Raw genomic sequence first — 72,089 nt, 5'->3', positions numbered from 1 at the left:
GATTTTCATCGCAATGATTGGTTTCTCAGGTAAATTTAAAGTTGAGCTAAGATTCTATTCTATATTCATAACACAGCATTGTTATCAAAATAGAACAGTATTATAATGAGATGTTCTTAGAACAGCACTCATCCTCAATAAATGCAGCTATGTTGCCCTTGATGTGATGTGGTGAGTGCCCCATCCCCCAGGTATATTAAGGTAGTAGTATCCGGACGTTCTTGGAAACGTTTGTATGAGATTGCAGTGTTGAATTGGAGGTTGGAATAGATTGTTTGGTCAAGTCAGTTTTGATCATCACATATGAACTTACTCTGCTTTGCACATCCTTCTGATTTATTTATTTATGCCAACCAATATTTATTGACTGCCCTTACTTATGAAGATCACGTTAGGTGTTACAATTCCAGCTGACAAAGAAGGTAAGATAAATTCTTGATCCCATAGAGCTTATGTTCCAATGGGAGAAGGGGATAAGAAGTAAAGCTTAAAGATCAAGAAAACATTAAATAATGGCAAAAACTCTACTTCCTTTTAAAGGAGGATAAAGTAGCAGGGAGTGACTGAAAAGGTATCTCTGAAAAGGTGGCATTTGCCAAGAGTGACAAGCAGGGACCCCCTTCGTGAGAAACACAGGAAAGAGCCTTCCTCCTGCATTGGGTGTTTGTTCCCATTATTTTCTATACATGGAATGCTTTATTGCACTACAGAAGAGCTGGTACAAAGATCCTAAGATAGAAATAATCTTGGAGTATTCCAGAAATAGAATGAAGGTCAGCGTGACTGGAGCACAGAGGGAGACGAGGTGTGATACCCGTCAGTATCCATTTCTCCTTTTGTTCTGGGCACACAGAGAGCATGCATTGCTTGGTTCCCTTGCACTTAGAGACATCTGACTTTTCTGTCCATTGAAATGCAAAGATCAATGGTGCATGTTTTTCCCCAAGGAAGCGGTAGAAAGCTATTTGTGGTTCTCCAGTCTCTCTTTCTCTGTAAGAGTGAATGTGGGAGGTCTGTGCTCAAATGGCTCATTCATCAAATGGAAAACGATGGATGTCTGGGTATCGCCCATCTCGGGAAGAAACTATAGGAACAAGGAATAAGCTTCTCTTATGTTAAGCCACTGAAATGGTGGAGTTGTTTGTTAAAGCATTACAACCTAACATTGTAACGATGAATTTCCTGATGAATTCAGGGAATGACTAACAGTAGAGGGTATGGTAGCAGGGCCAGATACTGTGGGTTTGTAGGCCAGGATAGAGTGGGCATTTGTGAACAAACGTAACGAGCAGCCCCTGGGTAGCAGATACGTCATGTGATCTGTCAGCTACTGATTCACAACATTGCCATCACTCTAGAATTCTTATACCCAGATTTCTCAAAATTGACATCATCTTCTGAGGTTCTACCTCCCCAGCCTATAGAAGCTACATTATGAAATGAGAAGGTCAACTAAATATATTTTATGGAGTTGAGGGCAAACGAAAAAGAAATAAAACCACAAATAGGTGTAATACGTTTTCTAAGAATATCTAGATACTCTTTACCTTCTTAACCATTTTCTCTCGGCGAAAACCCTTTTTACTTTGTTTTTGTTTTGTTTTCAGGCTTTTTGCTAAGCAGTCTGCCAAAAGTACTTATCAAATGAAGAATTAATTTATAAATATTTGTTGTAATTTTGTTTTCCTGTTTTTGCATTTCCTTTTAAAGAAAGAAAGATTGCCAGGTTCCAAGTTTAATTAAATGCACACCTGTCTAAGGAGTGCTAAAACCGAGTCATCTTCAACAACACTTGTAAGGGAAATAAGCCAGGCACCGTATTCCTTTTTTGCCAACAGTCAAATCAATTTTGTGCCATGTGTAGACATCCCTGACTGCATGGCCACGTGTTGAGTATTAGTTTTAAAACGTCTTTGTTATGATGATATTGACTAACCTTAGTAAGTTAGATTTAGTTAGATTTAGCACTGATATATACAAGGCAGAATCATAAGCCCCGTGTATGTACGATATCGTTCAGTCTTCACAAGGGCACCTAAGGTAGATTTTATGGCTATGCCATTTTATAGGCGAGGAAACTGAAGCTCGGGAAAAGTTAATACGTAGTTTAAGTTCACACAACGAGTAAGTGGTGGAGCTGATATTGAATCAAGGCAATATGACCAAGGATCCTACATTTTTCATTGTTAGGAAAATTGTGTGATCACATAAGAAAGCTAGTGAGGAAGGCATTTACTTGAAGTAAAGAAGGCAACATACTTACAGAGTGACGGCCCTGTGATTTGAGGCAGATACATGATGACATTTTCTCTATCCTGAGATGGAAAGTCAGCTTTGGCACTGGAGACAGATGTGTCATGTGAAATAGGTTATTTAATCTCTTCGAATCTCAACACTCTTATCTGCAAAATGGGGCTGATAATACCTACCATAGAGATTCATGGTAAAGATGAAAGGAGATGGTGTGTACACAGGGCAAGGAGTAGGCATTCAATAAGTAACAGTTATTTTACCCAATCAGCTCTTCATTTCCTCCCATCCCTCAGTGAGATATTAGGGATTGCTGGTACCGATCTATAAATGATCTTATAATCTGTGAATGAAAGATACTGGATACATGTAATGTCTATAGTCCCTTCTAGAATCAAGAAAGATAAAAAAAAAAAAAAAAAACTCTTTTGATTTCTTGTGAAGGAAAATGCCATGTGTGCTAAAGGTGATTGATAGCAGTTCCTCTATGTTTGTGTCTCTCCCCACATGCCCGTACTCAGTGGCTTTTGTACATGCCATATGTCTAAGTTTCACGTAGGACCATTCTTTGATGGAAAGTACATCTAGCTTTCTTAAGTACAAATAACAAGTTGATAAGTGGGTGATTGATAGTTAAATGATAGATATTTGTATATGTGTAAATTTACATGTATCTGTAGTTATAGATACAGATATACATGTAAACACATATACATATACTATAGATATAGTGATGTATATAGTATCTGTATGTGTAGAGATATAGTGACATAGTGTTGTGTATAGATACAGGTGAGATACACAGATATACATATACATATGCATGTGAACATGGACCTGAACATGACATGGACACGGATGTGGAGATAAAAAGCTATCAAAGGCCAGGAGGTCGTGTGAGTGCAAACACAGCCGGGTTTTGCTTAGGAAGGAATGTTCTTTGGAAATAAGTTCTTGAGCCAAGGCAGACGTCTCATTATGCTGATTTTGACGAAAAGGAAGAATGGTGTGTGAGGACCCTCCAAAATCTTTTTTGGCTTCCCGGGGAGTGGGCAGGCGCCTGCATGTCCCCGCCCACTCTCCAATGAAGGAGGGACAAGTTCCCCCAAGAAAAAACCAGGTCGCCATTAGGAAGACAAGCAGATACTTGGCTGCCTAAAAACAAATGTTCATTGTGTCTTTGCTTTAGTGTCTTTCCAAATAATCTTCCAAACTAGGCAAGACGATCATTACTGTCTACATAGTAATGGTAGTTCCTTGAGATTAAGCAGCCTTTCCAAGTTCATTGTGTCTTTGCTTTAGTGTCTTTCCAAATAATCTTCCAAACTAAGCAAGACGATCATTACTGTCTACATAGTAATGGTAGTTCCTTGAGATTAAGCAGCCTTTCCAAGTTCACAGAGCTGGTAAGTAAAAGAGCAAAGCTACAGGCGACATCCTTGCCTTCTTTTCCAGTAGCTTCCTGACTACATCCCTCTAAAAGGATACTAATTTATTATTTGGTTTCTCTCAACTACAAATCACCTTATTTTTCCTTTTTCCCCTAAATCATTTCAGTGGGCAGCAAGCTACAGAGAAAGTCTGTGTATCACTGTCAAATTGCCTTTTGGACAATATCACCCTGCCATGTTTCTGTCTAAATGAATCTGCAACATTGACAGGAGAAAAAATATATAGAGTAAAAGTCCTCATTGTTCATTCAGGGATAGTCTGGGCTGGAGGTGGCGTCACCAGTGCATACTGGCTGTAATTAGGAGATCCTGGCCCCCTCTCTGTGTTCCCGGGCACTTGTGTCATCACTTAAAAAGGGCAATTTTGCTTTTCTTTGTCTCGGCTCTAATTCCACTCCTGCGGCTCATAGCCATAACAGACCCTGAACACAATTTTATATATTATGTGTGGACGCTGTCTGTGACATGTTGACCTTGCCTAGGTTATGGGAGCCAGAAGCTCTTTCTTCTAAGCATAGGGAAACAAGCCGTGCTGGTGTGTACTAACATGGAAGGAAGGACCTCAGAAGGTGTTTGCAGGATTTCCTGAAAATCAGGGGGATTTAGCTACAGTTGAGATGTTTCACATTCTTTTTGTAACTGATTTGAATCTGCCCTGTAAAATATTGATCCAAGAAAAATCTATCTCATAACACCTACTCACACAGCTCTTTGGTGAATAGGGAGGAACATCTCCTCTCTTCCCTGGCTCAGATCCAGGGTTTACCAGGAATACAGGGGATGGGGGTGGACTATGGTGTATGCTAATCATTATGGTTATCATCGATCCATCTGTCAAATGATACTGAAATAGTATCTGACAAGAAGGCTAGCACTTACTTCCATGAGTTTTTGAGATATGCCAAGTCTCAGAAACTGTTCAGATGGGTGTGTGTTTCTACCTGACAAAATTCTATCAGTATCCCAGTGGTAAGATAAAGGAAAGGGCAGAAATGCACAGTTTCTTTTTTTAAGTTTATTTATTTTTATTTGGAGAGAGACAGAGACAGACAGAGAATCCCAAGCAGGTTCCATGCTGTCAGCGTGGAGCCCCTGAGATGGTGACCTGAGCTGAAACCAAAAGTCAAATGCTTAACCGACTGAGCCACTCAGAACCCCTAAAAATGCATAGTTTCTGAAAATATTTTAGGAGTCATTTTATGAGAATCAGCCATAGTCAGAACCTTCTAAGCACAAGTCTTGACTTGAGGGATAAAGATGGGAATTTATCTTAAATATGGAGGATGGCAAAGTAAAGATTTCTTGTCTACAGAGAAAAATAAAAAAATGGAGAGTCCACAGCCAGAGTGAATTTGGATAGATTTAACCAGGTATTTGGCTTTGGACCCTTGTAAGACTGCCGGCCTCAATACTGACTCTTCCCCTGCAAACTCACCTCATCCCACTGTGTAGGTGAAGATCTGAAACATATTTAACAAAGTTCTTAGAACTGGGAGGTGGGCAACTGAAGTCACCAGTCATCCTAATGGACTGCTGTTTGGCCTCTGTGACAGCTTTATTGTAGTTGGTTGATTTCATTTCTCATGCTTATAATGTAAGATTCACTCTACGAACATGGTTTTGTGTGGGTTTTAACAAATGTGTAGAATCACGTATCCACCACTACAGTCATGATCCAGAAAATTTCCATCACCCAAAAATTTCCTTTGTGTTTCTCTTTTGTAGTCAATCCTCCCCTCCACCATCAAGCCATACGATCACTAATCTGTTTCTCATCCTATGGTTTTTCCTTTATAAGTGGAATCATTTTTAAGTCCCCCTTTTTTCATGCTGCCTAATGCATTAGACATTCATCCATGCTGTCCCAGTGTGTTAATAGTTAGTTCTTTATTATTATTAAATTTGTTTATTTCTTTTGTGAGAGAGAGGAAGCATGAGCAGGGGAGGGGCAGAAAGAGAGGGAGAGAGAGGATCCCAATCAGGCTTGAGCTGTCAGCACTGAGTCCGATGCGGGATTCAAAGTCACAAACTGTGAGATCATGACCTGAGCTGAAACCGAGAGTTGAACCCTTACCCAACTGAGCCACCCAGGCGCCCTAACTCTTTTTTGTTGCCGAGCATTCCTCCACTTCTATGAAGTGACCACAGTTTTCTATCCATTCTCCAGTTGAAGGACAGTTTCTCGTTTTTAGAAATTATGGATAAAACCGCCATAAAATTTCTGTATAGGTTTTGGTGTGACCATGATTTTTCATATCACTTCAATAAATACCTAGGATGGGAACTGTTGGGTCAGATGGTAAGTGAATGTTTAATGTTATAAGAAACTGCTAAAATGTTTTTCAACACGGATGTGTCTGACCCGTATTGTAGTTCTGCCAGCAATGAATACACATTCCAGTGGCTTCATCTTGGAAATGTCAGGTTGGTTCTTTTTCCTTTTTCCTTTTTTCCATTGTATTATGTGTGGAAGAGCATCTGACTGAGGACGTAACGTGTGTTTCTCTGATCACTAGTGATCATGAACCGTGTTTCATGTGCTTCTTTTCCATCCTTATATCTTCTTGAATGAAACGTCTGTTAAGTATTTTGCCCATTTTCTAACTGAATTCTTTGTTTTCTTGCTGTTAGCTTTTGAGATTTCTTTACACATTCTTCCAAGAAGTCCTTGATTAGATGGAGTTTTGCAAATATTTTCTCATCATTGTATCATTGTGGCTTGCCTTTTAATTCCCCTAACTTTGTCTTTTGAAGAGCAAAATGTCTCTATTTTGGTGAAGTCCAATTTATCTATTTTTTTTTAAATTTATGGGTCATGCTTTGGTGTCATATCTAAGAAATCTTTGCCTAACTCAAGGTCACAGAGAAGTTCTCTTGTGTGTGTGTTTTTTCTTTTTTTCCTAGAAGTATTAGGGTTTTGGGCTTTTAGGTCTATGATCCATTTTGAGTTGATTTTTGTATAGGGTGCAAAATATGGGTTGGGTTCTTCTTTTTTTTTTTAGTATATGTTAGCATAATTTGTTGAAAAGACTATCCTGTCTCCATTCAATTGCTTTTGCATGTTTTCGAAAATCAATCAACCCTAAGGTGTAGGTCTGTTGCTGGACTTTCTAATCTGTTCTATTGATCTATCTGCCTCTCCTCTCTTCAGGACCATACCCTTTACCCTTATCACTTGGCACCTTTCTGCGTGGATATTTTACTTCATTGGAAAGTCAAATGCCACTTTTCATTAAAAATCCATTTCTTTCACCATTTTACTGCATGTATTTTTAAGACTATTCTACTTTCCTTTCCCCTGTTTCCTTAATTTTTGCCTTCAAAATTCATAGGCCATCTAATATTAAAAACCAAGATACTCTATATTTCCATTTATATGACATTCTGGAAAAGGCAAAACTATAGAGACGATAAATAGATTAGTGATTGGCAGAGGTGGAAAGGAGGTCTGATGGAACAGGTGAAGAACAGTGGATTTGGGGAGGTGGAGGGAGGTGAACCTGTTCTATATGATGCTGCAATGGTAGATACTAGCAGTAACTAGCAGTATGTGTTTGTAAAGATCCCTTAGAACTTTATAGCATGGATTGAACTTGAATGTATGCTAATCGAAAATGAAGCATTTAAGAGATTGAGGGATCCTAGGATGGAATACAGACCATGACCAAAGAATCTAACTGTATTACAAATATATGAAGTAAACTCACTGAAAGGGATGGGAGGGAGAGGTACTGATCTCCATACCTGGAAATGAGCAAGCGTAAGACTAAAGGCAAAGGGATTTTGCATAAGCACTGTAGTTGATAAAGGTGTTTCCCACAGGGGTGGCAGTTAATAATTCCGAAACCACTGTGCACGGACACTGGAATTGAATAATTAAGTAAATGGATGGCAGATGGGGGGACCAGATATCACACCGTTGTGGTGGAAAGTTACAGACAAGCAAGGAAAAGGCTGTGGTAAAGATTAGAGTTGGAGTCATTAGCAGGAACTCTTTTTTAGCTTAATGTAGATACGGATACATATATTTAGAAATTTTTATAGATATACGTGTATACACAGATTAGTATATGTACATATATTAGAATCAGCAATGCACTTGCAGCAATGAGCACATCTAGAGCCCAGAGTTTGGTTTCTAATTACATTCTTCAATAAAAGGAACTATATCTTCTTTAAAAAAAATGGCTTATTCTAGGGCTGGGCAGGAAATGTGCAAAATGAGCTAGAGGAGTCTTGTGCCAGAAAGTAAGGAAGTACTCACAAAAACAAAAACAAAACAAAACACAAAACCACATTGATGGGAGTATGTCAAGGGAACATAGGATCCAACTGAAAGAGCTTCCAATGGCCAAAGCTGAAATATAAGCAACAAAATATTGGACATAACCTAAAACATAAATCACTAGTTATGATATGTACTGGTATAAATAAATTATTGCATAAATAAACAAATTGGGGAGAACAGGCAAATCTTCTGTGCAGAAAAAATTCCAATAATTTATTTGCCCTTAAAGAGATGAAGCTTGGGGTGCCTGGGTGGCTCGATCGGTTAAGCGTCCGACTTCAGCTCAGGTCACGATCTCGTGGCTGACTAGTTCGAACCCCACATCAGGGTCTGGGCTGACGGCTCAGAGCCTGGAGCCTGTTTCAGATTCTGTGTCTCCCTCTCTCTGCCCCTTCCCTACTCACACTCTGTCTTTCTGTCTCAAAAATAAATACAACATTTTTAAAAAAATCTAAAAAGAGATGTAGCTTAGTTACCCATGCCTGAAGTGTGGGCTGCACATCGCGACTTCTTTCCAAACAGAATGCTATGGAAAGGAGGAAAAAAGAATAACTTTGCTACGTGGAAACCTGACAGTACTTCAGCCAGGTGATCCGGGTCAACAACAGAGATAAACCGTGTTCATACGGCACACTCTTCATATAATGTGATAGGAATGCCATGGTACCTCTGTTGGTCTTCCTATCAGGAAACCATAACCCTGGTCTAATTGTGAGAAAGCCATTAGATGAATCCCAGTTGAGGGATATTCTAAGAAAGTTCTGACAAGTACACCTTGAAACTGCCAAGGTCATCAAAAACAAGGAAAATCTTAGAAACTGTCACAGCCCAGAGGACCCCAAAGAGACATGACAACTAAGTGTCACGGAACATTCATATGGGATCCTTGGATGGGATCTTGGAACAACAACAACAAAAGATATTAATTAAAAACTAAGGAAATCTGAATAATGTATATGGACTTTAGTTAATAACACTTTATCAATATTGGTTCTTTGTGAAGAAGGTACTATACTAATATAAGACATAAGAAATGGGTGAGGGCTATATGGACACTATCCTACTTGTGCAACTTTTCTATAAATCTAAATCTCTTCTAAAACCCCAAATTCTTTTAAGTAAAAAAAAGTCACAAGCTTTTCTGCCTCAACCTTAAACATGATATTCTAAAGAGGCTTTGTCTCATTTTCCTTCACCAATCTAAAATTCCTACAATTATTTTTAAGCAGGATTACGGGGCTTGGTCTCAGCTCAAGGACAATAATGCCACATCTTCCATGGCCTTGGGCAAAGGAGTGGCTGGTCTGCCATTGTTGGTGCAGAAGAGGGTAGACACACTTTCAGATGGCCACACTTTCTTTGTGATTCGTCCTCTTAAGAGGTGGAGGCCCCCAGTTTTTAATCTGTACTATTCTGCCAAATTCTGTGGCATGAATGACATTCTGGGACTGTTGAGAACAGGATCCAATAGCTTTCAAACCTGCTGGAATCCCTTGAAACAGACAATCTTGGGATATTATCTTGGGGAACTGAAGTGCCTTGCAGTGAGAAGCCCAATCCCCATGGAAAGCACAGGTATAAATTCTCTGTTGGAAGTCTCAGCTGAGCTCCCAGCCAGTAGCCAGCGATTCCAGACATTTGTGCGAGCCATATGGGACATCTGTCGTAATCGAGAGAGGTGGCTCTTCGAGATGATGCCTGGCCTGATCATCATCTAATGGCAAGTGCATGAAACAATCAGAGTGGGAACTGGGCAGCTGAGCCCAGTCAATTCATAGACCATGCAGGGTACCAATAAATGGTCATTGTAAAGCACTGATTTTAGGATGGTTTATTTTGTAGCAATACATATCTTGAACGCTCTGTTAAATGTTGTAGCTTAAAACTCAATTTTCTAGGAGCATTTCCTGTACAAACAAACAACTACACAAAAGCAAACATTTACTATGTGCCTCTGATTAGCAAGGCATGGTCCAGCATCTGAAATTTCAAGCCTCAGCGATATCACATGGCAAGATAAAAAAGCATTTCAAGTTGTCATTGTGACATATCTTGAAGGAATCACCAGCCATACGATTTATGTCTTCCTTTAAAAGCTTCCTTACTGCTTAAAGACAACCTACTGCTTATTCTCAGTTGTTTCAGAAGTTTGACTAGTTAGAGTTTATCAGGAACCTCTGAGGAGATAAACATATCTGATAAACCCCTGAATCCAGGTAAATTGAGAGATCCTCAACATTATCCTCCCCAAATAGCAATACTTTAGATTAGTTTATATTTAATAGATTACTAAGATTAGACCTCTGAAGCAACATGGCATTTCCAAAATCTCTTTTATAGAAAAAGTTTGTTATCAATATGCCAAGACTCCATAATGTTTTAAAGTCTTGAGTAAAAGTTAAAGCCTCCTCAATTGATCATCAATACCTCTGTGGATTTATTATTATTAGGATATTACGAAATGCAGTTGAAGCAAAGAACTGTTTGTTGCTTGCTTAGAATGATTTTATTGACATCTTTTCTTCCTGTTATATTACTTTTGGTTCTCTCTTTTTTTTTTAATAGGAGAGAAATAAATGGCTGACCCTTGAAAAACACAGGTTTGAACCATGCAGGTCCGCTTATGTGTGGATTTTTCTAATAGGACAGTACTGTAAATGTATTTTCTCTTCCTCGTGATTTACTTAGTAATGTTTTCTCTAGCTTACTTTATTATAAGAATGCAGTATATAATGCATATGCAAAATATATGTTAATCAACTATTTATGTTATCAGTAAGGCTTCTGGTCAACAGTGGGCTATTAAGAGTTAAGTCTTGGGGGAGTCCAAAGTTATGTGTGGATTTTCAACTTCCCCTGTGTTGTTCAAGGATCAACTGTAATCATGTGCAATCTATGCCAGTAATACAAGAGAAGAGGTAAGATGATGTACGGACATAAGCCAGCAAGGTGACAGGTGTCTTAACCCTGTCCCAGGTAAACTGGGAGCTAAACATGGAGGGAAACAGTATGGTACAGCAGTGAAAAGTTCTTGTCATCGAAGGAAAAGTACAGTCTCACCACTCACCAAATTTGCCACCTAAGGGTTTCAAGCTATTAGAGAATCATTTTAAAAATATTCATAAAACACTTGCCTCAGAGACTTGGGAGAGTTGAAATATGATTAAGATTTGAAAATGTTTAGCAGAGTCTGGCATGTATGAAGCAGTGGTAAACATTGGCTTCTCGCTTTAATAATAAATTGAGAACAAAATTATCTTGAATGTCTCCATCAGATGCTGTGTCTGGGCTTCTCCTTCTATTTCTTTCTCTGAGTAGAAGACACCAGTGGTCCCAGATATAATTCCAGCTCATTAAAGAGAATATTCCTTCTGACCCCTCTGCTTTTGGAAACCAAAATTGTTGTCAGAACGGTGACTTGGGTGAACAGTTGTAGGGCTTTGTGATGCTGGGAAAGTTATTTAACCTGTCTGTGCCTCAGTTTTTTCATCTGTAAAATAGGGATGATACAGTACCCACTATATATGGCAAATATGAAAAGCAAATAAGATAATAAAGTGCCTAAAACAGTGCCTGTCACAAAAAAAAACATTCACTTTGTTATTGTTATGTTTTAACAATTATGATCAGTGTAAAAAATTATCATGAGGCATATACTTAGTACCCTGGTATCCTGGTTTCCTTGTCATTAGTCTTTTCCCTAACTAGTCTTTCTTTCTTTCTTTCTTTCTTTCTTTCTTTCTTTCTTTCTTTCTTTCTTTCTTATGCCTGAGTGACATAAGATACAAGCAATATTATTATGGTTATTAGAAATATTAGAAAGGATATTGCTTTACCTATAAAGTTTTTTAAAGCCACATGGAGTGTTGGGTGAAACATTGAGAATCTGGCTAATAGACCTCAAGCACAGCTGAGATGTTAAGTGCCTCGTTTAAGAGATCAAGAAGAATATCCCTGAAAGGGAGGAGGAGAGAGGTCAGAAAGGTCAAGAGGAGGGGATAACAGAGAATTGACAGGTGTGTGAGATTGCAGGATGGGAACTAGTGTGGAGTGGATAAGAAGTTTCTAAGAATATGCGTGTTCCTGTGTAAGGCATTTACTTTATTGAAAGCTTCTCCTCTTTCTACCAGCTCCACTCCTATGATGAGAAAGTCTATGTTGGATCTGTAGGGACTTTCCTGTGAAGACATTAATACCCCCTGTCTGGGGTGATGGATTGTGGGCAGAACATGGCTCATGCATAGAGAAAGGAATTCAGAAGGAGGGAATCATTCTACTTCACTCCTTACCCAATGCAGAATTGCAGAGAAAACGTTGGGTGTTTCAAATGTTGAGTGTTTCACAAGGCATGGGATGAAAGGCTCACATTGTCTTAAACATACATTATTTATTCAGTTTCATTTTTCATTAATACTTCACATTTACCATGCACTGTCCCAGGTAGATAACGTTGCCCTCATGGATCTTTCATGTTAGGCAGAAGAAACAGAATATACATACCTGTGACAAATGGAATAATTTCACCAAGGGCTATGAAGAGTATTAAGGGGGGTGTTTGGCTAGGGAGGGTCTTGGCAAGGAGTTGGATAGGAAAGCCACTTAAGAAAGGGTTTTGGGTGGAGATATGAATGATGAGAATTAGCCATGGGATAATTTGGGGGTAAAAGCTGTCCAGCACTGTGATAAGGATGGGGTTGAGGAGAAAAAGGGTGAGTGCACTGGATTGAATGGATTTGGGGAACGGTAGTGCAAGGTGAGTTGAAAGATGTGAAGGGATATCCATGAAGAGTTGGTTTCATTTTGAAAGCATTGGGAAGCCTTCATGGGGTTTAGACAGGAATGATGCAATCTCATTACTGGGAGTATTATTTTCCAATAAACAATGCCCATCTTATCTATATCTCATTTGTCCATCACCACAAACATGGACTATAAGCTTTTCATACCGCATCTTACGAGAACACAACCAATGCTCAGAGAAGACATTTGCTTTTTCTAAGGTCATTTGGGTAAAAGGAAACAATGAGGATTTCACAGCAGTGCAAGCGAGAATTGGCTGCTTCTCAACTGGAGCTCTGTGTTTAATAATTGATGGAAGGGAAAGGGACGGTTCTAAAGTCGCTGCTAAAAGACACAATGTGGTACCATGATTTTTTTCAATTCTCTTTGCAAAGTAAGCTAAAATTCGTCTTTCAAAGGAAACACTAGTATAATGCTGTTCCTTATTTTTCTTCCAAGTCTTTTACCCACGTCTTTGCTGAGTCTGCATCCGCACCATCCATGCCAACTCGTAAAGCTTAGCTGATGATCTGCAATCTGGGGGAAAGATCAGGAGAGATTAGAGCTGAAGGAATGTAGGTCACAGAGGGAAGGGGCGATCCCCACAGTGGGTTTCAGACAGTCTGGCTCAACAATGCCAGAGTGTATAAAAAGGATTTTGTGATGTTTAGACTTTTATGAAATGAAATAATGTGCCTTGATGCAACATTTACTAGTTTCCAGAATAGTCCAAGTCAACACTTTTAAAGTTAGCATCCATATGACTGATTAATATTTTTGGTTAATGTCAATTTCATTCCTGTGATAATGTATAGTATATGTGTTTAAGACATTTCATTAAATTTTGTGCTGCTTAATGGAAGTCTTAATGTAATGCCCTGAATCATATATGAACTCTGAAAACAAACCTTTACTTCATCTATTCATAAAGCATTGTTGGTCTTTCTTATAACTCAGGATTTGGTAATTTATTCCAAAGCTTACATTGAAAGCAAACACAATAAAAACTCTTTAAAACCCTGGTAGCATTAAAACACTAAGGATATTTTGATTTAAAAAAAAATCAATGAACCAAATAGAATAGAGGAGATCTAAATTGAATAAGGAAAGGATTGCACTCCCTCTTGTCCTCACCCCTGCAACTCATTCATTCAACTTTCAGTGAACAAATATTTGTTAAGCTTCTTCTAGGCACCAAACAATATGGTAGCTGGTGTGTAGGCAATGGTGAGAAAAACACCATTGACTCTACGGGGACAAAGGACAATATATAGACAATACACAGAGATTTATAAATAAATGAATATATGACTACAAGTTACATTGAGTGCCAGAACACAGTAATAAAAAAACAGCAATACCAGAACAAGGGGATGGCAGACCCTGTGTATTGCCATCCAATTTCCCCTTTTTCCCTTAGCAATCAAACTGCTGTTTTTGTAGTTGTTGTTTTTTCAGGGAGTGAGGGCTTTATGCTCTGCTCATAAGAACTACGTTTCCCAGAATCCTTTTCCACTAGAGCAGCCCAGTAAGAGAGAGATCTGACCAGATGAAAAGAGACATGGCTTCCAAAGAGGACTGTTTGCTCAATACCGCGAGTCTTTTAGTCCAGAATTTGGACAACATTCTGAGGTGGAAAGTGGTCATCTTGTGACCTTGAGGCAAGAAGCACAAGACTGTGTGTAAAGACAAAGGGAGCTTGGGTTCCTACCTATGGGTTTCCCAATATAGGAGAGAAAAACAACACCACATTTATGGGGAAATGTATATTTGCTCATAGGCAAATGTAAGTCCTAATTAAGCATGGGAAGTGTTGAGGACTTACTTGCTTAGGAAAAGAGGTGGACCCTCTGGAATAGAATTAAGTATAAAAGTGTCAGTTGGCTCAATGGTTGGTTCTGTCTATACAAACACATGCTTAAGAAAAACTGAAATTTTAGAAAACACATACAATCTCTACACTTTCAAATATTTAATAAAAAGATACTCTATGTGGCCAACACCCATATTCATACAATAAGTTTAGCCACTTACTTACATCTCTTGACATGCAGACCTATACATTTAGTGAGCTGAATGGAAATACGCATTCCTTAGGTTTACTTTTGACTAAATTAACAGTTTTCAACTTTGGTTTGCAATATTATCTAGGGAGCTTTTGAAGTAGTGCCCAGCCCCTCACCCCAGACCAAACGAACCTTCGAAACTCTGAGTTCATAGTTCTGGGTGCCCTAAGAGGAGCCAGGACGTTGGCCTATTTAGAAAGCCCCCAGCTGATTCTACTATACGGCCAGTGTTGAAAATCACTGGAATATTACTCAGCTATAAAAGGGACGAAATCTTGCCATTTGCAACAACATGGATGGAGCTAAAGAGTATGACACTAAGTGAAATAAGTCAGAGAAAGACAAATACCATACGACTTCCCTCGTATGTGGATACTAAGAAACAAAACAAATCAACAAAGGAAGAAAAGGCAAACCAAAACATAGACTCTTAACTGTAGAGAAAAACCAGTGGTTTCCAGAGGGGAGGTGGGTTGGGGGGAAGGGTGAAATATGTGATAGAGATTAAAGAGTATCCTTATCTTGATGAGCGCTGAGTAATGTACAGAATTATGAGTCACCATATTATACACCTGAAACTAATATAACACTCTATGTTAACTATATTGGAATTAAAATGACAAACAAAAAAGAAAGGAAAAGACAAAGAAAATCACTGAGAGAGAAGTGAACTCTAGTCTGGCCGTCCACATGCCTGAATCGCCTGAGCAGGAAGGATAGTCAGGCAGAACAAGAGTGACAAAGAACCTCCTCTTTTTTGTCAGAAGAAGATCTCAGTTCAGGTTCTAGCTTCACTAGCAAATAGTAGGGTGATCTGGAGAAAATCATCGGGTCTTTCCAACTTTACATTTCTTCACTGATGACTTCATAAATAATGGCTGCCATGCACTTACCAATAAAATACTAGCATCGTGCAGTCTAGTTAAGATCTGCATCAGGACAGTTAAGTTTCTGCATCCAACATAATTCCAGGAAGATGACCGACTTTCTGTGACCTGGAGGATATTTGGGGGAGGTCTCACTGAAAATGCAGACAATGGGAGATGCCAAAATGTGCTTTATGTGCCCCACAGAGACACTCGAAGACAGCAACAACCAGCACACCTGAAAGTGAATGCAGAAAGAAACCTTTGTGAATGCATTTGGAGGAAGCACGTCAGATTCATTAAGGTGCTGTTAAAAACAAATAAAAACAAAATTCAAAGGCAGCAATTTCAAATATGAGCCTCCCAATAAAAACTCTCTAGGGCAGGCCCACCCAGTTGTAGGCTCCGATTTGCAAGCTGTGGCTCCGTGCAGGACAAGCCTGTGTAGCTGCTCCGCGGTGGGTCACAGCAGGAATGTTATTGACTAGACCATGGGTAATGGTTTTTCAGAGCAACCCCAGGGAAGCAAGCTTCTTCATTATGATAATAGTATTCTAGTCTTTGAGTTAAAGCAAACACTTAAGGCCATCTACCCTGACCTGTTTATTTCAGAGATTTAAAATCCATAGCGCATAGGTTAAGGGCCTTGGTTAACCCATTCTAAATGGTTGGTGGCAGGCAATCACAAACCCCTAGGCTTCTGATGTCAATTCTAGGGCCCTTAATATTTCTCTTAGAACTGTGCTTTCCAGTACAACAGCGCTATGCACATACTGGCTTTTGAGTTCTTGAAATGTGGAGAGTTTGAGTGGAGATGTGCTGCCTCAGTCCCTTTGGACTGCTAGAACAAAGTACCATAAGACTAGGTGGCTTATAAACAGCAGAAATTTATTTCTCACAGTTCTGGAGGTTGGGAAGTCTGAGGTCAAGGTACCAGTATGTCTGGCTCTAGTGAAAGCCTTTTTCTGGATTTCAGACTACTGGTTGCTCACTATGACAGAGAGAGAGTGAGAAAGCCCTGGTGTGTGTGGGGGGGGAGGGGGTCACTTTTATAAGGACACTGATCCCATTCATGAGTGCTGCACTCTCATGACCTAATCACCTTCCAAAGGCCCCACTCCTTCATACCATTACACTGGGGGTTAGGATTTCAACATATGAATTGGGGAGGGGGGGCAGACATAAACATTCAGTCCATTGTGTGTGCTCTAAGTGTAACATATACACTGGATTTTAAAGACTTAGTATGAAAAAATAAAGCACAATATTAATTCTTAAGCTTACAGGTTGAAATGATAATATTGAGAAATCTTTGGTTAAATAAAATAGATTATTAAATTAATTTTTTAATTAGTTTTTTAATTGTGGCTCTTAGAAAAATCTAAAATTACATATGGTGGGCAGGGGGAGGGGCATCTGGCTGGATCAGTCAGTGGAGCATGGGACTCTGGATCTCAGGGTTGTGAGTTCAAGCCCCACATTGGATACAGAGCCCACTTTAAATAATTAATTAATTAATTAATTGAAAATAAATAAATAAAATTACTCCTGTGGCTCACTTTATATTTCTGTCAGACAGCTCTGTCTCAGATCCCCTGCACCAGGGTGAGTTAAAGGAGTCAGGAGGCACAATTAAAAAGATCGATGGTCGTTTAAAAGTTACAAGGACATGGTCAGAAATAAAGGAAGAAAGGCTTCATGGAATACAGGGGGTTCAGATCTATGTTGTCGGGTATGAAATTCTAGATGTGTTTTTCAAAGGACTCATCTAGAAACATGGAAACATCATTCAATGAAAGAAAATGGGAGGGTATCATTCAGTGTTTTCAGAGGCAAAACTTATTGACATTTAGGGGCCCCCAGTTATTCTCCTTTCATTGGGTCTTTCTCGTTGAAGAGGGGGAAAAGTTGCATCTAGATCATGACCCTTGAGCCGCATGCTTCTTCAGATCATTGACAAACAGATTCTAACATGGCTCGTGGAGAAAATTTAATACAAATAAGTTATTTTTACCTGAAAACACACCTAACAGAAGTAGATTTTCTCTTTTTAATTTATTTTCTTAAATTATTGTACAATAAATTGATTTTTCTATGTTTGTAATACACACTTTTGTAGCAAACAGCAGTAGATTCCATAAATACCCTACTATAAATTAAACCATTGTTCAACAGAGGGGTTAGAATTGGGTATCTATCTATCTGGTGTTCTTTCTTCTTTGCTTTCTCTCTCTCTCTTTCTCTCTGGAGATTTATTTCCATCAGGTTTAAGATGGAAATGGAAACTTGTACCATTATTAATTTTTGTATCACAATAAATATGCTTCATTGCCGGCAAAAGCTTTAATTTCTTTGTGGAAATATGTTCCTTCCTGGTTAATTCCACCTCTTCCTCATTTTTAAACTGCAGAAGATTTGCTTCAAAACCCAAAGTTCAGGTATATTTCATTCTTTATTGAGCAGGTAACAAAAGAAAATACATTCATATTATTCAGAAAGTAATCATGGAGATACTTTATAGCTCATTTATATCAATATCAAACTAATTCAATGACAAGTCAAACATGGTACCCTTTAATCATGGAAAACTGTAGGTATTTCAGCTGAATAAATTAAGGGCAATTAACTAAAAAATGAGCTACACACATGAAGCTCATTATTTTTAGGTTGAAGGATCCTTTTAATTTACTAGAATTGTTTTCTTTGATATGCCAGATGCCTGTTTTGCCCAACAAAAATCAAAACACCTCAAAGCATAAAAGTATGCACCCCATGTGTTATATAAACTTGACTTGATAATTAACATTAACCATGTCCTTTGCATCCATTATCTTGATGAAAAATAAATACTCCTTGTCTAAAGGAAACATGCAAATTTAGAACTCTAAAAACACCTTAAATAATAAAATAAACACAAATTGAATTCAATTGTACAATTCATGCTGGAAAATCAGCTGCAATTAGGAAGACAGAGGTTGGACATTGGCCACAAATTTCCATTAAAAGGCACAGACAAACCACATGCTGGTTGACTTCTCTAAATGTGGATGAGACAAAGAGAGATGTGTTTTGTATAAATGCCTGTTTTGAGCCCAGATGTTTGTGAACACATGTCATTTACCGGAAACTTTTAACAAAGTATGCAAATATTTAGTAACACTGCCTTAGTGTTCTAATGGTTCTTCCAATAATGTTAAATGTTGGTTCTTAAGGAGCCCATGTTAAAGGAAATTTAGTCAAGTATGACTTATTTTTCCTGGTGGATGCTGATGAATGGTGTCAATACCATAGATATTCAAAAACAGTGGATGAATTTAAAAGTAAGTTGAGTTCTACAACTTACTCCATGAAGAATACCATGCTCTCTGCTGTTTGTTGATTCAGTATGTCTAGACATTAGACTTTTTGTATGTTCATATCAAAAGGCTTGCATTTCCTGAAAATGTGGCAACTATTGTAAGGGCAAAAACCTCAAAAAAGTATTGGGTGATTGATGTGAATTTGCCAAGGATTATGATTTTCAAAAAATATTCTTTGAGCCTCTTTTACCATTCTAGGTGTTCAGGATATAGGAGTGATTAAAATAAAGACCTTGTGCATATTCTATCCAGAAGGTACAGCAGATAAAGTTATAAATAAACATAATACTGATGTTATAATGAAGGTTCTGTAAAGTAAATAATGGAATAGATGGTGTGAGGCAGGGATAACTTCAGCCACATGGTTCAGCCTCTCTCAGGAGGTAATATTGTTTTTCTTTAACTGTTTATTTTGAAAACACATCAAGCCTACAGAAATGTTGCAAAAATAGTATAATTAACTCTGTATTTCCTTCACGTTGCTGAACCAGTTGCTAACACATTGCCATATTTGCTATATATATCTCTTTATGTTGTTCTGACCCAATTAAGAATTGCAGGCACCTTAACCCTCCACTTTTAAATACTTCAGTGTGTCTCTACTAAGAACAATGTCATTATAGAGACCACCATAACAACATCCTATTGAGGATACTTAACACAAAAAAATAGAATCTAAAATAGAGTGCATATTTGCAATTTTCCAACTGGCCCCAAACTATCTTTTCTTTCTTTGTTTTTTTGAATGTTTATTTATTTATTTTGTGAGAGAGAGTGAGAGAGCGAGCACGCAAGCTGGAAAGGGGCAGAGAGAGATAGAATCCCCAGCAGGCTCCACACTGTCAGCACAGAGCCCCATGCAGGGCTTGATCCCACAAACCATAAGAGCATGACCTAAGCTGAAATCAAGAGTCAGATGCTTAACCAACTGAGCCACCCAGGCACCACCCCCCCCAAACTGTCTTTTCTAATATCAGGAAGTGACATTGACCAATAGCTAAATGATGGGCCAGATACAGCCACACAAAAGGGGTTTCCAGGATTAAAGATGGAAGGAACAGAAAATCCGAAGACACTTATATAATATTTGTGTATAAAATTTCTTTTAAAAATGACATGTATAGTCAATACTCTAGGGATTATAATATTAATACATAAAATCTAGTTTTAAATATGCTAATTGCATGGTTACATTTTATGTCAAATTCTATGTAATAAGCCATCTTTGCAAAATTGATAGTCATATTGTTTCTACTTGGCTTTCTTCTATTTTACCCATGCACTCTTCACCTGATCCTCGATATAGTCAATTGAAGTAATCTGCCATGTAGCTCCGTGAGTGAGATTTAGGGAAATCATTGCCTGCAGAATTTCAAATATGGATATGAGGCATTTGGAAGCAATTTCTGATAAGAGAGTACTATAAATTGCCACCCCAAGGTACATCTTGCACATTACCCAACCAAATGTTTTTCTTTAAACAAGATTCAGAGGGAGGAGGCATGTATTAGCCACAAAACTTAATGGACTAAGGTGCCATTACTTACTAAATAGAACCGTTTATATGAAAAATGAACATTTAATGTATACATGTAGATAATGTAATCCATTTCATCTTATCCACATACACAGAAGATTCCGATTATAATGGATCTGGTGGTCCCTTTTTGCTCATTTCATTTGCTTGAGTACTGTGTCTGGATTAATAAAAAGAGTCTATTTCCCCAAATGAACATACAGAAAAGCAAACTGGCCCTCTCCCAAGGACAGCGGTATCCCTCCAGGACGTTCAGAGGGACCGAAGGTCACTTGGCTCTCACTGGGACCATGGAAAAGTTTGTAACATCTTTCATGTCCAGCAGGGGAGCAGCCTGGAATGTCTGCTTCTTTCTAACCTTTGAAAATCATAAAATAAATCCAAAGCATCATAGACCATCTGGTACTTACAACGCAATATCTACAGATAAGTCTGAGCAAAGGGCAGACATATTACCCCCAGTGGGAGAGAGTTTCGGTTAAATCTCATCTACTTTACTTGTCTGATCATTGCCACAGACATCATAAAAACCTCTTCCTTCTATACAGTCCCCTTGCTTCACTCTTGGATTAATTGCTAGTCTTAATGTCTAGATTTTATATTTTTGAAAAGTGCCAAAATATAAGCAGGAGGGATGGGAACCCTAAACAAGAAAATGTCACACACACATTTCTACGTCTTATTATTGACATTTATTGCGACTATATAAAAACCAAAACACGGCCTGAAACACCAGGTAAGGCTAGAATGATGAAACAAATTACCTAATAAATATTAACTATATCAGCCACATTAAAAAGGACTGTAGGCCATACATACCCATGCCAAAGGAGGGCCATGATGTATGGTGGAGGAAAGAACAAGATAAAAGAGAGCTGAGAAAGCTGATTGCAGAATTATACTTAAGGATGGCCCCTTTTTTCAAAGGCAGTCAAGCACCGTGTATGCATATATGTGCCACTAGATGTTTACCTGTGTGTATGTGTGCATGTGCGTGTCTGTGTACCTGTACCTGTGTGTACACATGTATGTGCGTGTGTGTGTGTGTATGTGTGTGTGTGATGGGAGAGGTGTGCCTTTTCACATTTATACTAATTTTATTTTTATTTATATTGAGCCTGAATATTGTCACTAAAAAATAATTACAAGAATTTAATCAAAAAGTGGTAGAGATAAGTGTCAGTTTAGCAAATATCCAATTTAGCCCGATATTCTTTTTTTTTAATATATGAAGTTTATTGTCAAATTGGTTTCCATACAACACCCAGTGCTCATCCCAAAAGGTGCCCTCCTCAATACCCATCACCCACCCCCCTTCCCTCCCACCCCCCAGCCCGATATTCTTTAAACATATCCCATATTAAACAGGCAGTGAAAATTGAATGCAGCCCAAGTTCCCTAAATCCTGAAGAAGGCAAGTTAGGCAATTATTTGTTTAACTTAAATAAAACCAAACAATACAATGGCACCTACTTTCCTTTTAAACATTTGGACAGTTCAGCACAGAGAATCTTGGATGATTTCAATGGTTAACTTTCATGTCACAGACCATTTAAAACTAGGTGATAATCATTGACATACTAGTTTGGAGTTATTCAGAGCTATGTTTTCATCAATTTCCATTTATGGGTGGTAATTTGAGAAAATTTTCAAAATGTCTCATGAAGTAGGTTTTCATAGAACTAATTTTTTTATGTTTGTTTATTTTGGAGAGAGAGAGAGAGAGAGAGAGAGAGAGAGAACGAGTTGGGGAGGGGCAGAGAGAGAGGGAGAAAGACAATCCCAAGCAGGCCCTGCATTGTCCGTGGAGAGCCTTACGTGGGGCTTGAACTCACTAACCATGAGATCATGACCTGAGCTGAAGCTGGATGCTTAACCCACTGAGTCACCCAGGTACCCCTTCATGGAACTAATTTTAAGGTGAAAGCTGGAGTGTGCTTTATCGTTGGGTGGTTAGAGCATAGAGTAAAGTGATATAAAGACGTTGACTGGTTTATAACCATAACATTCAGTTTTTGCCTTTTTTCTATGTAACCATGCAAGGTTAAATACGACTTTTTCTGATGCCCTCCTGCTGTTTTATAAAGCTTACAACAGGGCAAGAGAAGTCCAATTCTCTGCCCCCATAAGTAAGGGCTTGCCCAGGACTGTGACCTCGGGGGTCCTGCTAGCAATGGCGTCTTGCCCGCCCAGCAGCTCCATTAAATAGACTAAAGGGCCAATCTGGGGGCTATTTGTGGGGAAGAAGTAGTTCTGTGGTGTATGCCATAACTGTATCTCACAGTGGGGAAATACATAGGTGTTTCTTTCTTGTTTTAAGCCAAGCAAAAGGGCGATTTTTTAAAGAACCATTTGAGAGCTAGACCTGTGTCCTCCTTGAGTTTGGGGAGCATAGGAATCAGCCCCCGGTGCTTGATGGTGGAAAGAGGGGAGGGCTGCATGGAAAACTGACTGTACCTTAACTACGTATAGAGCAAGGATGTGCACTGCTCAAGGACTGGACGTGGGTGCAGCTGAAGGGAGCTGTCCTACAATTGTCTCAAAAGAGAGTCACCCAAGAGGGACCCATAGATCTTGTGACACCCACAGAGAGGTGGACACCTGGAGGTCCAGTAGCTGAGATAGAAGGCATTGTTCTTTTCAAGGGAACATAGTTGGAGATTCCCAGCAGGACCTCTCTTAGGAACCCGAGAATGTTCCCCATGAGAGAAGGAGCCAAAAATGGGTCCTCCACTCTGCTGGGAAGGTCCAAAGTCAGACAACAACTGTTCCACTGAGGTAAAAGCTTTCTGTTCCCTACTGCTTCCTTTTCCCCCGTGCACTGAACCCTATAGCCATTGTACGTAGCAGCTGGTGAGGAGGAAGGGACGGCAACAAGGAAGACAGAAGAAGCCAATGCATAGGTCAGGGGAGAGAGAAACAAGCAATACAATGGCTGAAAGACGGGTGGTTTTTGTGCAGCGTGAATGGATCTTTATAACTATCAGAATGTTCTTCTAAATGGAAGATCATGAAAAACTATGTGCCTCGCTCAAGACTGCACCCTGGGTAAAAAAAAAAAAAAAAAAAAAAAAAAAAAAAAAAGGAGCTTTGCAGAGAGGTAGTTTGAAAGAGCAGGAGAAAGAATAAAATTATTTTCTGTTCACATCCTGCCAAGTTCAACTGGTTCAATCCATAGGTTATATATTACTGCTTTAAATAAGTTCCTGAATGCTGATTTGAAATTCTTTATTCTACCTCATACATTTATAAAAACCACTCTGAGGAAAATCTTCCGTTCCTTAAAGTATTGTGGAATCTCTCAGAAAGATGTCTTCCATAGTCCTTTGGGGAACAATAGCTTAGTGTCATTCAGAGAGCCTCTTCTACAAGGGAAAGTCATGTTAGGAAAGGGGCTTTGTCAGCAGAGATTCAGGGCGCTATTAAACCCCTAATTCCTGTCACCATGAAGAGGAATTATGTGTGAACATCAAAAGGAAAATGAGCTCTGCCTTGCATGCCGTCATTTGCTATTAAGAGATTCTGGACTTTAATCAGAACCGTGGCACCGATGCATTCAAACCATTCAGAAAGAGGAGTCTTGGTTTGGGCCATTCAAGAAAGAGTTGGAAATGGTACTTGCTTTGTTTGAAAGAAGCCCACAAAAGAGCCCCCAATGAGCAAACATTTCATCTTGCATGTTAGTACAGGTATTTATGGCTTTGCACATTTCCCTGAGAGTAAGTCACGTCTATGCCCATGCCAGAGTTTGCAAACTCACAGCCCAGGGGCCCCTGTGTATTGCCAGCCAGGTGTTTATTTTTTTTTTTAACCCGTATTGTTGTTTTGTTGATTACTAGGAGCTTTATGGGGAAATAATTGACACTCGATACCAGACATATTTAAAAGGTGTAATTTTATAGAATCCTGTGTACATTCGTACCCGTAAAAACATCATCACAATCAAGATCGCGGACCTAACCATTATCTCTAAATGCTTTCCTGTGTCCCACGTATTAACTCCCTCCTGCCCCTCTCCTCCTGCCACCTCTATACAACCTCACTCTGCTTTCTGTTGCTATAGGTTACAATATAGATTGAACATTCACCTTCACCCAAAATGCTTATGTTGTAACCTAAGCGCCCAAGTAATGATATTAGCAGGTGGGGCCTTTGGGAGGTCTCCCCTGATTAGATCATCGGGGTGAAGCCCACATGAATGGAATGAGTGTGCCTTCCTGAAAGAGATCCCAGAGAGACCTTCCATCGTGTGAAGACAGAGTGAGAGAAAAAAAAATTGTCTGTGAACTAGGAAGCAGACTCTCACCAGACACCAGATCTTGGTCTTGACCCTTCCAGCCTCCAGAACTGTGAGGAGTAAATTTCTATTCTTTATAAGCTTCCCAGTCTATGGTATTTCTGATATAGCGGCCCGGATGCACTTAAACAGATTAGTTTGCATTTTCTGGATCTTTATAAAAAATTCGTATGGCATATATCCTTTTGGTGGGTGGATACATAGGTTTTTTAAGAAATTACCAAACTATGTTTATGAAGTGATTGTAATCTTTTAATTTCCAACCATTAGTTTATTAGCATTCTAATTCTTTCACATATTTTCCATCACCTAGTGTTCTCAGTCTTATAAATAAATTTAAGACATTTTAATGGGTTGTACTGGTATCACACTGGAGTGTCAATTTGCACTTCCCTAATGATTATTAACATGGAGTTTCTTTTGATGTGCTAATTTGCCATCTGTACATCTTCCGTCCAAATCTTGTCTGTTTTGGGTGATTCGTTTTCTTACTATTGAGTTTTGAGAGCTCTTTACATATTCTGGACACACGTACTTCACCAGATACGTGCTTTGCAAATATTTTCTTCCAATATTTTTATTCTTTTAACATTGTCTTTTGACGAGCGGAAGTTTTTAATTTGGATGAAGTCAAATTATCAGTTTTTTTTCTTTTATAGATTTTCTCCTGTGCTTCCTGTTTCTCAGGGATCATTGTCCTTCATAACGTGCATTCAGCGATTTGAAAAACATGATTTTAAGTATTGTGTCTGTTTTGGTCTTTGTTTTTCGAGGGGAACAGTAAATCCAGTCCCTGTTATTCCATTTTGGCAAGAACCAAGAGCCTGATATGTTACTTTAAATTTATTTTATGGCCAATATATAACAATCTAGAGACTTCAAATAATCACCTACATATTTGGATTCCCTTGAAATTTCCTGGCCACACCGTGGTTACATTCCTGCATGGAACAATAGGCAGGAGTCCTGTGGCCTTTGGTTTGTAGATTTCACCAGTTACTCAATTCAAAAAATATTGATGACTGTGAGGTTACGGAGCTTCCATACGTACCCCAATATAACCATTTCTCTAGGTTATAAATTGGAAGGGCAGAGAGTTTTAGCCATTCAATGAATAGCCATCCCTTCCTATTAAATATAGAAAATGCACATCTGATTGAAACTATTATTTTTTTATAATTTTTTTAACGTTTATTTATTCTTCAGATAGAGACAGAGTGTGAACAGGGGAGGGGCAGAGAGAGAGGGAGACACAGAATCCAAAACAGGCTCCAGGCTCTGAGCTGTCAGCACAGAGCCCGACACGGGGCTCAAACCCATGAACTGTGAGATCATGACCTGAGCCGAAGTCGGACGCTCCACCAACTGAGCCACCCAGGCGCCCCTGAAACCATTATTTTATTTGCAAGGGAGAAATGGACATTTTTAGTGCCACTCCATCAGGCATTTTAACATACAACATTCAGTTAAATCAATGAATTCAAGTCCTAAAGCAACACTATGATTAATTCATTCAAATACATATTTATTAGCACTCAGTGCAGATGAGGCACCGACAACTGAGATTGGTGCAGAGTGTTCAGATATCATGCCTATCTCCTAGGACAGCCTGCTGGCCAGTCTTCTTACAGGCTCCGTTCCTCCAGGTTTGGGGGCTGGCTAATTTATTACAAAAAATATAATTACTCTTATCAATGAGAAGTACCTGAGGGTGACCCAGGTTAGGCATAGCACACCTCGTTCTAATTTGGAAGTGTTGCAAGTATTATCTGGGTGCTTCAGAGACGGGTTCACACTCTCTCCTGTGGATATGTGGATAGAAATGCCTTCCCCGATTCTCTCCCTGGGAGGTGGTTTTGTAACTTCTCCCAGGTGCATCGTTCAGTCTGGTTACTGTGCATGACTGAAGAGAACCCAGGCGGCCCCACAAAGATCAGTCCCACCTGGACTTACCGCCTGGCCCCAGAGGAAGAAAGAGCATTCATGTTCCATGAAACAAACTTGAGAGGACCTCCACTTCCGAGATGTGGACTCCTTGTCTCTGATGGCCAATGTTCTCTTCCCTGTCCTACCAGCCTGTTTTAGGGTCAGATTTGAAAAGGATTGCAAAGGCAGTGTCTAAAATTAAAAACAGTATCAAATGCAGGAGACGATCTGTCATCATAATGTCAATAATCAGGATAGATAACCTTACCGAGTGTTTATGGAATACAAAGCATTGCCCTGAGCACTTCACAATTAGGGGTTCAGTTAGCCCTCACAGTACCTTTGTGATGCCAGCTACTACTATTATCTTATTTTACAGGTGGAAAAACTAGACATGAACTATCTAAGGAACTTGTCCAAAGTCACTGGTCGACTGGAGGGTGACAGAAATGGAACTGTGCCCAGGCAGGAGACTCTGGGTCTGTGTTCTTAATACCAACACCCTGCTTCCCTCAATATGAGCTCTGCATTGTCCAAAATGAATATTAGAAAGCAATTTGTTTAATGGGAAAAAATCAAGTTAGGAGTTAAAGGGCTTTAGAATTCCATCTTAACAAAGTTTTTTTTTTCCTTTTTTTTTCCCTTACAGGAATTTTCATAATAAGAGGTTTTCTTGATAGAAAACAAAATTGCAGAACAAAAGTATCATATCAGATTTTAATTATCTGCTTAAATTTGTCTCCCAGTATACCATGATCACCTTTAGAAAAAAATGTGGGTTTTTTTTTTTTTGTATGTTTGTTTTTCTCTACTCAAAAACCAAAAGAATTAACAAAAGCTTATAATGGGTCCTCAGCAGGTACTTGATGAATAGATTTAAAAATGCATTTTTAAGTTGGTTTGGTGAAAAAGAAACATTTTGATATGGTATTTCCACTGAAGATAGATATAAGATTATAATCAACATCCATAAATTACCTGGAGGGTTTCTTCTGCCTTTGCTATTTAAATGAGATTATAACTAAAGAATTAAAGCAGAAAAAGTTATATTTTTAAAAGTATACAAGTAAGTCTTTGTAAAACCTATTTCTAGCTGATACGGGTATTTAAGTAATCATAGGCTCCACAGGTTAATTTAAAGGACAGAAAGCACTGTAAAAACTCAAAATCATTTTGGCAACAGCAATGGCATAACCAATTCAAATCATGCTTCACTTGAGGTCATAGGTCCCAAACCTAACTGTCAGGTTTCATATCAATCAACCACTCTAATACTAGTGATGTGAAACACGATCATGAAACACTGTAAGTGGATATTAGGAGGAAAACATGGAAAGGAAATATACATCATGGGAGACGTCTCCTGGGTAGGTCCAGACATATGCTTCTCCCACAGTTGAGCTTTATAGGTCACGCTCAGGATTGGTAAGCGGCGGAAATATGCCCAACTTAATTTTTTTTTCCCATCTAGATAAAGTGTGTCAGTTTTCATCCCAAAAGCATGCTGTTCTGTTTTGATTTTTGTAGCATGAAACTGCACCACTCACTAACCAAGCAAATGCCTCAGAAGCCAAACTTAGTAAAGCTAAGAGAAAACGCGTCTACAATATTTTGGGATCAATATTTCTCGGGATTCTTGGCAGGAAAAGAAATCCCAATTTCTGGGCTCCTTTATATGCAGAGTTGATGCTACTTAGCATGAAATCTGGCCAAAGCTGTAGTGCAACATCTGGCAGCTGTTCAAGAGCCATGTTGTTAAACCAGAGATAAAAATGAGAAAATCTGAGCAAAGGACGCAAACGTGAAAAAATACGTGAAGTCACAATAAACTAGAATTAGGCTTCGCGGGCTTTTTGGAACTGAATGGGTTCTTTGTACAGGCACAGAATTATACAGATCAAGGAGCTAATTTAACGTGAAAAAGATAGGTCTTCGCATTCATTGTTGGCCTTGTATGTGTTGGCCAACAGCCTGTTCCTCATCTCACCAGTCCATTTCCAATACAGGGGCAGCTCATTCTGGGCCTCAAAAATGGTAAGGACTGTGTTTTATCCTAAAGTAATGCGAAGCCATGGGTGGTGGTGCATGGATGTGACTCGATCAGTCTGGGGTCTTTAAAACATCCCCCTGACTGCATGCGTAAAGAGATTAATCTTGTAGAAAGGGCAGTGAGGAGCCCTAAGTAAGAGAATTCATGTACAAGGCCTGCCATATTTTTTGTTTGTAACCTTGACCCCAAACTCATCACACTTTTAAATATGTGAGCATTTATGTCTTTGCTTCTTTCACAAGACTGCGGTTCCATGAGAACAAGGAATGTGTCTAACTCAGCTGACACTGAAATCTATGTGCCTCGCTCAGAGAAGGAAATGAGTCAATAGCACCTCAATGAATGAATGGATGGATAAGTGGCTCTATGTGAAGTTCTAGAAAACACTCCTGCTGAGAAGCTCAATGCATTCCCCTCGGGTTGTAGATTTCTATCCATGTGAACATTTGATTAACGTCTAGATCCTGCACTTGACCAGAGCTCCATAAAGGCAGCCATTGTTTTCACTTCTCACCATCTAGTAGTCTCTGGTGCACAGCCCTTAAACATAAGCAGTTGTAGAGTCAGTTAACGTAGTGAGTCCCACTGTTAGGGCAGAGGACGTGCATAGAATCTTGTCAATGGCTATTCATGTGTTCCTTTCATCATGTGGGTTTCCTCCTCTGGCATGTAAGCTCCCTGAGAGTGGGATACGTGTGTCTTCACCCACCCCCTCCAGTGCCCAGTGGAATGCCTGTATCATAGCAAGTACTCAGTACTTAGCATTGACTGGATGACATAGTTCCCCCACTAGATGTAAGTAATGTGCCCAATTAATTTCATCCTCGGGAAGTTTTGAAAAGAACTCCAGTTCCATTGTCCATTTAATTTTTGTTGTATTTTATTTGTTTTGAAGAAAAAAAAATCTGAAGAATCTGGAGGCTTCAAAAAATGTTATTTCTTTTAAATCCATGCTTTGGAAAATCTCAAGAGGCTCTCCCTTCCCCTTGGTATTAAACAAGGCCAATGATATTACCAAGCTGGAGCTAAACTGGCATGAATTATTCAGAGCAGCAGGAAAAGCAGCTGCTCATCCTCTCCGTCCCTAATTGTGAAGGGTGGAGAATTGGAGGGCAGTGGTGACAACACCAGGGGGGAAAGAAAGATAAATTGGTGCCCTAAACCTCATAAGCTCTAACATCTGCAGCACCGCGTTTCATTTGGTGGCGCTGGCCACAGTGCCTGCCGTAGGGAACAAGGGCAGGAAACAGGAGGAAGCCTCTGATGCCCTGCATGGACAGAGAGAGATAGGACAGGAGAAGGGAAGGGAAAGGGAAGGAGGAGGTACGCAGGGGAGAGAGATGGGAAGGGGGAGAGAAAGACAGATGATTCCAACACTAGAAGGCAGGGGGCAGATTGTGGTTGAGGAAGAATACAGGGCTGAAAAAAAAACTATCTTCCCATCCAGAAAATAACTCAAGGGAAATATAAAATGTAGAAATGTGCATTAAAAACTAATTGCTGGGGCGCCTGGGTGGCCTAGTCAGTTGAGCGTCTGACTTCGGCTCAGGTCATGATCTCACAGTTCATGGGTTCAAGCCCCACGTCAGGCTCTGTGCTGTCAGCTCAGAGCCTCAAGCCTGCTTCAGATTCTGTCTCTGTCGCTTTCTGCTACTCTCCTGCTCTCAATCTCTCTCTCTCTCTCTCTCTCTCTCTCTCTCTCAAATACAAATGAACATTAAAAAAAAATTTTTAATGTAATTACAAATTAAAACATGTGATATCATCAAAATAAAAAGACCCTGCCTTTCAACTGAAGAGAGTCCCTGCCTTCTGGATAATTTTTACTTCTTTAACTCAGAGGCTATTTTGGAATATTTTTAATTTCTTGGGGTGCAGGATGAGGCACACAGAAAGCTAGTATGAGAGAGAGGAAAGGGTAGGGAGGTTGTGGTTATAAATATGGATACTGGAATCATAAAATCTTAGAATTTTAGAACTGGGGAGCACTTTAGAGTTCCTACCATATGGTCTTGGGTTGTAGAATTTGAGACCTGTCCAATTTTCTTCTCATTTGAAATGACTTTAAGATGATGGGGGGCTCCAAGCTGGCTTAGTCAGTGAAGCATCCAACTCTTGGTTTCTGCTTAGGTCATGATCCCAGGGTCATGAGATTGAGCCCCAAGTCGGGCTCTGTGCTGACAGCTTGGAGCCTGCTTGGGATTCTCCCTCTTCCTCTCTCTCTGCCCCTCCTCTGCTCATTCTCTCTCTCTCTCTCTCTCTCTCTCTCTGAAAAATAAATGAATGAACTCTCTCAAAAATAAATGAATAAAAAGATGATGGATGTATTGATGGGTGGAAAGCTATCTTGAATCTATAAAGTTTTATTTAAAATCACCCTGAAGACTTTCTGACCAAATCAGCTGCTCACTAATTTGACAATCAAGAGCTTGAGTCAGATGGGAAGTGAGCCCAACTTGCAATCTGATGCCTTTTTGTGAAAGTCAGGCAGACAGTCAGTGTCCAGACTGTCTGAGGTTAAGAAACTAAGTGAGGCCATCTAGCCTTTCATAAAAGAAAAAGCAGAATAAAAATAGGGACTGCAGAGCATGGATCTTATGACATTTTTTGAAGGAGATTTAAAAATCATAACTAAGAACACGGCCTTCTCGACAATCACACATACATGCCCACACACATACATGCACACACACATGCATATGTACCCATAGAGAATTGTTGGATTCTCCCCTTACTTAGAGCAGTGGTTCTCAGTAAGGAATGATTCTCCCACGCCACAAACCAGAGACATTTGACCAAGTCTGAAGACGCTCTGTTGTCACAACTGAGTGAGGGGAGGTGCTATTGACATCTAATGGGTAGAGGTCAGGGATGCTGTTGAACATCCTACAATGCACAGACAGGCCCCTTACACAAAATTATCTAGCCCACAATGTCAACAGCGGAGAAGTTGAGAGACAAACCAGGTGGAGGAATAATAGAGAAATTCTCTTCCTAAAAATAGCAAAAGCTGTCATTGTGCCAGGCCTTGTAACTAATTATTTATAACCTTTATTATTAATCCTCAAAATATCCCAAAAGGTCATTGTTAGTGTTTGCTTAAGAGAAAAGGGAAGCTTGGAGAAATTCAGTACATTATCCAACGTTACTTGACTTTTAAGGAGGAAAGAGGGGGCAGCAGGTCAGCTTGGTTGAACTTGTACAGCTGGTCCCCAGATTACCCTTAAGAAAAGTACTGTCTTCATAAGGAAAATTACTTTGATAGAACAGATGAATATTAAAAGACCACAGGGAAACTTATGGGAGAGGGGAGTCAATAGAAAACATAATGAACTTGGGGCACCTGGGTGGCTCAATTGGTTAAGCTGCCAACTCGATTTCAGCTCCGGTCATGATTTCACGGTCCGCGGGTTCGAGCCCTGCATCAGGCTCTGCACTTACAGTGCAGAGCCTGCTTGGGATTTTCTTTCTCCTTCTCTCTCTGCCCCTCCCCTTCTCACACACTCATGTACTCTCTCTCTCAAGAATAAATAAATAAATATAAAAAAAACATAAAGAATTTGATTTGCACACAGGAAAATAAGTAATACTTTTCTAGTAAAAATGTATTATAATTGGATTCTTCCTACCTCTAGTTTGGCTGAAGCAATGATACAACATTGAAACTACTCTTGTATTTTCAAGCAATGTGCTGAAGCCAAACTTACAAAGGCAATAGACAGGACCCACTTTTGTGACCTTCAACTGGTCACCACCACCCCCCCCCCCGCCCCCAGCCATAAGGAAAGGTCTAGTGGCTGAGAGAGATGAATGGGGAGGAAAAACAGAGTTTGGAGAGAGCCAGAGGAGTGCTGTGAACCTTCGCACTCTAAATGGGGAGGCAATGAAATACTTTTGCTCACCCCAGTCTTTAGTTGGGGTGGGAGATGCTTCAGGGTTTTTTTGAGCTTATGGGACAAACAGTACAGATGTCGTGACTGTATCTGAGAAATCTACAGGTTGATGTCTGTGTACAGCTAGCCACTTGGCCTGATGGATAGGCCAAGGATGATGACCTTCAGTCCCCAAGGTCATTGCAATAAGAGATGCATGAATGTGTTATGGTCAACATGAGCACCATTCCAGAGAAAGAGAAGGACCTTGAGTTGTTTTCTGTCCCAACCAAAAGAGTGACCTGGATGGAAGAAGCATTCTCAGCAGAAATTTTGGATGCCCGAAGGTTGAGGGATACTTCCTGATATGGCCACATATATAGGTATGATGTACTTATATCCCCATTAGAGGAAGAGGCAGCCCCCGCACTACCCAGAAGCACAGAGAAGAGAGGACAACGCTAGGTCTCCTTGATGAGATCTCAGAGAAGACCTCTCCTGCTTCTTCCTGTGCCCCGTGACCCCCGCTGCAGGATAAGGTCAGAGGAAAAGAAGTACAAGGCAGAGACACAAAGAAGCAGTGCAAGGACAGTTCTACCAAAATACTTAACAATGAGTTAAACCCCTCAGCCTGTGCTGTTAAAACCCTGTGCCTGCTCAGATAAGGACTAGCTATAAAGCACTGGTGTGGCTGCCCTGGGGGACTGTGGCTGAGCCCCCCCTTCTCTGCAAACAGTCCCAAACTAACTTCAGTGGTGGGAGTAGATGCCTTAACTCTAAAAGAGTTTGCAGGATTTCTATTATTATTGTCATTATTATTACTTTGTATGGAATGCGTTAATTGCTGAACCCAGACTGTTGATTGATATGGAAGTATACTGATTAGTCATTTAAAACAAACCATAAGAGACTCTTAAATACAGAGAACAAACTGAGGGTTGCTGGCCAGGTGTTGGGTGGGGAGAAGGGCTAAATGGGTGGGGAGCATTAAGGAAGGTACTTGTTGGGATGAGCACTGGGTGTTGTATGTAAGTGATGAATCACTAAATTCTATTCCTGAAATCATTATTACGCTATATGTTAACTAACTTGGATTTCAATTAAAAAACCATGTCATTATGAATAATTATTAGGTAATTAAACTTGCTAATTATTAGACCAGTGATTCTCAAACTTTATGTGCATGAGAGTAACCTGGTTAAAACAGATTTTTGGGTCTCATCCCCAGAGTTTCTGATTCATTAGGTCTGAGGCAGGGCATAATTTGCATTTCCAGCAATTCCCAGGTGATGTTATGATGCCAATCTAGGGCTCACTTATTCAAAACCACTTACTAGGTGATGATTTTACCTATGTTCTCCTGAAGTCCTATGGTTTCAAGAGATGAATAGCTTCTGCACCATTTCATACCTGTTCTTTCTCTTCTTGCCTTAAAAAAAAAATAGAAACCAACCACAATTATTTTTTTTAAAAATACTATTCTTATTTTTGGAAGGAAATGCTTTGTCTGGAACAAGAAGGTAAGGGCTTGTGATTAGTTGCTAGATTGAACACCACGTTTTTTTTTTTTCTTCACAGGAAAGGGTGTATTCACTAGAATTTCTGCCAAAAAAAAAGTTATACCTCAATCTCCATTTGTGAACTCACACAAAAAAACCGTTAAAATTCTCAGTGCTCTACCTGTTAAGACTGAGGAAGGAAAAAGTTCAGTTTCCCTTGGATGGGGGTTTTTCAGCTAATCTTTCTTAGCTCACTGTATAAACTTGTCTTAGAATAGAGTTGTAAAATGTTTTTCTTTAAGGGCCAGGTAGTAAACATTTTAGACCTGCAGTCCACGCTGTTGTAGCAAAAAAGCAGACTTAGGCAATATGTAAATGAATGAGCATTGCTGTGTTCCAATAAAACTTTATTCACCAGCAAGGAATACGGCTGGGTTTAGTCTGTTGACTGTAGTTGTGCATCAGTATCTTGGAGTGAGAGACTCCCATCTGATGAACCTGATACCCAATCCAGGTATCCAAGCCTAAGTAGTCATGTGAGGAACTTTGAAAAATGCCCATGCCCAGGACTCATGCCCAGAGATTCTTGTTTAATTTGTCTGAGGAAAGGGTCACCTGGGTGGCTCAGTGGGTTATGCTTCCGACTTCAGCTCAGGTCATGACTTCGCCATCTGTGGGTTTGAGCCCCGTGTCGGGCTCTATGCTGACAGCTCAGAGCCTGGAACCTGCTTTGGATTCTGTGTCTCCCTCTCTCTCTGCCCCTCCCCGGCTCGTGCTCTGTCTCTGTCTCTCTCAAAAAATAAATTAACATTAAATAAATTTTTTTCACTTAAAAAAATAACAGTTTGTCTGAGGGGTGACCTGAGTATTTGCCCATAGGCTTCCAAGAACTGGGAACCTAGGTTCTGGTTGTTCTCTCAGGATCAGGGGAGAGGTTCAAAAACTCACTCATTGACCAACCAAAGCCTTATCCATGCAGAGGTGCTCTATTTTAATACAAATTGACTTCCTCTTGATTGCTCTAGAGATTCATTCATTTTTGGTCCTGTCTCTCCCTCTGCAACACACTGCATAGAGATGCCCCTGGAAGAAGCAACTCAACGGAAATGACCAACTTTAACCAGAGTCCCTGCCGTCCTGACTGCCAACTTGGGGCTGATTTTTCAAACCTCTGTTCGGGTGCCCCGGGTATCTTAATGGATACAGCAAATCTCCCCTGATGAGAATCGCATAGGCTGTTAGCGCAGGACTTCTCAAAATTTAATGTGAACACAAATCACCAACAGATCATGCTAACATACAGGTCCTGATTCAGCAATTATGACCCCAGCCCACAATTTTGCATTTCAAACAAGCTTCAAAATGCTGCCGATGCAGCTGGTTTGCAGGCAATGCTTTGAACACTGAGGTCTTAGTGGACAACTCTCTGATTTGTTCTGGAGGATGACTGCTATAACCTTGGCATGCCCTCCCACCACCATGTACCACCAAATATATTTGGAAATGCCACAACCCTGTATTTAAGTCAGAGTATTATGAATATGGTGAGAGTCCACACGGAGTTGATTTTTTGTATTTTTCTTTCTTTCTGGAGTGGGGTAATGAACAAAGAAAGGCAAGATAATTTATTTATGTATACAAAGTGTTTCACAATGATTTGTAAACAGTCAACCATGATTAATGAGGTTATATTGGATAAAATGACTTTTTCCATATCTCATTGTGGTATGCTAGCCTGTATGTGTCTGTGCTTTTACTGAACGTCCATAATCAGTAGACATTTTTGCCAATAGTACAAGATGAGGGGGGTCTGCCTTTGCTTTCTATAGAGAAGGCTTGAGTCCTTAACAAGGCGATACATGCTTCTGTTCGTAAGTCTACAGCGGTGTTGTAGAAAGAAAATTGACTTTGTAGCTGTATAAGTTTTTTTTTAATACTGTGAAATAAATTACCACAAAATGAGTGGCTTAAAGTAACAATTATTTATCATCTCCCAGTTGTGGTGCCTAAGTAGTTCAGGTGCAGCTTGGCTGGGCTCTCTGATTCAGGATCTCCCCTCACTGCAATCCAGGTATCAGCCAGGGCTGCACCTCATCAGAGGCTTGACCAAGGAATGACCCAGTTCAGAGCTTCCTCAGGTGGTTGGCAGAATGCATTGCACTGTGGCTGTAGGGAAAAGGTCTCCTTTTTTTTTTTTCCTGGCAGTCCGCCAAGGACCACCCTGAAATCTGTAGTTCCTAGAGTCCATTCACAATTTCTTGCCAGGTTGGCTTCTTCACTTTGACTGCTCACTTAATCAAGCCAGCAAGGAGACTCTTTTGCTCCGTTCTCATGAGGTGGAGTCTTATATGATATATTCTAATCAAAGAAATAACATCCTGTTATTTTTGCCATGTAATTCAGTCTAATCCAAGGAATGATAGTTCATGACCTTGCCATAATGTGTTGGTTAGAAACAAGTCACAGTTTCATCTATATTCAACGGGAGAGAATTACACAAAAGTGTGGATTCTGGGCAAAAAGGATTTTTGGAGGACATCCTAGCATCTGTCAGTCAACTTGTTGGAAGACTTGGCTTTTGTATGTCTTGAACAAGCCAGAGATTCAACCACTTTGGGGGCATTTTGTACTTATTATAAATGGGCATAAACACAAAACCTAACTGATAGAGCTCTAAGAAACAAGATGAGGTAATATCTAGCATCATTGTAAAGTTTTACATAAAATGCTGGGGGGTTTTTTCTGTTATATCCCCTACAAGCTTCAGAGCTAAAGAAGCACTAAAATGTATAGGCTTATGGAAATAATAAAATGAAGCCATTACACCTTCTTATCGGAGCTGATAGATCAATGGCGGTATTTTAAGAATCATTTTCAGCGATAACATTTGGATTAATCCTTATGGGTATCAACCACATAAGGATTAAGTGGTGTGGGCTGTAGGACCTCTAATATACCCAAGAATCTCCTTCAAGCCCACTCTTTCTCAGACAACAGCTATACATTCTGGGGAAATAGAGAAACAACCGATCAAGGACCCTGGAGAGTTAGCAAAAGCAGGCTGGAATGGGAGGGAAGTCAACATATGGGGAAAAGGAGTAGGGCTGAGCGAGTTCCTCATTTTTAAATGGCTTTTATCCCAGGGGCATGCTCAGTCTATGTTATGCAGTGTAGTTCAATCTATAACATAAAGCCTTTAGTTTTACTGGTGAGAATAGTTAGAGAGTAGGGTATGAGGTAATCTTAGCTGTTGAAAAGTGAAATGGTAGAAGTAACAGAAAAAACAAAGCCAGAAAGAGGATGCACCAAATTCTGTCTGTCAACTCTGCCCCAATCACTGATGGACTCTATTACCATTCACGCATGTAGCAAAGTCCAGAGGGCCACTGCAGCATAGAAGGACTGAACTGATATAAGCCATCTAAAGCAGGAGAGGCAGAATTTTGTAATTTGAGTTTAACCAAATTAACTACCTGTTTAAAAAAAAACAAACAAACAAAAGCAAACAACAGCAACAACAAAACTACACTCTTCAGAGGAGCATAACAGAATCTAAAATTTCTATAGCATATTATTCACAATACAAAGCTGTAACTGCAATTATTTATTATTCCACGATACAGGGGAATATAACTTACTCTCAAGAGAAAAGAAAATCAATGAAGATTAATCCTGAGTTGGCCCAGATAATGGAATTAGCAGACAGATATTTTAAATAGCTCTTATAACTAGGCTGAAAACATAAAGAAAAGTATGCTTGAAATAAATGACAAGATTAGAGCTCTTAGCAGATATGGGGAATTATTTCAAAATAAAACAAATAAGAATTCTAAGATTTTAGATATAATATTGGAAATTTGAAAATTTCACTATATGGGATTAGTCACATAAATGATGTAACAAAGAAAAGAGCCAGTGGAACTTTGATCAATAAAAATTATCCAATCTGAAAAATTAAGAGGGGGGAAAAAAGTGAAAAAAAAATTAAGAGTCTCAGAAATCTGTAGGGCAATATCAAGAGATCTGATGTATGTGTAATTGGAATCTCAGAAGAAGAGAGACAATGGAGGAAAGGAAAGGAAAGGAGAGGAGAGGAGAGGGGAGGGCGGCAGGGGAGGGGAGGAGAGGGGAGGGGAAGGAGAAGGGAATGGAAGGAAAGGGAAGGTCAAATATTTTTCAAATTTGGTGAGAAACATTAATTCATAAATGTAAGAACCTCAGCAAACACAAAGCAGGATTAATACAAAAAAAACCCAACAACAACAACAACCCACATCTGGGCACATTATGGTTAATCTGATGAAAATCAAAGAGAAAAAGAAAATCTTGAAAGTAGCCAGAGAAAAGTAATATACTGTATACAGAGTAACAATGACTTATCTATCCACTCATTTCTTATCAGAAACAATGGAGACCAGAAAATAGTACAAAACATCTTTAATATTCTGATCGTATGGTTGCATCAGACAACATGATTTACAGTTGTATCTCCACCACTTAATATCTGTGTAGCCTTGAATAAACTGTTTGATAGTCCATATCTCAACATGTTTCCCATTTAACTAGTAATATTAAAAGTTTTCTCTCATTGGGTTATTGAGAAGATTGCATGAGTTACTAATACATGTATAGTACTTAACATTTCATACGTTATACAAGCAAGATCAACGTTTGCTATTATTATCAAGTGTTAATATTTATGCTCAATTTAAATACTTCTACTTAACTTTAAATTTTCATAAATAATGCCATATGTATAAAGAAAAGAAACACATTTTTTAATCCAAAAAAATAAGAGTAATTAATTCAAATTACCAATAGCAGCAGGAGTTTGCTAAAGAAAGAATGATTTCCAAGGGGACAATTATTCAGACATCCTCTGCGGCAGGAGTTAAACAATTTCACAGCAAGGGAGACCCAGTTCTCTTGAGCAGTTCCTGGTTGACTCTAACAAAATTTCTCACTTTCTCACCTCAGGCTTCTGCCTGTACTTATTCCCCAGTGCAGGTAATTAGCAATCAAATTCTTAATTACTCAATTAGTCCAACCCACGAGGCTATCCAAATAAATCAATTAATACACCTCTCACAGAAGAGCTCATGTTTACAACGTAACACAATATTGTCCTGGCAAATCAGGACTGAGCCATACCGACTCAGAGTTTGATCATCATGGCCCCAGTCCATTGTGGAATCTACACGGAGCTTGACAGAAGCAGACGTAGGACTCAAAACCTATAGTTCCCTCCTTATTTTTTTCTCATATAAAAGGCATTCAGGGAAGTGGGAATCAAATGGATGAGTGGCCTGATCACCTGATCTTGGATACTGATTTTTAAATTTATCCTTAGTTTATAAAATGTTTAAGGTTATCCCTCATTTTATTTGACACATGTGTATCTTGAGCTTTATGTCATCAGCTTCTCAGGTAGACCCTTTGGGGTGTATACAGAAGCCTCTTACTGAGGGTAGGTCTTCAGGGTTCTCACAAAAAGAAAGAAGAGAGGGAAATTGGTAGCTATGTAAGGCAACAGATATGTTAATTAGCTTTATTGTAGTGATCATCTCATATGAAATCATCACTTTGTATACCTTAGACATATACAATTTTTATCGTCAATTATTACTCAATAAGGCTGAGGAAAAAATACGCCCCTTACTATGTAACTCTTTAAGCCTCAGTTTCTGCCAAGTGCATCCATGCTTGTTAAACTTCAGTATGCAAAGGCACATCCCCGGGATCTTGGGAAAAGGCAGTTTCAAACTCCATAGAGGTGACATGGGCCCACACGTCCTATAGGTCTCACTAACTTGTAGGTGATGCTGGTGCCATTAATTTAGGGGACGGACTCTGAGCACCAAGAGTGTAGAGTAAACATTATTATCATGCTCACTTCATGGAATCATTGAAGTTGTTGGCTATGAGATCTTGGTATAGCAATGCAGGTAACAAACTTAGCAAGCACTAATCAAATTGCAGAGTTTATTGCAAGGCACATGCCTAGAAGGACCAGAGTCTTATGAGGAAAGAGGAGATCAAAGATAAACTAGGACGGAGATCTATAGGAGAGATTAATAATAGACAAGCCTCAGGAGAGTCAGGTTCTAGAACTGGATTTACTACTAATAAATTTTGAAAGCTTGATGACAGAATCACTTAACCCCTTTGGACAGCTCGTCCTTATCCATTAAAACAAATCATTGGTGCGCTGCCTTCAAAACTTTTGTCACAGGTGCTAAATTGCCTTTTATTTTTGATTGACTTTAAATCAAACCAGGTTTGAAATGTAGTCTTATACTCAGCAATGCTTTTTAGAAAGCCTAGGTGAGTACTAGTAGCTGTAGGTAAGTATTTTTCTAACAGATTAACATAAATGTATAACTAGTATAGTAAGAACAACTACTCCAGAGAGTCCCTAAGATATCATCTCATATTCCACCAACCATAGGCATTCTGTGGGAAATAATGGATTATTTTTGTAAGTTTATTTATTTTGAGAGAGAGAGAGAGAGAGTATGAGTGGGTGAGGGCAGAGAGAGAGGGAGAGAGAACCCCAAACAGGCTCTGTGCTGATACAGCACGGAGCCCGGCTCGGGGCTCGAACCCACGAACCACGAGATCGTGACCTGAGCTGAAATCAACACTTGGATACTTAACTGACTGACCCACCCAGGAACCCCAATAATGGATTATTTCACTCCCACAATTCTTTGAGGAATCAAGAATTATAGATTTATGCTCCCAGGTGATCTGGCTACCAGGTAGGAGGAGAGGGACTTTGCACAAGAGGTACCATGTAAGCTGAACCTTGAAGGATAAGTAGGCTTTAAGCTTAGATAATTGGCAACTAGAATTTGGGGGATGTGTTCGGAAGAGAGGGAGTTGCTGTGTAAGGAGAGAAAGAAGAGTGTTCAGGATACAGGCAGCACCAAGGATTAGATCAAAGCATGGAACTACCGATACACTAAATAGGCTTCCGTAGAGAAAAAGGGACCTCTGGCTTTATGATTGGAGAGATAGCTTGAATGGTAATATCAAGGTTAGAGAAAAACACACTGGAGTCCATAATGGGTTGTGTCATTATCAAACCCTTTTAGGATTCTGTGAAAATTCTGGACGCTCTCCCAGGAAAAGTACCTGCACAGAAAGCATGCACAAACACACATACACACACACACACACACACACACACACACACACACACACACCACACGTACATGTATGTACATATACACTTACAATATTTTGCCCACGATATCAGGAAGTATTTATCTCTAAGGCCAATAAATGAAAAATCTAGAGATTTGGTAGACCAGATGTCTGACGGTAGCAGCTTTTGGAAAAGCACAACTTAAAAGATTTGAAATTCTACCCAGGGACGTCATGTCATGTGACTCCATCCAACTTACATAGCTGCTTTATGATGAGTGACAAAAACACAACTCAAGCTGGCTTCAGCAAAAGAAAACATGAAACTAACATGTAAGAGTAGATTTAATTTCAGATGAAGCTCCAAATACTGTCACAAGAATTAGTCTTTCTCTAGACCCTGTTAGCCTCAAATTCAGGTTATACTCGGGAGCAAGATGCTACATAGAAGCTCCAAACCTGAATTCTCTCTGCTTCAGGCTATCTTGAGACAATAGTTCTGAATATTCTTGAAAGTCTATCCATCCTCTACTGGGTGCACGTTATTTCTGTGAAGATGACTCTGCTCAGTCTCAAATGTGTCATGTTCCTCAGTCTTGGCTAATCTGAGACCAATTCCTCTGGCCACATAGATTGGCTTAGATGTGATTAGGGGACCTATAAGAGTTTTTGAGATAGCATGAGGATTTGCTGAAACTTCTCAGAGAGTCGACACTTTCTCTCTGGATGGGAACAGATGATGTAAAGGCTAGAGCTGCTACAGCCACCATGCAATCTTGAGGAAAGGTTATCTAACTGAGCTTGGAACCAACATGTAGGAGTGTTAGGGCTCCTGGGTGGCTCAGTCAGTTAAGCAACATGTAGGAGTGTAAATGAGAAGAAGGAGACAAGGAAAGAGAGAGGGAATATGCTCGTGACATAATTTTAACCTCTGATCAAGTTGTGCCTGGAGCTTAATAGCTCTGATGATTCTAGTTATATAACCTATTTAATCTCCCTTTTGTTTCAAGCAGCTTGGATAAGACTTGTACATAAAAGATGTGTTCCTGGCACCCACTGACTGTCACAGACTGTCAAAAATATTCTCATGTTTACAAGTGTCCCAAAATAAAGTATTTCAAAAGCCGCCCCCCCCCCCCCAGCACCAAATTTTGTTGTAACACATGTGGTGAGATGTCTGTTTAAAGCTTGGAGGTGTCCCAAGGATCGGTTCCCTGTTTTGTAGTTAATACTGTTGTCCTAAAGCCGACCTTACTGAATGTATCAGAAAGTAAATGAGACCTTTAAGATCTGTATCTGTGATTCACTCAGACACTGTAATTGTGGACTCCCAGGTTTAATTTGGGAGCTAAAAATAACTTAGGGCTTTACTTTTTATAGGATGCTCATTTGAGAGCAATCTCTGATGCTCTTTTTTTTTTTAATTTAAAAAACTATTTGTTGAGGGGTGCTTGGGTGACTCAGTCGGTTAAGCGTCCGACTTCAGACTCAGGTCATGATCTTGCGGTTCATGAGTTTGAGCCCCAAATCGGACTCTGTGCTGACAGCTCAGATCCTGGACCCTGCTTCGGATTCTGAGTCTTCTTTCTCTGCTCCTCCCCCATTCACACTCTGTCTCTCTCTCTCTCTCTCTCAAAAATAAACACTAAAAACAAAAACAAGTATGATTCTCCTTATAAACAACAACAACAACATTTGTTGAGGGGTGCTTGGGTGGCTCAGTCGGTTAAGCGTCTGACTTCAGCTCGGGTCATGATCTCACAGCTCGTGGGTTTGAGCCCCGCAGTGGGCTCTGCGCTGACAGCTCGGAGCTTGGATCCTGCTTTGGATTCTGTGTCTCCCTCTCTCTGCCCCTCCCCCCTCATCAAAAATAAGTCAACATTAAGAAATGTTTTAAAAAGTATATTTTTTGAGTACACACAAATAAATTCCCCATGCTTCTATATTGGAATGAGCTGAAAAGCATCCAAATTCATGGACACTGAGACCATAAAATGAAATACAAATCAAGGAATGATTTAGACAGTGCATTAGCTCAGGAAGAGTTAGACCAGGTGAGTCATCGGGGTCTAAGAATGAATTTGCGGCCTGGAGTCCACAGGAAGTTCCTTAGGTGGTTAGGTTCTCAGTGGGATTTAGCCTGATTTCTTCGCCGGGTGAGCGCTCGGCGGGTGGAGACAGCAAGATGATGGCACCAGGGTAAAAAACTAGCACCTCTCTGCCACCCCATCTTCCACTCCTTCCCTCAGTCCCTACTGCACAATTATTTCTTTTCCTCTGAGCCCTGGCACTTAGCAATTTTTCCTATCAATTCTAATCTTTTTCTTTCTGTAGAAAATTAGCTTTTTCTTTTTAGAAGAAGGAAACTTGTTTTTTTCCTTATTTGTCTTTACATGCCCCGACTTCTGTGTCTGAGAATGCGTGCCTTGTTTTCTTCAGCTGAGTCTGTTTCCTTGGGCCTGATGTGTTTCAAAAATGACCCATCTTCTGTTTGCTTTGGTCTGGCCTGAGATGGCTGTGATGTTGTCACTGAAATGGAAGGGAGGCACATTGAGACATGAAAAGCAGTCTATGCTGCGATCAGGATGCCTGGGAACCAGTCCCCGACTTTTCTGTGAACTGATGATGTGATTTCTTTCCCTCAGTGCTTCAGCCTTCTCTCACATACATGAGAAACTACCCAGATCAAGTGTCCCTGCCCCACAGAAATGTTGAATGAAAACTGAACACACTTGAGTGCATACCAGGCCCGTAACACCGGAGGAAGGTATAAACTGCCATTATTCACACACCTAGAGAAAATATAGGGGCTGCCAAAGGAGAAAAAGGTTCCGTTCAGCCACTTTCCTTGGGCCATTTTAATAAAACTCAAGGTGGGAACCAAGACTGCGCATCCTTGGAATGTTGGGCCGTTCTTTACATACTTTCTAAAATGGACTTTGTACCTAATTTCGGAGACCTTTTCCTGCTTACTAAATTCCATGCTTAAGTTCCCATGTGAATTTCATACAAACCCCAGAAGGCTCCAGTCAAACCCCATACCAACCAAAGTGGAAATTATGAGGCCGTGGAAGAGTCTGGAGAGGCACGTTCTGTGTCAGCGTGGCTTCTCTGCCTCCTCTTAATCATGCTGCCTTTCAGGGAGAGATGTCAGGAGAGATCGCTTCTCCCATAACGCATGGCGCCTTTTCTTATCAATACCACTCAATATCGCTGTCTCTGGGAAGTTCCCCGATTCACTCTCCTCGCAGAAGTGAGCATCTCCGTTTAATTTGATCCTGGGGACAGAGGTTGTGGATGGAGGCAATTTACGAGGAAAGGAGAAGGTTGAGGGCCACACGTAGATTTATTGGTGTGAAGAATAAAGCAAGTCCAGATGTGACTCGTTTTTGAGACGCGCCGTAAATATGCCTGATTTGTTTCATTTATAACAAAGGAAGATGCGAGCCTACACCCGAGTTCTTTTTCTGAAGTGTGTTACTCAACTTCCCTCTCCTCTTTCAGGGGAGACCTAAAGCTAGAGTTTAGGGGTGATTGATGGGAGTTTGAATATTGTGGTTCCTTCAATGCCCCGTTGGTTTTGTAAATTACTGCCTCTGCACAAGCTAATCATTTCTCACCCTGGCCTCCTACAAAGTTTTACGTGTCGGTAACTATTTCTTGCCTTTGCCATTTTTTAAGGCCAATATTTAACATAGAGGGATTGATGACGTTTGTAAATCCTTGTAGTGCTATTGCTTAAAATATTGAAAGCAACCCATGAAAAAAAAATCCTGCTTCTTTTAGTTACTGCTGCATTGGAGAGGACTATTAACCACGTGGGATGTCCGGGGCCTTCTGAAAAGCATCTTTATGTGTGTGTGAAGTGTGTGCGCGTGAAGTGTGTATATTGGTACACACACACGCAGATACAGCTTAGCTCCTTGACAGTCAGGGTAGGGTCTGTGGGCCAGGAATACTGGCCTCCCCTGGAAACTTGTTACAGAGTCTCAGGCCCTCAGGAGTCTCCAAAATGCAGAATCTTCATTTTAACAAGATTTCCACGTGATTTGTGTTCACATTAGAGTTGAGGAAGCACTGCCTTTGAAGTGTTATGACAATCATGTTGATAATAAAATGAGAGTCTTCAGGGTGAAGAACCCACCTTTCCCGTAATAAACTGGACTGTGTATGTTCAGCTCTGGATTTGGTCTCTATTGTGATGATATCACAGCAAAATGTGCCCATTGGGACATACATAGTGCACATTGTCACTCTTTCATTACTCTGTCATTCTTTTTTTTCTTTTAATTTTTTTTAACATTTATTTATTTTTGAGAGAGAGAGAGAGAGCATGAGCAGGGGAGGGGCAGAGAGAGAGAGGGAGACACAGAATCCGAAGCAGGTTCCAGGCTCTGCTCTGGCAGCACAGAGCCCGTTGCAGGGCTTGAACCCCGAGCTGTGAGATCATGACCTGAGCTGAAGTCGCATGCTTAACCGACTGAGCCACCCAGGGGCCCCCACTCTGTCATTTTTTTTAAGCCGACCGTGGGAACATATCTTATGAAGCATGACGTAGCTGTCACCAATTAGCTGATGAAGAATGACATCTGTGCCAGTGGGGTCTGGACCATTCATGACAGCCACGTGCTCTGGCCCCACTCCTTAGGTGTCCTCACCAGCAAAGCCCCGGCTTACAAACTAGATGTGAACACTCTCCTCCAATGAGTGAATACTATTTCCCCATCCACCAACCATCACTCATTGTCCTTTTCTTCTGAGTCAAAGGAAACTGCTTAATTCCAACGCATTCAATTTCCGAAAACCGAGGGAAAAAAAGTAGATAGAAACGTGAAAACAGAACACTTTTTTACCAAGGCATCATTGTTGATTCAGGTGGGTGTGATGTTTCGGAAGTAAGCCCCTCCAAGGAAAATAAAGGCTGCATCCCTCTAAAGTGGGCAACAGTTTGAAACTCCCCATGTTATATATTTTTTGAAAGAAACAAAAATGGAAGTTACTATATTTAAGTTGACATCAAATTTACCTGAGTCAACATCATTCCATTAAAATATCTTTGAAAAGATAGAAAAAGGGGGACACCTGGGTGGCTGTTGGTTAAGCGTCCGACTTCCACTCAGGTCATGATCTTGCAGTTTGTGAGCTTGAGTCCTGCGTCGGGTGCTGTATGGACAGCTGGGAGCCTGGAGCCTGCTTCCAATTCTGTGTCTCCCTCTCTCTCTGCCCCTCCCCCACTCATGCTCTGTCTCTCTCTTTCTCTCTCAAAAATAAATAAACTTAAAAAAACAAAACAAAACAAAAGATAGATAAAGAAGAAAACCTGCATTACAACCACAAACGGTCCTTCTCACCAGAAGAACCTATTGCCAGGCCCTGCGAGAAAATTCAGCCGCCATGACATGTATGGGGCAAGATCAGGGAACGAGGGGACTAGACTAGTCTGCCTTGCATTTAAGTTCTAGGGTCTGGCCTTCGTTTCATAAAACACAGAAGATGAGGCAATTTTCTGTCCCTGCTCACCTTCTCTGTCTGCTTAGAGTAGCCCCTCACAGGAGACAACAGAGCAGAAGGTGGGGGTGTGGTGGGGCAGAGGAGCCATTGCCCTAAGAGGAGAATAATCCCCCCAAAGGACTGCATTGATAACAAGAATCTCTGTAGTCACGGCTTGCTAGAGACAGTAGATGTTTTGGTTTTTTTTCTTTTTTTTCTTTAGTTTCAAAAACCTCATTCATTTAATTAGATTTAAACACCGTGGGTAGAGGAAGACTTTACATTCAACGGGGATCATTTTCCCTGTCGCTATTTGTGAAACCTTCCTGCTTTCCTATTTTTCCCTCCCTTCTTCCCATAGAGTAGAGGCCAATAATTTAGCTGATGCATGGGGGGCTGGGTGGTCTCTGATTTGTGATTGACTGGAGCCCCCCTTCTCCACCAGAGAGCTAGAGGTGGAAGGCAGACGAGTGGGTGGACTGTATGGGTTGTATGATTGGCTCTCCTACAGTTAGAATCTTCAGCCTAGATATTTTCAGTAATAAAAGTCACGGTTGGCTCTCCCAACTGCTGACTATTTTGTCTCATCCCATGGTTGGTTCAGAACTTGAACAGGAAGCAGTAGTGATGTGTTTGTGCCCCAAGGAGTACAGCAAGACATAGTAATAAACACTGAAAGTGAATAATTAGGTTAAAATAAATATATTAGGTGAAAATGAATATATTAGGTTAAATATATTTGGTTAATGTTATGGGTGCATTCATTCAAGGTGTATATCTGCAAAAGAGACTTGACTGAGGAACTCTCATTGAAGGATGTGAAGAAAGACATTTATATAAAATTCACAAAGAACCAAATAGTTATGCATTTTTCTCAGCGCGGTTATACATGCAGTTACTTTCCTGTGTGTGCATATTACAAAGTAGTTATTTGTTAGATCTAAACATTTTTTATAATGTTTTTTACTTATTTTTGAGACAGAGACAGAGAGTGAGTGGGGGAGGGTCGGAAAGAAAGGGAGACAAAATCTGAAGCAGGCTCCAGGTTCTGAGCTGTCAACACAGAGCCTGACCCGAGACTCAAACTTACGAACCGCAAGATCATGACCTGAGCCAAAGCCGGACACTTAACCGACTGAGCCACCCAGGCGCCCCAAATCTAAACATTTTAAATACACCACAACATTTGTATATTTTATAGGGACTTTTTTTTTTCAGTTTTAAATATACTGGAAGCCTGCAAAAATAAAGTGGTCTGGTCTCTCTTGATCTGTAAAAGAGCTTGATAGGACCCTTTTGACACAGCTAGAGAGCTAGGCCAAAGACCATTCCCAATTCAGAGAGGCCTCAGCTCACTCAGATAGGAGCAAAGAGGAAAACAGAGTGTTGTCTAGAAAAAAAAATCTACAAAAACTATAGATGGGAAAAATGGCCCTGAAATATCATAAAGACTATACCTCTGGAAATTATTTGTGCAGGAACTAGCAGAAATTTGCATGAATGTGTTTATTGTCCTCAATAAAATGCAAAAAGGACATTCTCTGAAACAGAAGCAGGAAGTCAAGCGGTAAAAAAGGCACAGAGCAGTTCATTTATATCAGAAGAGATAGATGAGATTAGGGAACAGTTTAAGGAAATTCAAAATGGAGAAGCAGAATTATAATCCACATTGCAGGCACTGAGGAAGAGTCCCCTCTGCAGCAAAACACATCTTTGACACAAAGGATAAATGTGAAAAGTTTCCTAGGAACATAGAAAAAGGAGTCGCTAACATGAAATCGATGTAGAGATACGGAATGAAGATTTAAGATATCTGTGCTCAGGGTTCCGAAGAAAAGACCAGAACAGAATGAACAGGAAGGGTGGGAAAATATAGCATCTACTTATAATGACAACAGCAATCTCTCAGATTGTAGCAAAATATAAAAACGAAAACTGAAAAAATGCACTGTGTTCTCAGGAACACCAGAGAGAAGGGAACTGCGACCAGGTACACTTGGCTGTAATTTTTAAATTACATGGAGGAAGTAAAATAGCACCCAAGGATCCTAGCGAAGAAACTATAAAGTTCCCTAATAAGGGAGGACAAAGCAGGCTGGCTTCTGAATTATCTACAACACTCCGAGTTATACAACAGAAGGCCAGCTGCACAGTTTAGAAAGGATATGGGGTCAATCCAAAAATTAATGGCCTACCACATTTGCTCATGGATGAAGGTAATTTTCAGGTAATCCAGGGCTCAGAAAGTATTGCATTCCTGGAGAAAAAAAAATCATGAAATGTGAATATACACCTCATTTATTGAAGGATAAAGCAAAATTAAGAGCTTGAGAACAGGGAAATCTTTAGTATAAAAGTATTAGAGGCAAACACTTAAACCATGAGAAGAGTATATATGTAATAGTAAAAAACAGATAATAATCTGTGCTTTGAAAAAAGTGTGCAATAGAAAAACTAAGCATGCAATTCCCTCTCGGCTAAAAGAGTTGGTCTAAATTCAGGTTATCACAGCACTGTTGTTACTAATGACAGAAATAAAGGTTGAAGAACACGCACACATGTGTATACTTACACATGTATGTAAAAGTCTAACATGATGCCATTAATAGAATTTCATAAGCCTATTATACATAGTCAACATCAACAACTCAGACCACTCGAATTGCAGAAAAAGTGATAGAAAGAAGGCACAAAACTAATGACATGTTAGCCCAAACATATATGTTATAGTAATAAATGAAACGAAAGCTATAAGGAGAGAATTGATTCACTAAAACAGTCTGCCACAAGGTATTTACAAGACGTAAAGTAAATGATTTCAAGAGGTTCTAAATAAAAGGATAGGCCAAGAAACACCAGTTCACTGTAGAACTAAAGAGAGCTGAGGTTTCAATATTAATGTAGGATGAAGTAACATTCAAGTGGATAAACCACCATGGTCAACAGGATCATTTGTTTATTGACGAGAGGTAAGATCCTCAACACAAAAAGAGCAAACATGAAACTTTAAGAATTGATAGTAACGTTCATTGTTTTGGAAAGACAAAAAAAAAAAAAAAAAAAGAGACATGGCTCCCAAACTTAAAAATATATAGTTGAGAGGACAGGAAAATATTGAAGCAAATAATTATAATTCCAAATGCTTAACTCATCCATCCATCCATTCAACAAATATTATTTCAGGTACTTTGTATGTGAGGCAATTTCAGCATTGAGAACACAGCGGTGCATGGGCAGGAACAGTCCCTGACTTATTCGAGACGCCAGTTGACGTTGTACAAAAGGCAAGGATAATACAGAACAATGGCCGGGCATGGGGAGGAAGCGAGGAAGGTTTTGGTGAGGAAAACGTGAAGCAAAATCACTTATTTCACATCAGGTTGGTGGAAACTGCTTTCAAGGGTGTGTCCTGCTATGTTCAAAGAAGCATATTCGAAAGTGGACACCAAATTTAAAACTAAACACACAAGAAGATGGCTGTTTACATTATTATTTAAGAATATGGCACAAGAATGGCTCCCTTCCAGATCCTGGGCCCAGAAATTTGTCCAGGCTTCCCTTGGTTCCCAGGGCAGGTTTGCAGAAAGAGTGAAGCTGTTCTGAGACTGGGCGTTCAAGGCTCTGTCGCTTGTGTCTGCATCTTTGGCCTCAGACGACACACAGGAAAGGATGGCTTAACCATTCTCCATGCTCATCAAATGCGAACCTCCCTTCCTTTGGTGTCTGTGGTCCCTTCCTTTGGTCCTGGTGTCTGTGGTCCCTTCCTTTGGTCCTGGCTCCCCAGCCCCACTTCCTGAAAACATTGGACAGAAGAGAACATCCTTTTCTTGCATTAACTAAAATAAGTGATTTCAGAGTAACAAAGCGTGGACTTGGGCTTTAAGCACCTGGACCGTCTGAACAGAATTAGACGTGTGGTGACGCATTTTCTGTTGTGACACCTATCTTGCCGCGTGAGGTGACGACAAACAGCGTCTACGCTGAGACAGAGATCAGCTCTGTGCTTCGTTCGCTGTCCTGCTCTTACTCCTGATTTCCTCTACATGGACTCTTGCAGAATATGAACACGGTTCCTTTGTTGATTTCTCTTTGGGCCTTCCGCAGGCATTTAACCATTTTCAGGTCATGAGGGAGCTTGATTACAGTCACTCATATCCAGGTGAGACTTCGGGAGAAATGGTTCACCGTGTTCCCGTGAAACAGGTGCTAAGGGGGAATGTGCTGTGCGTGCCGCCTGATCTGTGACATCACTGGTGGTCAAGAGATCGTAAATTGCACATCACTCTCTTCTTCCAAGCTGTGAAATGGTCTACTTTCCAAGTCTGGGTTTCATTTTATTTTATTTTAGGGAAGGGAATTTTGAAAAGAGTTCTCTTTGTTCCATTACAGTAATTTTCGGAGCTCTCTTCATCTCTTATTAAGTCGTTCCGTGCCTTCTCTCAGAGCACAGTGTGACTGAAGCATTAATTAGCCTTCAGAGATCCTCAGACATGCTTCTCTCAGCAAAGATCTGACATTTGGGGACTGTCAGTCACTGGGAGTTATACTGAATAAAAAATCCATATTAAACATTGCATTGAGGAGTTTATGCACACTGGGGGAGGGAAGTGGGGATTGGGAGGGTAGAAGGAAGTCAGATTAACTTACTTTATATATTAGACAACACGGGGTAAGTGACATTTGGAATTAATGAAGCATATAATCATAATTACATGGCTGGTTCATCATCCTACCTCCCAAATTGTGCCTGAAATCAGCTAATGGCATAACACATGTATGAAATCAGTTAATGGCATATAACACACGTACGATCAGGTGCCTACCTCGCTTGGAGTAAGTGTTGGATAGCTTACCCATCACTGTCGATAACAAGTTAGCCGTTGGCAGAAAACAAATCAGTCCCTGATCAACGAGGTTACAGCATTGTGATGGAGAAAAATGGCACATTGCCTTCTGTTCCTGACTCCGCAGTTTGAGGAAGGTGGGGTGACATGGAGGAAAGTTGATTTCATAGAAGCACAAAGTCCTCCCCATGGTCTTCCTCTGGCTAAAAGTAACATTCATTAATGCAAATGAAGGAGAAAGGAAGCTAGTATTTATTAAACAGCTACCATGTGCCAGCAACCATGCTAACCCCGATTGTATCAGAAGAAGCAGAGTATTCCACATAAAATAGATGCCCAAGGGACACTTGAGTGGCTCAGTCCAACTCTTGATTTCAGGTCAAGCCACGATCCCAGAGTCATGGGATCAAGCCCCATGTCAGGCTCCAAGCTGAGCATGGAGACTCCTTGAGATTCTCTCTCTGCCCCTGCCCTGCTCACGTGCGCGTTTGCTCTCTCTCTCTCCAAAAAAAAAAAAAAAAAAAAAAAAAAGATGCTCAATAAATATTCAAACAAATGAGTAAATGTATGATGTATGAGTTTAACATATATGTATGTACACATATCTATGTGTGTCCGTATGAAGTATAGAGTGGCTGTAAAAAGCATTAAATTTTGCCTTCAGTGGACTTACACTCATGACCAGGCATCCCATAATTAAATATACAGAAGTATAACAAATATATAAAAATAAATGAATGAATGGAACTATGATGAACTTTGTCACGACTTTTCCATTTCACTGCGGGTAAAATTCTTCTCACCATCCCATAACTCCTACTTCACTATAGTAATCCCCAAGGAAGAAGACCTTATCATTTCCCTGAAAAAAGCCACATCAGGGCAGGAGCTCCCCAGATGCAGATCCATATGGAATCGCCATGCATTGCAATATTTGGTCTAGATCCCTTATGATGATAGTGGTGTATTTTCTCTGCCTATGGAAGGGATGTTTGGCAAGAATGCTCATGGTGTACAAACAGCCAAGATGACCTACAGGATACCATCCAGGGCCTCATTCCTCTAACAGGAAACCCAGTAATGCGTGGCTGGCCCATTCTCATGTTATCCGTGAGAATGGACAGCAGTTCTCTACTCATATGCATTTACACCCTTGATTTATTACATCATTTTGGGTTCTGAATATCTCAGCATTCCACAGACTAGCTCTGTAAACACTATGTATATGGTGTGATGTCACAGAGAGAGCATGAACTAATCCTCTCCCCAGCTCTATATCCAATCCTAAGGATCCAGTCCTGGTATTTCCTCTTTCCCATAAAAAAAAAAAAAAAAAAAAGAATACTTGTGTATCACTATTCAGAGTTCTAGCAGGAACTAATGGCACACTCCATAGATTCAAAGCACCCATAGAGGGTTGTGAAGCCTGCAGGAATTAACAACAGTGAGTGAGGAGACAAAAATGGTGGCGGGGAGAGGGTTTCTAGAACCTAGCATGCATGGACATGATGGAAGAGGCACCAATGGGGAGGATTTGTACCCAGAGAAGAGCGAAATTCCCACCCAAACTGGCTAGACAGAGAGGGAGCAGAGGGGAATAAATACCCTAGCTTCTTTGTTCTTTGAGCATTTTATTTATTTATTTATCTATTGATTGATTGATTGATTGATATGTAATGTTTATTTATTTTTGAGAGAGACAGAGCATGAGCAGGGGAGGAGCAGAGACAGAAGGAGACACAGAATCTGAAACAGGCTCCAGGCTCCAAGCTGTCAGCACAGAGCCCGACGCGGGGCTCTAACTTACCAGCCATGAGATTATGACCTGAGCCAAAGTCGGACACTTAACCAACTGAGCCGCCCAGGCAGCCCTGAGATTTTTTTTAATGTTTGTTTATTTATTTTGAGAGAGAGAGAAAGAGAGAGAGAGAGAAAGGAGCAGAGAGAGAGGGAGAGGATCCCAAGCAGGCTCCGTGCTATGAGCACAGATCTCATGAACCCTGAGATCCTGACCTGAGCAGAAATCAAGACTCGGACACTTAACCACCTGAGCCACCCCCGTGCCCCAGTTCTCTGAGCCTTTGCTGGGACTCCCCAGTCGGTTGATCACTGCTGGATCCAATGGCACAGAGGCTTGGGCAGAGAGTGGGCAGAGAAGAAAGTAAGCCTGGGGGAAGAGGCCAACAAAACATGAGTGGCACAGTTTTGTCTTCTCCCACCCCGGTTTCCCTCCAGTTCCTTCCCTCCCTCGTCTCATTTTTACAAACTTCTAGCAAGCATGCTACCGTCATTTGCTTGCCTCCAACTGCACGTTAACCCAGTGAATCCAGCATCTGTTTCCACCGCTGCTCGGAAGCTCCCGTCAGCACAGTCACAGCCCCCTTCTTGCTGCTCTACCCAGTTACAAGTGTGCAGTTCTCAAGTTAAAAATCTGCCTCCACCTTGTGCACTCTTCTCTTCCTCCTTCGTGGCTTTTTGCACTCACCATAAAAACCATATTAACAACAAAACAAGCCAGACTACAAACACCACCCAAGACCAAAACAGTGGCTCACCATACCATCCTGCATTCTATTTCAGATTTGTATTTGTTCATCTTCTACTTCTTACTGGATTTCCACCTGTTTCTCACTCCTACCAACCCTCTTCCCCTTCCCTTCCCACCTCATCCAACTAAGGCCAACATTAGCAGCCTGGTGTGTGTTTCTCTGGATCTTTCTCCATGACCCATAAAGGCTTTTGCAAAAATACATAATACACTCATCTAGGGCGATTTTAATGTGATGGGTCTTTTTATGCAAAAAATCATCACAAATATAACACGATATGGGGTTCTCTGCAACTGGTTTTTCTCCATTCCCAGTATAGAGAGTGAATTCTTCTTAGTTGATATATATGGTTAGAACTTGTGTTGTATTATATAATTGCATGATATTTTACTTTATGGCTGTCCAGATGATCCTCAGGGTTAATAATGCTGATCTGGCTGCTAGATAGGTGCCCCCCCCCCACTCCTTTAGTTCAATATGAGCTCTTCGTTAGTCAAAAGCAAAGAACCTTTAAAAGATCTACCAAATACCTTCTCTCCTGTGGTTTCTGACATCTCTCTCCTCCAGTTTTCTTCCTTCCCCCACTTAATGCTAAATCTTCTTTCTCAGTTCCTCTCCTTTCTTTGCATTTATGTATCAATCAACTTTTTCTGTGATAACACCTCATCATGAACAACCCTAGAATTTTAGGGGCTTATGGTCACAGCATTTATCAGAAAAGACTGGTTTTACTTCTCTAATGCATCTCTGGTAGGTAGCTTTGCCTGGAGTCAAATTTTATCTATATTTTTGTGTGTTACTTTGTGTCATGCAAATTCTTCTTTATGTTTTAATTTGCCTGGAGCTTTTCTTAAAGTCCTTCTATGCAAACAACAACAAAAACTATCTGTACGTATAAAGATATGTTGTTGTTGTTCCTGGAAACCAGCGTAAGGTTCTGTGATGAGGAACAAACAGGAAGCAAACTTTATCTTTCTTCAAACCATCATAAGGAGCTCAGAGATGGATGAGCCCCCTCTATCGTGGTCCTAGACTTTTCCATCTCCACAGTCAATTTTAATTCTTCAATAAATAAAAGCACCGTGTTTTGCTAACATTGAATTTTATCATATGAAAACTGACCTATATTATATCTCACTTGAGCCTGCAAAAGAACTAAAACAAATGAATTAGAGTGTATTGAGATAATACATAGACACAGGATTCAATTTATGTACTTTTGGTGAGATATATTTAAATCTGCATCATGATGATGAATATGGTGGGCGATGCTCATTCATGGAAAAGTCAGGTTGCCCAAGTTTTAGGGGCAAAAAGAGGAGTTAGTAGGATTCCAGCTGTGGAGTGGTGGATTCCTATGGTAGAAAATATCAGGAGCTAGAGTGGTAGAAAAAATACAAGAAAATGGAAGGAAAACCAAGTCCTGGTACCAAGGAGAGTATATAAAATCCCAAGTCAATTGGCAGCCAGAATAGGGGGTTAAGGCAGAAGTTACAAAGGCAAGAATTGAGAACTCTGGGTAGAGGAAAGGCAGGTTGATTAGCAAAGGTCTAATCTTCCAGAAACGCCCTCATATGCCAGGGTGTCTCAGAGAACGATAAAGGTCCTGGCCATTTTCATCTTTTGAATATTGCAGTATTTTAAGCATTGTAATAAATTCCCAATCAGAAGTCTAAAAATTATGATGTAGTTTGATATTCACTTTTAAGTGACAAGTTTCCAAGTGATGGATTCCATGTTGGAGGATTATTTTTCCTTCCGTCTACTGCAATCAAATTTCTTCCCTCTAACGCCAGTTCCTTAAGTTGTCCTTACAAAACAATAAACGCACCTGTTGAAATAGAAAGAGCTAAGTCACAGTCATGGCCCTTTCCCAGTCATTACACGTAGAGGTGGCCCAGGACAGTGTCACGAGGAAAAGCCCCCTGAAGATGTAATCAACCCTATCTTAACAAAAGCTTTCCAATGCAATGTAAGTGTGCCATTCACAAGACAGAACATTTCTGATTAAGGAAAAAACCGAAACAAAACCGTAATTTCTGGAGCACTGGGTTTGCCCAGTTTGGGGAATCAAGTTTAAAGTTTAATGCTGTATCTTCTTGCAGTTTTGTCCGTGTTGCTCTGAGTACATAATCTCATTTTTATGCCCATGTTTGGGCCTCTAAGGTATGTGAAGCCTGGCCCAAGGCTGTATCTCGTCACCTCTGTCCATCCCAGGAAAGATCTTATAAATCCAAGCTGGTAACCCGTCTTTATTAGCATGATGAGTTTGGCTGACCTCAAGGGTTACGATCACCACTATGAATCTATAGAGCCCTGAAAAAAAAACCCAACAGATTTAATATTTCCGGTGCATTTCTGGTTCTATTGCCTTAGAGACATGTTTTATTTATGCTTTTGTTTGTTGGCCTCTTTCACTCTTTTGCATGCAAATTCTTCTTTATGTTTTAATTTGCCTGAACTTGTTTTCACGACCACAGCAAGTCTTAAAAGGGAGACTTTGACAAGTGCCTCTTCAAGTTGATGGTTAGAGACAGATAATCTGAATAACTTGTGTTAAGTGTATTAATTACCCGATGAGGCAGCCTAATCCATTTCTTCAGGAGGTGGCCAATGTTATCCCTTGTTTTCTGTTTGAAAGTCACAGCCAGAATCATTTTCAGGAGCTGCAAAGCACAGAACATTAGGGACACACCAATGTTAGCAGAGTGAATGGTAACGTATGATTTGCAGAATTTCTCTCTTGAAATTTTATTTAATATTTTGTATGTATTGTTTTGTAAGGACAGCTTAAGTAACTGGGCATTGGAGGGAAGAGATTGGACTGCAGTAGACAGGAGGAAAAATAATCCTCCAACATGGAATCCGTCTCTTGGAAACCCCACAATATATAATTTTTAGCATTTTTAAATTACTTTGAACGTATATGTACTTAAAGTGCTGTGTTTAAATTAGTTCCGATAATAACATACATTTCAACAGAGCTTTTGAAGGACACTTTTAAGTTCCTGCAATAGCTACATGTAATTCAAATCCAGTGGTTCAAGAACGTGTTCCTAATCAACACAAATGATAGGAATCCTCACCACGCACACAACCTACCTGGGCCGTTCGGGGTACTTACCCCTTTTATCATGTACTATTCTTATTTATTTGCATCTTGTCTACCAGAATTTAATCTCCATAAGGACGTGTATTAAAAAGGACGCTTAAAGCTGTAAGTGACAGAAACCATTTTCTGCTGACTTAATTAAACAAGGACTATATTGACTCATGTAACTGGAAACCCAGGGATATACTATCTGGAAGAACTTGGGGGAAATTACTGCATGGGCTTCCCTACTCTCTGATGTAAACTGGGGATAATAACATAGGAATGTTTAAGAGAAAGAGATAAGAAAATGAATGTAAATTACATAGTCCAGATCTTTATATAAAAAAGAAAAAAGATGAGGCATACACTGCCCACTAAAATATTATCCCATCAGCATTAAAATTGTCATGTAAATCTAATTTTTTGAAGTTAATGCGTTGCTATGAAAACCTAATTGATCATTCACAGGATAAAATAATATAATTTAATATTCATTGATTTGGGTTCAAGTCTGTAATATAATTTTTAATTCCACATCTGTGTTTTTCACAAAATGAAATTGAAAAGCATTATTCACGATAATTCCATACTTGATCTATTTTTTTATAAAAATATGCAATCCTTTAATGTTAGGAATGGGTTGATAACTCTGTCACTTGGTGTTAAGTTTTTAAAGGAGGGAGAAAAAGAACAATTTCCTTTCTATTTACCCCTGACTCCAGAGAATTTAAAGGTAATATTGTGGTAGCACTATCATTTGTAAGTATAATATCAAAAACGAATAAATATTAAATCACTTCCTTCCCTTTTCTTCTCCTTTATGTCTCTCTCTATTTCCCCAGAAGTGTCAATTCTGATATGTTTGCTATTACACCACCCCCAGGAAGGTAAAAGGGATTGGCATGCTGACCTAAGGAAACTACCTATTGACAATATTTTTGTTGTTATTTCAAGAGATAGAACAAGCCTATAAACAAGTCTAATTCTTCATAGTTGACTTCACAATAAATTTCTTCATGCACAGCATTTGTTTTTATACCTTCATAAAAATGAGATTGCAGAATGCCATTCCGCTTATGAGCTGGTGAAAAAAATTAGTCCTAGCCCAGTACTTTGGCATGTTCCTCCATCAAAACTAATTCTGGCAGTTATTAAATAAAGAAAGACTGTTGCAGAAATAGTCTGGACAACCCCAAACTTATCTCTTTGTAGGCTTTGGAAGAACCAAGGATGGAAGGGGGGAAAAAGCCCCAGGGTATTCTGGAAAAAGCTAAAATGTATGCTTCCTGGAAGAAGTAACACCTGCCAAGTGAGATATTCAAACAGGAGGCAATGAGCCAGGGCACTATCATGGCCCTTTTCCTGTCATTAACATGGAGGTGGCCCAGGTTTGTGTCACCAGAAAAAGTTCCCTGAAGGTGTGATCAATGCTATCTTAAGTAATCTTCCCAAACTTTGTCTAGCTTTGTCTATTTCCATACTTTTAAACATTCCTAAACATGCCTCTAACGATAGAGGCATGTGGAAATTAGCCCAAAGTCACGACACACCCTTTAAGCTTTACGTTTGATATTAACAAGTCACTTATATGTACATGTTAAATATATACATTTTTATTTGCCAACTGTGCTTCATTAAAGCTGGAAGAATGTAATTTACATATTGGCTTTTGCACAAAAGAAAAAATGTGCTTTTCTTAATGTAAAAGACAATGTGAAAATATTTACTTGAGTCTATTCCCATTTAACCACTTTTCCACCAAACTTTTAAGTAAAAATTCATGCTGTGGCTAGATTTGTGTGAGTCTCATTTTGATATGTAGTTCACAGCACTACTCCATGAGTACCGAGAGAACAGGACCTATGATTCATTTCTTCCTTGCTGGATCCCCTGGGCTGAGGCAGTACCTGACACAGAGTAAATACTTCATCGGTGTTTGTTGAGTGAATGAAAGAATTAAGTCATTGATATGCCATGTTTATCCCTCGGCTTCGCATTTTCTCAGCTCATAACCCCCGAAGGATGTGCACTAGCACTTGAAAAGCCCTGCTCAATAGGACGCAAACTGAAGCCAAGATTCAGAATTCACAGACACAAATTAATAGAACAATTTTCTTTTCACTTCTGTGATTTTATTAGCTGAATTATGGGTGCGGCTCATTTCATGGATCAGATGACCGAGTCTTCTAGGTCTGTGGACTCAGTACTCAGCAATTATCCAGTTAATATGATTAATGGAGACAGTGAAAATGAGCATCCGCCTGGTCACGGGGGTCTCGTGTTTCTGAGACTAGGAAGCCGCATCAAAAATCTGTGGAAGAAATGTTCTTCTGAAGGAATTAAACTCGGGAGGATACCTTGTTCCTCTCCATTGCCTCCATATGTCTTCTGCCCTCATGTTCCGCCTCCTGCTCTGGGGGTCGATCAATATTTTTGCAGATCTTCATTTTTGGTCATATGGCAGATAATGCTGTCAGTCTGAATTACCTCTAATTTCTTGGCATTCGAAAGACGAGGCTAATGTTACTGGTAAAACCTGATGACCAAGTACTGACTAAACAGGCAGCATGATGACCCGTGATCAGAGCAGAAAGAAAAGAATCGCTGATTTAAAATATCCTTTTGCTCACGATCTCACGGTCCGTGAGTTCGAGCCCTGCGTCAGGCTCTGGGCTGATGGCTCGGAGCCTGGAGCCTGTTTCCGATTCTGTGTCTCCCTCTCTCTCTGCCCCTCCCCCGTTCATGCTCTGTTTCTCTCTGTCCCAAAAATAAATAAAAAACGTTGAAAAAAAAAATTTTTAAATATCCTTTTGCTTCAGAAATGCTCACTTTTACATGAAAGTTGCCTTAAAGAAATTCCACACCAAAATCAAATCAAATACATACAATACAGTGCAATACGCTGTATAATATAAAATACAAAATAAAATACACTAACAGCTAAGGGAGTTTTTGCTTCCTTTCTCCGAGCACATCTTAGGTGCTAAGCGATTGATAACATTAACCTTTTTACCCCTCACACCAACCTGGGGAGGGGAGTCATTTGATCTCTGTACTGAAGAGGGGACGGAAGGGTTGGAACAGTTAAGCCTCTTGCTCAACATAACAGGTAAACCTGTGCCAGGTAAAGCCTTCGCAGAAGCAAGGTCTCAGTGTACACCTGGCTGGCTCTAAAGCTTGAGTATACTAATCGTATACTCATTGTGGCTCTGTGTAGCAAGTCAAATGAGACGAGATGGTCGAGACCTAGAGCCATCACCTGCATGGGAGACTCTGGCATAAAGAGAAGATGAACATTCTTGTAAATGTGGTCAGGTGGAAATGGCCAATTTGAATCATGCGGGAACCAGATCCAATCATCTGAATAGTGATGATTCACAAAGTGAAGAACTACCTAGACATCTTGGCCGAGTCTTAATATCTCCAAATGCCACAGCTAGTCTCTCGCTGTACTAGAAAAACTTGTTATTGAAATAATATGGCATGAAAGTTTCAGCTGCAAGCCCCCATTCTAAATACCCGCCAACATGACGGGTTTGTCAACTTGGGTGAAATTTCACTAGTAGGTTAAGACTCCTTTTCATTTTTTCAATGTTTATGTATTTATTTTTAGAAAGAGAAGGAGTGAGTGGGGGAGGAGCAGAGAGAGAGGGAGACAGAGAATCCCAAGCAGGCTCTGTGCTGTCAGCACAGAGCTCCATGCGGGGCTCGAACTCATGAGCTCTGAGCTCATGACCTGAGCCGAAATCAAGAGTCAAGACATTTAACCGACTGAGCCACCCAGGCACCCCTAGACTCCTTTTCAATTTAAATCTCTCTTCATAATGCAAAAATTTCCCATGAACGGTAAGGCATAATTCTTAAAATACTGTGTTCCCATTTTAAACCAAGCCTTTTGGGGGTGATGTCTATGTGCCAAGAATCCTCATTATTTATACAACCTCAAGTAAATTTTTATCATTTCTATTTGCATAAAGGTAAAGAGATTTCCTCCAGGACACACAGATAAGATGTGATAGAACTTGGATGTGAACCCAGGTCCTCAGCTTTTTCCATTATAAATTGTCATGCCATATAAGGGAATTTAGAAGCAAATACTCCCAATACAGCCTTAGAAAATGGGACACTGAATAGTAAACTGTGATAAGATTTATCAGTAAAAGATGGACACCCGACAAGGGTATGTGTTACGGCAAAGTCACAGGGGCAACATGAAGATCTTAAGGGCTAACATCAAATGAGAAGCCAACTCTAATTGTATCTCAGATTTGCACCCCCCAAATCCAACTATAAGGTTTGGTGACCGTGAGGTGATAATTGCACTACAGTTGACCCTTGAACAACACAGGTTTGAATTGTGCAGTCCACTTATATGTGGATTTTTTTTTTATAAATACAATACTCTAAATGTATTTTCTCTTCCTTATGATTTGTTTAATATCATTTTCCTTTCTGTAGCTTGCTTTATTGTAGGAGTACAGTTTAGAATACATATAACATGTTAATCCACTGTTTATGCTATCGGTAAGGCTTTCGGTCAACGATAGGCTATTGATAGTTAAGTTTTGGGGGAATCAAAGGTTTTATATGGACTTCTGATTGGTGGGTGGGGCTCCGTGTCCCTGACCCCTGTGTTGTTCAAAGGCCAACTGTATATTGAACAAAATGTGTTATCGGCAAAGATATCTTCCATTTTGAGCAATTCAATTTCAAAAAGTTAGTGTTCCATTCAAGAGGGGAATGCATGGAAGACGTTGTCTAAGAAGAGTGAGAGAAGAGAGGATTACATAAAATAATTATGTAAAAAATAATATGTGCCAGTGTGATTCAAAGAGCTGTGTGCTTGCGAGGTGGGTGAGGGGAAAGTGTGGTATGATCCACAGTGCAGTGACAGCTACGTACACGCGGGGGTTGAGAGCTGTGCAGGGGCTGGAAGGACCGTGGCCACCTGAGATACAGACATTGGGAAGAATGAGAAGGACTCACAGGAGATAGAGTGAGAATGGCCAGGTACTTCAGGACAAATTCCAAGATTGCGTTCAGTCATCAAAGCACTGGTGTGAAGGTGTCGACAGAGGTCATGAATACATTGAGACTGGCCAGCTGGTCAGACCTTCAGAATGAGAACTAATCACAGTTCGGGACAATTTTAACAAAAACAATAGAAGAGGAAGTACCTTTCAAGTTATACACTGGAACTCCATTTCAGCGACTCTTTCCTTTGAATGTGGAGATGCTCCGACTTCAAGTAAACAATCTGTATTCTTGTTCGTGCAACCTTCCGAAGCCATCTACAGAGTGTTGAACGATGATGTTTTCCCCAAACATGATTAAGAGGCAATTTCCCTATGCGGTGGATGCCCGCTGAACTTTGTCACCTCCCCTCCTGTTCCCCCCTCCCTTCTCCTGACTTTTTACAAGCACAGACTTGAACATCTTCCGTTCTCTTCACCTCTCCAAAGGCCCTATTTTGTTTCTCAGCAGCTACTGTTTCTGAGGATATGAAGTTCCCTTTCAAAGCTGAACTTCAGGCTGCACTTTGACCACTATTACTGCCACTCTGAGCTCCTAGTCAGCATTTAAGGCAGCCTAACCAGAGGCCTACTTCCTCAGCCTATACTTTGGGAGGAAAAAGTAGAGTGTAGCAGGAAGGATTTGCCTTGGATCATATGTCACTGCTCACATGAAGCCAGAAGGTACTTTTTCTTTTCGTGGAATCCACATCAACACTTTCTTCTACTCTTTCCTTCCTTTGCTCTTATAAGGTCAAACCGCAGAGAGAAGCCAAAACATAAATAGTGACAAAAAGAAAGGTTATGATGGTTGGTCTTTATCTTATTCTTTTCCTCCTCTTGGTGATTTTCCCCCCTTTCTTTTTGAAAATTCCTCCTCTAAAATTTGCCCCAAAATTGAACTTGATGGATGGTAGCGTTACTGATTTATTATTCCCTGGCAAAAGAACATTTTTCCTTTCAGATGTGTGTCTTTAGAAGTCCTATTTTAATGTCCATAGGCACCCCACAGATAGATTGAGAAAGAGAATATCTCCAAATGCCCAGTTAGACAATTTTGTGTGATCAAAAGAGTTCAAAGGCAAATCAGGGTCCTCAGGAAAGGAAGAGGGGAAGTGATAAAGACCAAAGCTTGTTCTACTCAACCAAGTGGAGGGCAGAGGCTTTGAGGATAAGGGACAGGGAGGAAGAAACCAAGAAATGAAAAGATCAGCTCATGACTGTGCTAGAAAAACTAACATCTGGAAAGGAGGCGGCAATTTAGAGATTTCTGAATAAGACTGATGAAAACAATTATCCAGATCTCTCCCATCCCTCCACTGAAATGCATAAAGGCACATTAAAATGTGGGGAAGCCACTTTTAGAGCTGGAGACTTTAGAAGGAGACCCCCAGCAGGTAAGGAATTTTGAGTTTTCCCAGTAAAATTATAGAAAGAACTAGAAAGGAGAAGGAAGACACAGTGGGCAAACTCCACCTACATTACTCCACCAACTCTAAGAAATATCTTTAGGATGAAAGCATAGAGGACTGTGGCACAAGCCTGTTAATATCGCCTAACTTGGAGAAAGAAGGGCTGGAGCCCAAATGAGGGCATGTTCTGTGAATTCCCCTTGAAATTACAACGGCAGAAAGTAGACAGGGTGTCTACATCCGGGTTACACCCAGTGCCACGGCTGTAGCAGGGGAAAAGAATGCAATTGATGCATTTTGGGGCTCCAGTTCCTCACCTCTCTCTGTTTTCACCCCCTTTGCCATGTAACATTGCAGCTTCCCTCCCACGCCCACCCCTTCACTGACAGAATAAATCACTCTGCTTCCCGACATGTGGAGCAGAGCCAACTCTCCTCAACTAGACTGCAGCGTCAGTCAGCCAATGCATAGGTTCAAAAGGTAAATAAATACTTTTTGTTGTATGCTATTGATATTTTGTAGTAGTTTGTCACACAGCAATAGGAGACCAATGCAATACACAGGGGTTTCTCTGTAAGCCAGCGAGAATCAGAACCAGAGACCTCAGTGGCCTAAACTTGTGACAGTGCAAAATATGTGACTGAAGAACTTGAGAACAAGTACTCTCAGCAAGTAAATGCATCAAAACCAGAGAATTCCGTCCCAGAGAAGATGAAGGGGGTTCAGAATGGATTTCCTTCCCTTTGCTCTGGACGGATGGAAGGCTGATTCACTAATTAATGCATATTTATGTCAACAGTATTTATGTGTTTATTTTCTCTGGACTAATTTCACTGACATTGCTCCCACAAATATGTTTTAATACACCTACCAGGTATCAACAATGGTGAGTGCTTTGGAGAAAACACTGAGTAGCAAACAGAAATGGTCCTGGCCTTCAAAAAGGTTCATGCCCATCAACTCAAAAAGCATGCATTGTGTGTTGGGAGTGTTTTGCCAGTCACCATCAGTAGAGGACAATGGAGTAAATTTCATACAATTAGGATAGCAAGTAACATCGCACAAGAATTGTCTAGAGAAACAATATATTTTGCATTTGTGAAGGCAATAAGGAATTTTCAGTACAGCAAAAATCAGAAGGTCATACCACTCATGTTTTCTTCCTTACCAAAAAAATCCCAAATTACTTGAATATCTACTGTAGCCAAACAAGAATAAGGAATGCGTGGAAAAATTTAAGATTAGCATTAAGGCCATTCAAGCCTAGAAGATTATCTAAATAATTGGATTGCTAAATATATAAAAATAAACACTGAAATTTTAATTTATTTCCAAAAATATAAAAATAAGAAATAGGAAAACAAGCATAGGATGTGACCCGTTATACGAAATTTTGCTGACCTTTACTGTACATTAATGAATTGGAAGCTCTTAGATGAATGGATGATATTCTCAGAAAATACAAATTTCTGAAATTTATCCAAGGGAAAAACAAAAGGAAAGCAATGGGTGGTAAAGCAGTTGCATAAATGAATCCATCTCTGGAGGGCTTTGTGACTAATTTAGTCAAATTCCCAATGCTGTACAATCTGCTCTAGAGCACAGCAAAAGAACAAAGATATTTCTAATTAATTTTATGAAGCATAAGTTTGAAGTTGAAACTTAACAAAGCTATGTATGAGAAGACGCAAGATATCAATCTCACATGTTGATATTGACAAAAATATTAGTCAATTCAGCTCCATGACTGTATAAGAAACATACCATCAAGGAAGGTTGATTTCGAGAATTTACAAAGCCTCTATTTTATATTACTTAAACTAATTGATTGATTGAGTGAGTGAGTGATTGGTTGAAATGCCTAAAAAGATACATTAAGATGTGGGGAAACCATTTTTATAGCTGGAGACTTCAAAGATGCCATCAATGGGTGAGAAATTATGAAGAATTTCTGTCAGTAAAATTATGGAGAGAACCAGAATTCAAGAAGTAATGCTCACTAACTAGGAAAGACTAGAGGGACTGCTTTTACCACTTCAGCACGTTGTTAGGAAGAAAGTGGGATGGGGGGAGGGATGAAGGGAAAAATCATATAATTAAATCTACTGCTAAAGAAAAGGCATTTGGTAAAATTTAACATCATTATCGTTTTTAAATAGGCACGCTTTCTTAACAAGACAAACAATATCAGACTCAATGTGGGCATTATCACTAAAATTAGAAACAAACCAAGGAACCACTATTACACAAAACGGTTCTGGAAGTTCCAGCCAAGGCAGTAAGACAGGATACAAAGTGAGACTTCCTGATACATTGTACAGGTATTGCTATTAGTAATGGGCTGTTTTCATCTCTGATCCAGGAGTCTCATATCTTCTGGTAGCTAACTGTCTTCCAAAGTGGACTGCATCATCTTGCATTCCCACCAGCAGTGAATGAGAGGTCCTATTTTTCCACATCCTCATCAGCATTCAGTATTATCCATGTGCTGGATTTGGCCATTCAAATAGTTGTGTTATGGTGTCTCATTGTTTTCATTTGCATATCTCTGGTTGACATATGTTAAAGAGCGTCCTGTCATATGCTTATTGACTGTCTATATATCTTCTTTGGTGATGTGTCTGTCAAAGTCTTTGGCCCATTTTTTTAACCAAGTTGCTTTTCTTATTGTTGAGATTTTGTTCTTTTATCGTATATGTCTTTTGCAAACATTTTCTGCCAGTCTCTGCCTTGACTTTTTATTTTCTTCACAGTGTCTTTCTCAGGGCAGAAGTTTTTCATTGCAATGAAATCCAGCTTATAAATTCTTTCTTGGATCATGACTTTTGTGTTGTATCTAAAAAGTCATTACCAAACCCCAAATCGTCTATATTTTCTTCTACATTATCTTCTAAGAATTTTGTAATTTTGTGTTTTACATTTAGGTCTGTTAGTCACTTTGAGTTAATTTTTGTGATGGGTGTAATGTCTGTGTCTAGATTATTATTTTTTTTTTGCATGTGGATGTCTGATTGTTTCCAATCTTACTATTTTTAAATAAAATTTAACAGAAAAACAATACATGGAAAATAAGTAACACATCCATGTAAATATCATCTAGATTTTATATATGTAAACATGTTACTCTAAGGGCATTCTCTCTCTCTCTCTCTCTCTCTCTCTCTCTCTCTCTCAATAAGCATTATATATACACTAATAGATCCATTTCTTCCTAATTTCCTCTTCACCTTCTCTCGCTGAAAGCAAGATTGTCTTCCCTTTTGTGCTTACCATTCCCATGCATTTTTTTTTACTTTTACTATATATGTGTATATCCACAAACAATATTCAATTTTGCATTGTGTGTTTGCAAAATTTGCATAATAGTAACCCTGTAAAGTATCTTTTTTGCAATTTGCCTTCTGTTGCGCAACATTATGCTTTTGAGAGTTACCTAGGTTGATACATGTAGATCTAGTTCATTCATTTTATCTACAGAAAAGTATTCTATGAACAGACTACAACCTATTTCTCTACTTTCCAATCAAGGGACAGTTAGGTTGTTTCCACAAATACTAGTGTCATTTTCCAAATGGAGAAAATTAGACTCAGATACAGCATAGACATTAAAAGGTAGTAAGAAAATTTCTGCTTTGCACTTTGCAGGCAAAGAACGATATGGTCATTTGGATTGACGACAGTGGTTAACTACGTCTTTGAGATTTTTTCACAACAAACTAAATTTACCTCCTAGTTATTATCTCCCTTGGAAGTTAATAGAAGGTCAATTACACTATAACAGTGTAATTGATGAAGGTTGGCAGTATTTAACATTTTTCCCTTTGTTTTTTCGTATGCGAGATTGAGTTGTTTCCTTTGTGAGATTCAAAAATCCCACTGAAGCTAGTTTCTTTCCATTCTCCCCTGTGTCCTTGCACATGTAGGAAAAGGAAGACCATTTTTTCCAAACCCAACCTTGAGGTATTTATTAAGTAATGATAGGCAATTGTTGGAGTGTTCTGAGTATTTCACTTACCGTGAATATTATCAGTTAATATACAGCAATGGTTCTCAACTGGGGGGGGGGGGGACAATTTCCCCCTTCCCGACCCCCAAGAACATTTGGCAATGTCTGGATGCATTTTTGTCTGTCATTACTGGGGTGGGGAGGAGGCTACTGGAATCCAGTGAGTAAAAGCCAAGGATCTACTATGTATCGTGCAGTGTGTAAGACAGTTTCCCTAACAGAGAACCATCCTCCCTCAAATGTCAATAATGCTGAGATTGAGAAATTCTGATTTAAAGATTCAGAAACTAAAATTATATGCTTCAGCTGCTGTCTTTATTCCAGAACTGCCGGATTAAGTCCTGACTTGGCACCGAATTTCATGGAGGAAATATATTGTCGTAAGGCAAATGGAATGTTCTTTCCGTTACCTTCCTACCCCTGCCTAGTTATTCTTCGCAGACCACTTTAAATCCCCTCTTACCTCCTTGTTACGTAACTTCAGCTTCCTTTGAAAGCTCCTTCAGCTCGAAGTCTATGTATCCTTTGGAGATGAAGCCTCCTCAGCTTTTTTCAGATGCACAAGTCAGCACACTTCACCGTTTTGAATTTATTTTTTCCCCCCGAGGCTGTTCTCTCCAGCCACTGAACTAACCTCCAGGCAGCAGCTACACCTGGCTGATTTCATAGGAAGTGAACAGGAAAGACTTTGTGCTTTGCAGTGAGGATTCAGGGTGTCCTTTCCAGACCAGTTGACCAGTCTGGTCAAGTCTGACTTACTTGGTTAACTCCGACCTTCCAGGAAGGTGGCACTAGAACTGATAGCATTAACTGTAAACCCAAAAACATGTCCAGAAACACCTGGTGATAAGAATTAGAAGCAGAGCATCATGAAAAGGCAAGAAGATTCTTGACCTGTGCTGGATTCTCCTACTAACTAGCTGTGTGACCTTGGGCAAGTCACTGCCAATGTAAGATGAATCACAAAGGAGACAATAGGAAGTACCCAAAGGCACTCAAAAAGGGGGGGGGGACGAAGAAGCTCACCTTTGATGTACTTCACAACCTGGTGTCCTAAAAAAAAAGCTGTTTTCGGGGCGCCTGGGTGGCTCAGTCAGTGAAGCGTCCGACTTTGGCTCAGGTCATGATCTCGCGGTCCGTGAGTTCGAGCCCCGCGTCAGGCTCTGGGCTGACGGCTCAGAGCCTGGAGCCTGCTTCGGATTCTGTGTCTCCCTCTCTCTCTGACCCTCCCCCATTCATGCTCTGTCTCTCTCTGTCTCAAAAATAAATAAACATTAAAAAAAAAGCTGTTTTGATTTCAGTCTTCATATAAATTTTACTTTAATTTTTAAATGGCACGATATTTTCAGTGTTTAGGATTTCTAAAGGTCTTAATCTAGCCTTGGCTGTGAAAGATTCCAGATTTCTAGAATCCAGAGTTCTGTCTTCAACCATCTCAGCATGCATATAATTCTCGAGACTGGAGAATTTTGACCTATCCCTTCCTTAAAGAAACAATAGTACTAATTTTCAGTATCTGTTAGGTACCAAGCACTGAGCTAGATCCTGGAATTTACAGAAATTACTAATACAACAAAGCACACGCCTATCATCCAAAAATATTATCATACATCTCTTGAACCCCATTCTGGGTCACACAATACATGTATCAGTCAACCGAGAAGAATTTTTGCCTTCGAAGATGTCACAGTCTAGCAGTAGGGACAGATGGGTGAATATCCAGGAATAACACAATCTTAGAAAGAGGCATAGGGTATTGTAGAACTACAGAGCAGGAACAAATATAACCCCTTCAGTAAAAGAGCCTTCTGGAGGAGACGGCATCTGATTTCTGGAAAAAATAAACTATATCAAAGTTTAATGGAATTCCATACTTGCTTGTTTGCTTTGATCCTTTCACTGAATATTTATGGAGTGCCTGCTGTGTCATAGGCACTATGAAAAGTTTCAGGGATTCAGAGGACAGATAGACATAGTCTCTACCTTCACAAAACTTATCACATGCAAGGTCTTATTGGTTTTTACAATTCAAGGCTCTCTCTTAGATTTTTATGCATTTTCTATTCTGCATGTAGAAATAGTCCACATAAGTCTTTTCAGTGGCAATTGCCAGAATGGGAAGCCACACCTCCTGGTTTACCATTGAGCAATTTTCTACCGCATCATGTTGAATTCCAGACTGGCTTGGATGCTCCAAAGGAGTTCTGTTTTGAGGACTCCAACCATTCCTTGAGGATGGCTGGCATTCTGGCTTTCACCAAGTCTATCCTGCTGCCCTTTTATGTGACCATAAACTCCCAGAAAAGTGATTCTTTCGGGTTCTACAAGGGTGTATTCTCCTGTGAGCTACTCGTACAATGCGTGTGCTTTCTCAGTCACTGAGGGGATTTGTCAGGTGACATGGTTCTAATGACCTTTGGTCTTTAGTCTTCAGTAATTTAGAAATTATCAGACCATTCATTGCAGCAATTGTTTTCAACATTATATTTTCCTTAGTGATATTCTCTGATATTCTCCTTTGGTTTCATATCACTTTTTTTGTTTTCAGTTGGGTACTTTAGATCATTTTTCGTAGGCCCCTCAACACCCTCAACAACTGACAGTTGCTATTATTAAAATCGCTTCTCCTTTAATGCATGTGTCTATGCAAATGTTAGGAAGAAGTAACTAATTCCAAATAGAGCATCGGGGCAAAAATCAAAGACTTCTCAACCATAAGTACTTATTCATGACTTACCATGTGAAGTGCCAGGCACAGCATTGGGTGCTGAGATTACAGACGTGCTGGGGACACAGAGTGAAGAAGCCAAGGTTCTCATGCTCATAAGCTCACATTCTTTCTGGGAGCAAAGACTCTAACCAGGCAAACCACTGGATACATTAGATTATTTCAATGAAAAAATTGCCAAGTACAACTAATTAGTAGTATAATATGACAGATAGTGACTGAGGGACACATAGCACTGCCTTAGAGAAGGAGGGTAGGTCTCTGAAGAGATCATCTTAAGACAGAACCTGAACGGTGGTAATGCCCTCCTCTTGGAGAAGATGATTCCAGACAGAAGGAATGGCCACAGCCAGAGCCCTGAGGTGGCAGCAAGTCCCCAAACATTAGGGAAACAGAAAGAATAAGTCTGAAAGCAAGGATAGATTGAATGCAGAGATGGTTAGGAGTTGAGTTTTGAGGGGCAAGCAGGGGCATGGTTCTGACCCTATTAGATCAGGGCACAGGTTTTAGGGGCTGTTTCTTTTCTTTCCTTCCTTCTTTTGACTTTGTCTTCTTTTTCAGGCTAGATAATCCTTTTTTTTTTAACAACTCTTTTCCAAATGACCTATTTTCTATCCCTTTAACCATTTTTATTATTCGCCTTTATTCGTCATTTGGAGGACAAAATAGAGTACTTTAGAGCCTGGCAATTGTGAAATATATTGAAAGAATCTGTCCCCAGCCCTTACGCGTCAGAATTCCATTACAATAGCCTAAAATTAATTAGCTTTTTTTTCCAGCCTTATTGAGGTATAACAGACATACAGCACTATATAGTTTTAGGGTATACAGTCCAATCATTCAACTTACCCATATGGATCTTCATCAATTTAATGATAGGGTTACATCCCAATAAACCCATCATAAGCTGAAAATATCATAAGTTAAAAATGCATTTAATACATCTAACTTACCAAACGTCATAGCTTAGTTTAGTCTACCTTAAATGTGCTCAGAACAATCCATTAGCCTATGGTTGGACAAAATCATCCAACACAAACCGATTTTAAAACCAAGTTTTGACTATCTGATGTAATTTATTGAATACTACATGGAAAGATGGAATGGCTGTATGGGGACAGGAAGGTGGTGAGTGTACCGGCTATTTACCATGGTGATCCTGTGGCTGACTGGCAGCTGCCACTGGCCAGCATCATGGGAGAGGATTGGACTCCACATCACTAGCCAGGAGATCCAAATTCAAAACTTGAAGTCTAATTTCTACTGAATGCATATGGCTTTCACATCATTATAAAGTCAAAAAATTAAGTTGAACCATCACCTCTAACTTGAGACCATCTGTGTTGTGAAATGATCACTACAGTAATTTAGCTAACATCCATCATCCCATATAAAACAAGAAGGAGGAGGAGGAAGAAGAAGAAAATGGAAATAATCTTTTTCTTTGAGAACTCTTTGGTTCTACTCTAACAACTTTCCAGCTTGCCACAGCAGCGTTAACTACAGTCTCATCATCTTTGTGCAGTACATCCCTGGTACTTTTTTACCTTGCAACTAAGTCTGTA

The sequence above is a fragment of the Panthera leo genome, chromosome A3 (assembly GCF_018350215.1).
Source record: "Panthera leo isolate Ple1 chromosome A3, P.leo_Ple1_pat1.1, whole genome shotgun sequence".
Taxonomy (NCBI): domain Eukaryota; kingdom Metazoa; phylum Chordata; class Mammalia; order Carnivora; family Felidae; genus Panthera; species Panthera leo.
This window is presented reverse-complemented; position numbering follows the sequence as displayed.